The 71,282-nt window shown below is 47.6% G+C and overlaps 1 protein-coding gene across 1 annotated transcript; it reads right to left on the bottom strand.

The window, feature by feature from the left end:
- Positions 1-29,912: 29,912 nt before the first annotated feature.
- SPARC (secreted protein acidic and cysteine rich) lies at positions 29,913-53,080 on the bottom strand. The gene is made up of 10 exons (XM_079703787.1): positions 53,071-53,080; positions 42,509-42,578; positions 40,972-41,034; positions 40,285-40,372; positions 38,748-38,869; positions 36,815-36,935; positions 34,927-35,060; positions 33,880-34,028; positions 31,644-31,792; positions 29,913-31,151 (listed from the first exon to the last, which is right to left on the bottom strand). The coding sequence occupies exons 2-10, from the start codon at positions 42,563-42,565 to the stop codon at positions 31,123-31,125; spliced, it is 912 nt and encodes a 303-aa protein (XP_079559913.1). The 5' UTR covers positions 42,566-42,578; positions 53,071-53,080; the 3' UTR covers positions 29,913-31,122.
- Between the last annotated feature and the right edge of the window lie 18,202 nt (positions 53,081-71,282).

Raw genomic sequence — 71,282 nt, 5'->3', positions numbered from 1 at the left:
AAGGATTTCCCCCTTTATAAATAAGGAAATCAAGGCCCAGAGAGGTTAAGTTACTTGCCCAAGGTCACCCAGCCAAAGTATGGCTGACCACCTCAATAAGCTAGAGGTGAGAGGCTGTAATTTCCACATTTATAAAGGCAAGGAGCATCCATGTCCATTGTGTTGGCTGTGCGGTAAATGGAGCCAGTGGATATAAGCGAGAAGCTCAAGAGGAGGCGGCTGAGATGGAAATGAGAAGCCAGTGGATTAGAATCAGAACACCTGGGTTCTAGTCTCAGCTCTGCCTCTTACTAGCTGTGTGGTGTGGGCAAGTCACTTTACCTCTTTGACCCTCAGTGTCTTAATCTATAACAGGATTATCGTGGGACCCAAATGAGAATGCGTAAGAAAGCATGCAGCAAAATAAATAAAGCAAAACATTAATATGGGGAGTTATTAAGGACACACAATAATGCTGGTGATAAACAGTGCATGCTGGACAACTTGCTTGTCACCAACAGCTATGCTTTTAATTCCAAATGTAGTGTGGAGTTGAATCCACGTAGATCTCCTTTACTTATTAAAGGAGAATTGACTGTCCCATCTCCTTGTGAGGCTTTTGCTGAGGACCTCTCTCTCCCCAGGGCAGCACTTACAACATTCCTTGCTTAGTTATCTGCCTTCTGACTTACAGCTAATTGACGGCCGTGTCCAAGCGGTATTTATTAAATACTTAATCTTTAAGCATAGGACACAGTGGGAGGGATGGATGGTTGGATGAATGGATGGGTGGTCAGTTGAATAGTTTCAGAACCCAGAGGGAAGTTAATTCTGATTATAACACTTCTTAGAGTCTTTAAGGATGGATAAGATTTCAGCAGGGTAAGAACAAGAGATTAGAAAGGAGAAAGGAAGGTCTCTCAAATAGTTTCTGGGACCAAAAGCAGTCCCATAAAAAGCTATGCTTTCAGCTTACTCTGGTCTCCAGAATTTTTTAAGCTGAATATAGGGGACAAATTGTTCATACCTCCTTTATTAAGTAATGTAGGAGGCAAGACAAAAAAAAAAAAAAAAAGGAGAAAGGTGTCTGGGGAGCTGAGGACAAACAGTTAAGGCAGGAGACAGGAGAGTTCAAGGTGCTTGGTGATAGTTGTAAGTGGTCTGGGGTTGATGGAGTGCAAAGAAAGCTGTGGCCTGAGATGCAGCTGGAAAAGTAGAACCTGGTTATGGCAGACCTTGGAAGGTGGGCAGAAGTGTCTGGACTCTTGCATCCTGCAGGCCGTGGGGCATCCTGGAAGGTTTTGTAAGGGAGGAGAGACCTGCTGTGCCCTGTGCTCACTGGCAGCAAGTGAAAGGATGGGCACCAGGCCAGGGGCTGGCTCTGGGAGGAGGCCTGACCACTTCCTGCTGTCTGCTGGGCCTTCCAGAAGAGCTGCCAGGATGGGGTAAGAAGGGTTCCCTGTCAAGCTGCACAGCTGCACACGGGCACCTGTGCCTCCCAGCTGTGCTCTGGGGCCAAATACAGGAGGCTGTGGATCCTCCTTCAGAGAAGGCCTCCCCCGCTATGGCAGGGGTCCCCAACCCCCGGGCCGTGGACTGCTACGGGTCTGCGGCCTGGTAGGAACTGGGCCGCACAGCAGGAGGTGAGCGGTGGTCACGAAACTTCATCTGCCGCTGCCCATTGCTCACATTACCGCCTGAATAATCCCCTCTCCCCCCACCCCCAGTCCATGGAAAAATGTCTTCCACGAAACCAGTCCCTGGTGCCAAAAAGGTTGGGGGCCGCTGCCCTGAGGAATGGCTGGAGTGGACACCAAGCCTCCAAGGCCTGCCTCCAGGGCAGACATCCCTGCAAGACTTAATCCTCCCCGTTCCCCAAAACACACCGAAAGGACCACCCTGACTGCCAGGAAAGGCCTTGGCTCTGGGTTCAAGGGCTGGCTCTTCTAGTCCGGGTGCCTTGGGCTAGTCCCTGCCTCTCTCTCACAGGCCCTGTGTTGCACAGCTCCAGGAAGTAACATGCACGTGGAAGACAATGAAAGGATGCCCCTGGAGTTGTGCAACCCAGTGGCCTTGCCTCCCATCTCAGCTTCCTCAGCTCTACGAAAAGTGAGGACGAGGGTTGGTGTGGATCCTCTCTGAGGGCGATTCCCAGTCTCACCTGGCAGCAGTGTGAGCAGGGTGTGGGGCTTTGGGGAGGGAGAAGGGATGGAGCCTTTGCCCAGGGCCAGACATAGAGACGGTCTAGAGGTTGAAGGATAGCCAATCCCCAATAACAACGGTGACCCCTCCTCCCAGAGCCAGACCTGGATTTGCATCCCTGACCCCATCCCTACTACTCTTTCCAGTTGTGTGTAATCTAATCTCTCTAGCCAGTTTTTCCACAAGAATAAACCAGGGAGAAGAAAATACATACCTCATAGGGCCGTTGTGAGCATTAAAAGAAGTGATGCATTTCAAGCACTTAGCAGAGTGCCTAGCCCAACATAACAGCTCAATAAATATTAAGTTCATCACTATTTTTGTTTTATTTTATAAAACAACTTAAATGGATCTGCCCTCAGACATTCTTACTTTGACCAACCTCAAGATCACAATAAGCCCCATCCAGGGATGGCCCCAGAGCAGAACACAGATGTTCACTGAAAATATGCATGAAAGGGTTTCTGGGGAGTGAGAAAAAGAAGAACAGGATACCTCCTCTCCCCACAAACAGAATGACCCCCATCTTATGAACTCTAGAGGTGGACCTGGCTACTGGAGGAATTTGGCCAAAGCTTAAGTTAAAGGAATGAAGCATTAACTGTGAAATTTCAGGTAGAACGATGCACAGATGGTTTATCTTCCTGATCCCCCAAAGCCAGACTCTGTGAGTGGCATATATTGTACAACATCCAGCCCATGGGCTAGCCCCGGCCCAACTTTCCATGGGGGAGATGAGAAGGAACCATCAGGGAAGGTTCAGGGCCTGAGTGTTTTACTGATGGTCAGCTGGAAGCCATTAACACCCTGCTGAGGAATGGAGTCCAGCCCTGCCCTGCCCTGCCCTGCCCTGCCCTGCCCTGACCCGCCCCGCCCCACCCCACCCCACCCCACCCCGCCCAGGCTGCTGGATGAAGGAAGGGCCAGGTGTGGGACCCAAATGCAGAGAGGAACGCTCCACCTGGAATCTGGAGATTCTTAGAGCAAGAAAGTCAGCAAGCAAATCCATCTGATGTGGCCTCTCAGACTTTTCCGTATTTTATATTTCCTACACAATTAGAAAAAAATAACATATCAAACACCAATATTGGGGGAATTCCCTGGCAGTCCAGGGGTTAGGAACCCGTGGTTTCACTGCCAAGAGCGCGGGTTCAATCCCTGGTCGGGGGAATAAGGTCCCGCAAGCCGTGAGGCCTGGCCAAAAAAGTAATGATAATAATAAACACCAATATTGGGCTAGTCTGAAATTCACAACACATAGTCTCTAATCCTGACCCTGCCACTAGGGGGCATCTATGGAATGTTGCGCAAGTCGCTTCCCACCTCTGAGCCTCAGTTTCCCCAGCAGTACAGCGAGTAGGGATTCCCTTCTATTCTAACAGCCTGTACTTGTCGAATAAGTGCCAACATTAGGGTAGTGGGATTGTAGAGGCCTGGCTACTTGCTTGTCATTTCCCTATTTTCCATACTTACAAGTTTTCTGTTACTTTAAATTTGGGAGAAAGGCAACCACTGGAAAATCACTTCTCCTCTCATCCTCCCCAGCAGGAAGCAAACCCCATGCCCCAGGTGATCTGGTAAAAATGGGAAGATTAAGATAGAGGGACCCTACACCCAGCAGTCACCTGGTGGGTCACCTGGGTAATCCTGTGATTCTATCAGTACAAACCCAGAGCCTTAAGTTTCCAGAAAGCCAGAGCTGATCTGTCACACAAAGACCATCTGGTGTCCAGTTTCACCCCTACAAAGTAGAACCTTAGGACCAAAGAGACAGGAAGCTGCCCAAGATCACATTGTTCCCCGGTGTCAGAATGGAAACATCTGAAACTCAGGCAGGTCTCAGACACCGTTATGTTCTGTGATTTTGGTGTTATAATTTTTTTTTTTTTTTTTTTTTTTTTTTTTGCGGTATGCGGGCCTCTTACTGTTGTGGCCTCTCCCGTTGTGGAGCACAGGCTCCGGATGCGCAGGCCCAGCGACCATGGCTCACGGGCCCAGCCGCTCCGCGGCATGCGGGATCCTCCCAGACTGGGGCACGAACCCGTGTCGCCTGCATCGGCAGGCGGACTCTCAACCACTGCACCACCAAGGAAGCCCCTTGGTGTTATAATTTTAAACTTACTTGACAAAAGTTGAAAGAATGGTGCAGGGAACTCCCAGAAACCCTTTACCCAGATTCACCATTTGTTTATATCTTGCCCCATTTTCTTTACCATTCTCTTGCTCTGTAAATACACACACACACACACACACACACACACACACCCCGATTTTTATCTGAACCATTTGAGGTCAAGTCAAATACAGTATCCCTCAGTGTGTTAGTGAATATTTCCCTTTCAAAACCACAGTATAATGATCAAAATCAAGAAATTTACCTTTGATACAGTACCATTATTTAATATACTGTCCATATTCAAATGTCCTCAGTCGTGCCCCCAGCCCCCCCTCAGAACTGGCGATTATTTCTACTCATTACCCCTGTGCCCCTCCCTTTCACCTGGGGAACCTGACTCAGGCCTTTAATCCTTTCTTTCTCACCTGCTGCCTCCTGCTCAGGGCCCCTTTCCCCTGCCCACTCCACTGAGGCCTGCCCAGGCCAGACAGGACAGGAGGTGCCGCCGCGAGGAGAGCTTTCGTGCTCTCTGACTTGGGAGCACAGGACGCCTCTGCCTCCAGTGCCCCCAGGGAGGGTATGTGTCTGGAGGTCCCAGGGGGTGCACCCGCAGTCATCAGTAGTGCCCACCAGCCTGCCCTGTCCCTAAGGGCCAGAGGGGAGCCCAGCCCAGGAGGGGCTGTGCTGAGGAGCTCAAATTCTGTCTAGTTCTAGAGACAAAGCTCACTGCCGTGAAAAAAAATCCACGTGCTCCAAAAGAGGTTTCCGTTCAGAGGGTTCTGTGTGCCTGGGAAAGGACAGGAAGGAACTTTCTGGGGTTCCAGACATGTTCAGTATGTGACTGGTGGTTACGGGGGTGCATGCTTGTGGAAATTTTTTTATTTTGTTGAATAAACAAATGAATTAATTTGATGCTATGACCGTCATTCTCAGCATGGAAAGATGGTCATGATATCTTCCTAAATAGAATAAACAGGTTATAAAATAGTATGTGGGAATGATCCCATTTTTGTAAATATTTATGTTTGTATATTTTTTATATCTAACCTAGGTAACATACCAACTTCCTAAAAAGGGTTCTCTCTGAGTGAAAAGATATGGACAATTTCTTTTTTCTTTTTTCAGCTTTGTTTATACTTAAAACATTTTTTATAGCAAATATGAACTGTGTGGTTAAAAAAGCGAATACTTTAAGAAAATTATTCAAAAAAAAGCACACCAGGGGCTTCCCTGGTGGCGCAGTGGTTGACAGTCCGCCTGCCGATGCAGGGGACATGGGTTCGTGCCCCGGTCTGGGAGGATCCCACATGCCGCAGAGCGGCTAGGCCCGTGGGCCATGGCCGCTGAGCCTGCGCGTCCAGAGCCTATGCTCCGCAACGGGAGAGGCCACAATAATAAGAGGCCCGCGTACCGCAAAAAAAAAAAAAAAAAGCACACCAGGAGGGACTTCCCTGGCGGTCCAGTGATTAAGATTCCGAGCTTCCACTGCAAGGGGCATGAGTTTGATCCCTGGTCGGGGAATTAAAATCCCACATGCCATGCGGTGTGGCCAAAAGAAAAAAAAAAAAAAAAAGATACTAAGAAAGCACCAGGAAGCAGTGCAGGTCCTGAGCATTCTGGGGCTCATTTGTGATTTCTAAAGAAGGGTTATACACTTTGCTGTACACCTGAAACTAATACAACATTGTAAATCAACTATACTCCAATTAAAATTATTTTTAAAAAAAGAAGGGTTATAGTTTGTAGTATGTCCCAAATTTATCAGAGCAAACACCCTTTGGAGAAATGCTTCTCTAAAGAGAAAAAGGTAGAAGGATTCTGGGTCGCTGGTAATTGCATGGCATCATCACATCAACCCAGAACTGCTTGTGTCCATACTTCTTCTATACCTAAGAAAAATGAAACTTTTATGTGTAAACTATGGTTATTTGGCTTTTTTGCCATGCTGAATTTTAGTTGATACCAGAGTTCACACAGTGCCAGGCAATTTGGAAGTGGTAAAAGACTGTTAATGCTGTTATTTTCAGCTCTCCTGGTGGGGGGGCGGCGGTGCTGGGATCTTATCCACAAGACAGAAGCTACTTTCCCAAGCCTTTCACACATGATTCCTGAGGTGGTTATTGAATACAGATCAGTTCCTCTGCTCGCTAAGCTGCAGCTGAACAAGTTGGAGATAGAGTCAAGTTCTGGGGCTGCAAGTGTAAAGCCTGGAAGTAATCCCAGGCCGGGACTGTCAGAACCAAATATGTGTGGACTCAATGGATCCTGGAGGGTTTCTGAAACCACAGAGGCCCAACTCACGTGGGGAAGGCTCCCCTCAGGGATGGCTGGCTCTTGGAACAAGAAGAGCCCTTAAAAGGTGACCACACCAACCTCCTACTTAAAATACATCCCCTCCATGGCATCCCCTCTAAGTGGTCCTCCACCCTACCTGAGCACCTCAGGGATGGATGCTCACCATCTCCGAAGGCAGCCTGGCCCTTCTTCCAAGACTCCAGACAAAGTGCTTCCTTGTGTTGAACTATGGCTTCCACTCTTTGGCCCTGGTTCTGCCCTCCAGGACCGCACAAAGCAAGTTGTCCCCTGAAAATCTTTCATGTGTTGAAGGTGTTTCCCCTTAATTAAGATAATAATAACAAGTACCATTAATGTGGAATTTACTGTGGCTGGACGCTCTGCTGAGCATGTTACATGCGTGATCTCTTTCACTCCTCACAATGGTCCCACGAGGTAGGGATGACTGTTGTCCGTATTTGGTAGATGAGGAGTCTGAGTCTTAGGAGAGATGAAGGACTTTGTGTGAGGTTGCTCAGCCAGTAAGTAGCAGAGCTGAGATAAGGAACCCAGACTTTTCAGAACTTAACCACTGCACTCTGCTACCTCCTGTGTGTGTACACACACACACACACACACACACACACACACACACACACACCCCGAATCTTCTTTTCCAGTACTATCACACTGACAACTCTGTGACGTAGCAACAAAATTCCCATGTGGTTCTGAAGGGTCCAGAACCTTCCAGGCAATTCTATCGTCCCCCCACTTTGTTCACTCACCTCTCTGCTATGGTCAGCACCTCCTAATCCAGCCCTTGGTTTCATCTCCTCACATCACTTTCCGAATAGTCCCAAATGTAGGGCACATGTGTTGTTTTTTAGTTTGTCCAGCAGGCCTTCCTCTCTCCACTGTAAGTGACTCAGAGGGCTCATTGCTCAGTATCCCCACCCAGGCAGGTAACCCAGGCTGGGCGGACTTTCTCACTCCCCTGTTCTGGCACCAGTGATTGGTACTGACAACAGACAGCCCCGTGACCTGACTGTGACCAAAGAGAATCTTCCTCTGGGAGCCCTGTGGGGACTTTGGGAGAAAGAAACTTCCCCACCCCCATGGACTGACTACTAGATCCATATGTGAGAAGATGAAAACCTGGGGAGGTAAGCCCATTGTGTCCGTTTCCTATTACTGTGGTAACAAATTACCACAAACTTAGTGGCTCAAAAGAACATAAATTTATTATCTTATAGGACTTTCCCGGTGGTCCAGTGGCTAAGACTCCACACTCCCAATGCAGGGGGCCTGGGTTTGAACCCTGGTCAGGGAACTAGATCCCACATTCCACAACTAAATATCCCATGTGCCACAACTAAGACCCGGTACAGCCAAATAAATAAATAAATATATTTTAAAACATTTATTATCTTATGGTTCTGGAGCTCAGAAGTCCTAAAATCAAGCTGTCAGTTGGGTCACATTTCTTCTGGATGCTCTAGGGGAGACTACAAGACTCCCTGACTTTTTGCAGGTTCTGGCGGCCATCTCCATTCCTAGGTTTGTGACTTCTTCCTGTGTCTTCAAGTCCAGCAAGTTATCATCTTCAAAGTGCTCTCGCTCGCTCTCTCTCTCTCTCACCTCTGCTGTCATCACATCTCCTATTCTGACCCTCCTGCTCACTCTTATAAGGACCCTTGTGATTACACTGGGCTCACCTGGATAATCCATTGATACTCTCCCCATCATAAGATGCTTAACTTAATCACACATTGCTTTTTACCACATAAGGTAAAATATTCACAAGTCGGGTATTAAGACACAGACATCTTTGGGGCCTATTATTCAACTCACACACCCATTCATGTAGAGGAAGCTCAACAGCAGCAAAAGAGAGAAGCCAACAGGCAGAGAGAGCAGAACTGAGAGATGGAGAGAAGAGAGCCCTGGATCCAGCCATGCCTGAAGTCTCAACTTATGTGTTGCATAAGGAACCAATAACTTACCTTTCTACTTAAACTCATTTAATCTCAGTTTCTGTCACTTGCAACCTAATTAGTTCTGATGGCTACACATGCCTACCTTAAAAAATTCCCAGCCAACTCAGCTCTTCAAAGGGGCAGGCTCTCTGAGTTCCTGCTTGTTTCACAAACCCAGAATTGACACCCATAGTACTACAAGTACAAATACATGTTTGGGGAGCAAATAAAACAGAATAGGAAAATTGAGATTGTCCTGGGAACTCAAGTGGAATAGCTCAAAGAGCGCTGCACTGGTGGCCAGGAGACTTGGAGTTAATCCAAGCTCTGGTGAGAGAGAGCCCAGGAGACTGCACAGCTGCTCTGGTCTCCCCATCCTCATGGTTGACACTAAGGCTGCATCTCACTCCAGCCTTCTGTGTTTTCTAGTACATGGTCCTGTTTACAGAGACCTTAGTGCTGAGAATACCCTTCTTGCTCTGTGTTTCTATCACACGCAAAGGCACGACACCAGAAGTGAATGAGAAGCTGGGCTTTTGTGGTACATAGCCAGTGGCAATCACTCTCCCCCTTCCCATCTCCTCCTCATCCAGCTTTTGGCAGCAAAACAGTGACTTTGAGAGAAAGCCAAGGAGGAGGGAAGAAAAAGAGGCAGCTCTCTCCTCTAGCTGTTAAAAAAAAATCACACACATGTAAAACCTATTGGCCACACAGCCACCTGTACTCCTGACTAATTTACAATCCAGGCAAGGGAATTTTCTACGTTGGCTTGGTATATTTCTCTATATTTAGAATTTTAAAAATAATAACCACCCACTAATTTAGAGAATTTTAAACATAAGGTTTCATGGGTTTGTTCTTTTTCTTTTTTAAACAAACCATATGATGATTGGTTCTCTGAGGGTCCTTCTGGCACAATCTTGTTAAGAGCTTCTTGGGAGCATGTGGTCAGGGGAGAGTTCTGTATGAAACCCTGGGAATGGCCAGGATGTAGAAATCAGCCCCGCAAAGGGCAGGTGCGGACCATGCCCTGAGTTCAGCATCCTCAGGCAGAAGGCATCAGGTACCCAGCGTGTTGTGTTCCATACGTGCTTGTGCCTGCAGCCCAGAGGGATATGTTCTGTGTGGGAGTCATTGCATCTCCAAGACTATAAACTAGTAGCAGGACCTTGAACTTTGTCACTTTGGGACAGCCCTTTTCCCTGTTGGGCCTTAATTTTCTCTTTTACGAAATGAAAATATCGGAGCAGAATTCAGTGTCATTCCAGGCAACATGAGGGGGCTTCTGGAGGCTGGCGATGTTCTGTTTCTTGAACTGGGCACTGGTTACACAGATGTGTACAATTTGTGAAAATCCATTGAGTTGTACATTTATAATGTGGGCACTTTTCTGGATATATATCTTGCTTCAATAAACCTTTACATAAAGTATAAAAGAGATAGGAGAGGGAATGGGTGAATCGAGATGAAACAAAATTGGATGTGAATTGCTGAAGCTAGGGGATGGGTCTCGGGTTCATTATGCCATATTGTATACCTTTGTATCTGTTTGAAATTTTGCATAATGAAAGTTATAGGGACTTCCCTGGTGGTGCAGTAGTTAAGAATCCTCCTGCCAATGCAGGGGACATGGGTTCGAGCCCTGGTCCAGGAAGATCCCACATGCCACAGAGCAAGTAAGCCCATGTGCCACAACTACTGAGCCTGTGCTCTAGAGCCTGCGAGCCACAACTACTGAGCCCACGAGCCACAACTACTGAAGCCAGCGTCTAGAGTCTGTGCTCCTCAACAAGAGAAGCCACTGCAATAAGAAGCCCTTGCACCGCAATGAAGAGTAGCCCCCGCTCGCCGCAACCAGAGAAGGCCAGCACGTAGCAACGAAGACCCAATGCAGCCAAAAAATATAAATAAATTAATTTATTTAAAAAAATATAATAACAGCTCTTCTTTCTCTAAAATGCCGTCATTTGAGGAGCTCCCACTACTGTGTAAGAATGCAGAAGAAAGGATAAAGGCCAGTCACAGCTCTCTGCCTTCTGGAGTCAGGGAAGAGGTTTCCTACCCAACACGGCCACAACAGGTTTACTGTAACAGAAATGAGGCATACTGTGCCTCTTGGACAGAGTTATTTGTTTTTTTTTCATCCTAGCTTCAGATATTGTTTGACATATTCATGTATGATAGAGCAAATTAACTTAAGAGTGCTCTGAGACATGGCTGTTTATTTTATTTTATTTATTTTTTATTTTATTTTTTTTGCGGTACACGGGCCTCTCACTGTTGTGGCCTCTCCCGTTGTGGAGCACAGGCTCCGGATGCGCAGGCTCAGCGGCCATGGCTCACGGGCCCAGCCGCTCCGCGGCATGTGGGATCTCCCCGGACCGGGGCACGAACCTGTGTCCCCTGCGTCAGCAGGTGGACTCTCAACCACTGCGCCACCAGGGAAGCCCATGGCTGTTTATTTAAGTCACCTGTAAGAATGCTAGTGAGGTCTGGCGCAGGATAGATTCTGGGTTGTCACAGCCCACACTAGGTTGCGCCTTGCCCTGGCGCCAGCTGTGCCAGTTCAGCTGGTGGCAGGAAGCGGGTGAAAGGGCAAGGACCCTCTGGGGTTTGGCTTGACCTTCAAACAGCAATTGCAGTGTCACCCTCACCCTTAAAGGGGTTGTGACTAAACCACCGTGGCAAAGTGGCTGGGAGTCCCTCTCTCTGAAAATATGTACCCAGCCACTGCTCCATGCCAGGTGCAGTTCTGGAGTGAAGGGTACAGCAGTGCACAGAACAGACTAAAATCCCTGCCCTTGGGGAACGTCCATGATTTGCTAAATCACATAAGAGCTTTAAAGACTTCTTCAAAAATTTTTTAAATTGTGGTAAAATATACATAACATTAAATTTACCGTTTTGACCATTTTTGAGAGTATAGTTCAGTGGTGCTAATTTACTTCATTGTGCCGCTAATCTCCAGAACTTCTTCATTTTATAGAATGGACATTCTGTACCCATTAAACAACTCCCCTTTGTCCACCTCCACCCCAGGCCCCTGGCAACCACCATTCTACTTTATCTATCAATTTGACTTCTCTAGTATCTCATATAAATAGAATTATACAGCATTTGTCTTTTTTGACTGGCCTATTTCACTTAGCATAATGTCTTCAAGGTTTGTCCATGTTGTTGTGTGTAGCAGAATTCCCTCCTTTTTGGCTGAATAATATTCCCTTGTGGTATATACCACATTCTCTTCATCCATTCATCCGCAGATGGACATTTGGGTTGCTTCCACCTTTTGGCTATTATGAATAGTGTTACTACATATATGGATGTACAGATGTCTCTTTGAGACCTTGCTCTCAATTGTTTGCAGTATATACCCAGAAGTGGAATTGATGGATCATATGGTAATTCTAATTTTAATTTTTTGTGGAACCACCATACTGCTTTCCACAGTGTATGCACTATTTTACATTTCTACCAACAGTGCACAAGGGTTCCAATTTCTCCACATCCTCACCAACACTTGTTATTTCCTGTTTTGTTTTGCTTTTTTCAGTAATAGCCACCCTAATGGGCGTGAAGCAAAGACTATTTTTTAAAAACTACTTGTACCAGCTTAATTATAGAACAACTGGGCTAAATTAAGTCTTCTGGAAAGACACGTGAAGGAAGGCACAGCTCAAATTCATCATTAACAAATGAGCAAACTGAGGCTGGTGAATAAAGGTCTTGCTCAAAGTCAGGCCTTGAGGAACTGATGGAGGTGACACAGGATTCTAAACCAGGGGTCGACAAACTTTTGCTGTGAAAGGACAGGTAGTAAATACTTTAGACTCTGGGCCACAGGATCTCTGTCTCAACTCCTCAACTCTGCTGCCGTATCAGGAAAACAGCCATGGATAACACGTACAAGCGTGGCTGTGTGTCAGTAAAACTTTATTTACAAAAACAGGCAGTGGGCTGCAGTTTGCTGACTCCTGTTCTAAACCAATACACTAAAATGTGGCAAGCAGGTGTAGCAGTGTTCCTCGCCTCCTGCACCCACACTTCCAGTTGCCTGTGTGTGATCTTTTTGGTCAAGGTAACCTGCCCAGCTCGGGCCAAGAGGTGGGCACATGGCCCAAGCTGGACCTTTCTATCTGGCCTTCCTATCTTGAAGCAAGGACAAGGTGTTGAAACTGATCAAACCTGTGGTCCCTTGTGGTGTCTCTGTTGCAGGTTCCTCCTACCTGGATCCCCAAAGCTGCCCAGTTCCCAGCCCTTTCCTATCCTGATGTCTCAGTTCTTCCTTCTATTCTTCAAGTATCCCCATATCCTTTCAGTAAATTTCCTTTCTCCTAAATTAGCTGGAGTCAGTTTCCGTTGCTCACAACTAGAGAATCTTGACTGATCATTGACTTTTTTTTTTTTTTTTTTTTTTTGCTGTACACGGGCCTCTCACTGTTGTGGCCTCTCCCGTTGCGGAGCACAGGCTCCGGACGCGCAGGCTCAGCAGCCATGGCTCACGGGCCCAGCCGCTCCGCAGCATGTGGGATCTTCCCGGACCGGGGCACGAACCCACGTCCCCTGCATCGGCAGGCGGACTCTCAACCACTGCGCCACCAGGGAAGCCCGATCATTGACTTTTAAGGAACAATATCCTGTATAATTTCTTTAACCACAATGCCCCCAATGAGCTAAAATAGGATTTGATTTCTTAAAATGCAGTTATGCAAAAGTTGAAGGTCATCTCAGATTCATCAGTTGAAATGCTGCCTTCCATGCCTGCCAATGCGGACACACCGCCGGGACTGCCATTACCCTTGTTTCTTAGTTCAGCAAATACCCCAGCCCTCCCCAGCTGTCTGTCATGCAAGCCCCTTGCCCTCTCTGGGTCTCAGTTTCTCCATCTGTAATATGGAGGGAGTGTACAGTCATGGTGACTCAGGTTCCATTCAGCTCCAGGCTTTTATCAGGGTCTCCTACTATGTGCTCAGCACTGTGCCTGCAAAGGAGCTTGATGATGAACTGGGGAGAGACGTAAGGCATTGATAAGCAGTGGTGACGCAAGGCTGCCTGTGCAAGGTGCCAGGTGAGGAAAACAGCCATGGGCACTCAGGGGGAAGAGAGCCGCTGTGGGCTGGAAAGGACTTTAACTGAGGCTTTAAGAAGTGACAGCTTTTGAATAGGGAGAGAAGAAGGAAAAACTCTATGTGCTTTGGAGGCCCACTCAGCAGCCTTCAAACTAAGGCCTGGCAGCAGGTCCTGGCTTCATTTCCCTCCCTGGAGGAGCAGAGGATGAATGGAACAAACCAGGGGATGCTCAGGTCCACTTCCACGGGTGATATTATTTGTTCCATTGAGTTTCTTATAGGTGTTTCTAGTTGCTGGCTGCAGGGAGCCGGGTGTGTACAGTTCTGAGCTTTTTAGCTAGAATATCAAAGTCTTGCTGAACTTGCTTGTTTTCTGCCTATTCCAGCTGTCCAAGCAGTTATAGACAGCCCCCTGCGTCCACCCCACCCTCCAGGAGGGCAGGAATGAAGAGGGGCTCTGATTGTGTGGTCCAGCCCCCCAGGAGGTGCCTCTGATGCAGACTCTTCCCTCACCACAGGGCTGCTGGGCAGGGTGGCACAGGGCCGTAGGGGATGACCCTCTCTCCTCCTCAGCTTTCTAAACGCCATCTGTTCCAAAATCCAAACCTTGCTTTCCGCTACACCCAAACCACCCGTGGGACTGGTTATCCCCGGTACAAACACCTCTTTGTTTGCTGCTTGTGTTTGTTTGTTGGCATTTGAACAGTTCTCTGTGGTTCAGGTTTGAGGCCAGCCTGAGGCAAAATGAGATTGGCAAAGGTAGGCATGGGTGCCACACCTCTCTTCCACTCTCCTGCCCAAGTCTAGACCCCAAGCTCCCCTTTATAACAGACACCACGACCACCGCCTTTGGAATGTACGCCCCCCACCTCAGGGTCGCATTCTTTGCTTTTTCACATGGCTTATCTCAGAAACAAATCTCTTCTAAGAGAGGAAATTTTGAAAAAGTGTTTCTGTTTTAATAGGAATCTTCTGGAAACATAATACCCAGGCACTGTGACAGGTTTCTCAGGGCAGATCAGGCTGCCCCTCAAGTATACTTCCCCCTCCGTTCTTTGTCTATGCAGTGGACACTGGGGTGCTCTGGCCCAGCAAGAAGGGGACCTGAGCCCCTAGTCTCAGCTCAGCTATCAACGTTGGTATCTTCTGCCCCTTGGGGAGAGCCTCAGTTTTCCCATCATTATGGCAAAGGGGTTAGATGGAAGGATTACCACCAGCCCCACCATTTACCAGTCTGTGTAAGCAGGGTGCTGGCAGCGGGGAGAAATGATGGGCTGACCCCCCCACACCAAAAAAAAAGTTCTCCGCTTTTTAAGAACTGCTTATGAAACTAGGAGACGGTAAGTTTTCTCTAACACTCATTGCTTTTCTGCTACTTGGGATGGTTTTCACCGAGGTGTAGCACTTTACAGCTTCCAAGGTGCCGTCACTGCCCTAATTCAATTCAGTGCTTGTTCTGTAAAAAATTAATAAACAGAAACCTCAATTAAATAGAATTTGGAGACCTGAAGAGGGAGCTTTCACACCCAGGACCACTGCAGAGCCCAGCAGGAAGAATAAAGACTCCTCTTCTTTGCTAGCAAGGACTCAGCCAATGAAAAGCCATGGACTCTTTTTTTTTTTTTTTTTTTTTTTTTTGTGGTACGCGGGCCTCTCACTGTTGTGGCCTCTCCCGTTGCGGAGCACAGGCTCCGGATGCGCAGGCTCAGCAGCCATGGCTCACGGGCCCAGCCGCTCCGCGGCATATGGGATCCTCCCAGACCGGGGCACGAACCCGTATCCCCTGCATCGGCAGGCGGACTCTCAACCACTGCGCCACCAGGGAGGCCCAAGCCATGGACTCTTGTTTAACTACAACCCTTCCACCTGCCTTTTCCCCTCTGTAAAAGAGTTCTTCTCTCCTAGTTGTGCAGGGACTTGCACATAGCTCACCATGGTTGCAGTTCCCAAATTGCACTTCTTTGCTGATCCCAAATAAATTCATTTTTGCTGGAGAACTATCCAGCAGTCTATTTGTTGTAGGTCAACAGTTCAACAGATAATTCTGAGCATCTATAAGGTGTCAGGCATTGTCTTGGCTCTATGGATATAAGCATGAGTGAGATAAGTGGTAGGGACATAATATGGTAGGGAAAAGGAAAAGCGAATTGAGAATGGATACTTGTGGCTCCTTGTGGATAGAACTTTGAATGTAAGATGGGAGTGAATAGAAAGAGCCCATTTCTGAAAGCAAAGTAAGCATTTATTAACAAGAAGCAGCCAAACTTGGGAAGGTCTAGAGACAGCTTGTGCAAAGGCCCTGAGGCAGGAACTAAGTGGGCCACTGGGCCACCAGGGATCAGAAAGACGGCCACTGTGTTTGGAACTTCGGGAGCCAGGGTGATGGCAGGACATGAGGTTGGAGAGGAAAATGGGGCTGGATGGTGCAGAGAGATTTATGGATTTTGTTTTGAGTATAACAAGAGATCATTAGAGTTCTTTTAACATTAAAAAAGTCACACTGGCTGCTATAGTGCTGTCATTAGCACCACTCTGTACCTCTCCAGGGCACCATTCACTGTGTAGTTAATGTAAACAGAGCCCCCTGGAGTTGTGCAAGGTGAAGCAGTCCTGACCGCATGAGTAGCTCAATCCGCATGAGCCTTCAGGCTCTTAGGATCCTGATGCTAAGTGACGTAGGGGTAGAAAAGTCTTCCTCAGGGGCTCTGATGATGTCAAGCCTCTGTCATCTTTGAGAAGCCCAAGGGGAACTCTGGCCCCTCTAGGGTGTCTGCACTGATCCCCATAAACACTCCCTTCTCCCAAACTCTTTCATCTGAGAGGTCGAACCAAGTGGCGGCAGACGCTCCCTCACTCTCTCCTCCCTTCAGGCTGACACTCTCTAAGCCTTTAAGCAGCTCATAACTCCATCATCTCAGTGCCCCTTGGAAGGGAGCAGCTGGCAGATTAGGCGATTCTGGGATCCAGGCGCTGAGGAATTCGGGGCCTCTCAGGTTTCTTGGCAGGAGTTACAAGTACATGCAGAGACTCTTCTTCAGAACAAGTGAAAATAATTCCTTCCAGGGGCAGAAAAAGGCATGCTTTTGGCACAGGACTTCATAAGATGTTATCTCAAGAGACCCGCATGGGAGCCCTGGGAGGGAAGGCAGAAGTTACTGAACCAGGTGGAGAAATGGACAGGAAGGCGCGGAGAGACTTACAGGGTTCCTTCCCACAGCAATTCAGGGACTGGGTCTGCTACCTGGCAGCCTCTTGCGTTTTCCACTCTCCTGGGACTGGAGGGAGGGAGGGGAGGGGAGTGGAGAGGAGCAGGGTCCTACTAAAGTTCCAGGCTCAGTCCCACTCCCCAAGCTGGGCATCTTGGAGGAAAAAAAAACAAAAATCACAAACTTAGAAAGTTAGGGCTGCAAGGGACCGTGGGTATCATCCAGTCCAACCTTTATCCCATGGATGAAAAGACTGAGACCCCAAAGTTGAGTACTTCCCCTTGCTGGCCAGCAGGGGAGGTGGCCTTCTATGCCAGAGGAGGAATTGGAATGGATGCATTTTCAAGGGCATTTTGGCAACATCTGTCAATGTTTTAAACACACACATATTCTTGGACCCAGAAATTCCACTCTATGAATTCATCCTACAAGAAATCCTTGCACGTGTGCACAGAACTGTATGTACGAGGTTCACTGTAGTGCACACTTTGTCGGTGCAAGAACCCCAGAGACAGCACAGGGCATGGGTATTGGTAGGTGCAGCATTAACCTGTGGGGCATTCGTTTTATGGAATACTGTGCAGGCACTCGGAGGAGGAAGGAGGCAAATATACATCACTGCTGGTTGATATTTTAAATGAAACCAGATTACTGGTGATATTTTAAATGAAAAATCAAATTACTGGTGATATTTTAAACGAAAAATAAAGCACACAGTAAAGCGTATGGTATAACCCAATTTGTGCAACAAGAAGTATTTATACATATGTATGTACACACATATATTCTTGTGTGTTATTATGATATTTCCATAAAGATGTATAAAGAATATTAACAGCTGAGGAAATGAAATGGGAGCTGAGAAGAAGACCTTTTAATTACATTTTGTGTCCTTCTGCACAGCTTGGAGTTTGCTGTTGGTAGGTTTTTATTATGTCCATGATACTTCATGATACTTACAGGGACAGGAATGATGACATTGTAGGGCTTTGGGATTCTGCTTCTGGAATTCCTTTGCTGGCTGTGCCACTAAGATATGGAGCCAGTCACTTTCCCTTTTCCTCCCTGAGACTCAGTTTCCCCACCTGTAACATGGTGTGTGTGTGTGTGTGTGTGTGTGTGTGTGTGTGTGTGTGTGTGTCAGGGAGTGTGGTGGAGCAGGTGATCTCTCACTGTCCTAGGGGCAGACAGGCCAGGCTGCTCCTGGCAAAGCTCCAGAGTTGGGGAGCACAAGCCTGGGAGTTCCCATTTGTTGTGTCAGGTTTCCCCCTGCTGGCCTCTCAGGAAGTGCTCAGGAAGCTTCCAAGAAAGAGGTTCTCAAGGGTGGTTGTACCGCCCCTTGGGTGTGCTTTGGAGACGTGTGGAGTTGTTTGGGGATGTGGCGGTGTTGGGGGGGCAGCTGGCATTTAAGGGGCAGGGGCTGAGAGACCCTAGACATCCTCCAAGTCTTGAGACAGTACTGCACAGTGAAGAATTGTCTCACATCCTGCATGGCTTTTGAATGAACCAATGAAGAAATCCTGTTCATAATTGTCTGAGCCTGTAACTCACTCTCCTTTACAAACATTAACAAAGTCTTTTGCGTTTTTGTTTGTTGCTGTTCTGTTTTGCACTGTTTTAGGGTCTACTGAATTGCAACCATCCTGTAAATCAATGATGCTTGCTCTTTGCTTTGTCTAGAACTTTACCAAGAGTTGTTTACCATCTCATAAAACCACGTCACCAGGGCCACCTGTGTGGTCCCCATTTCCACCCACTTTTACCTGCGTGCATTTGTAGCCATATCCCTTGGCAAATCCGTAACCAGAGAGACCTGAGGCTTCTTTCAACAGATGGAGAATGAAATGTTACTAAATTAGCAGAGGTATATGAAATGCAGAGGTTTTATTTTGTTTGTTTTTTATTTTCTAATTTTTTCCAGCTTTATTGAGATATTAGAGATATATAACATGTAAGTTTAAGGCGTAAATGTGATGATTTGATATACATACGTATTGCAAAATGCTTACCACAATAAGGTTAGTTAACACCTCCATCCCCTCATAAAATTACCTCTTTTTTTGTGTGTGGTGATAACATTTAAGACCTCTGTTAACAACTTTCAAGTATATAACACGTTTTGATTATATTCACCAGGTTGTAGATTAGATCCCCAGAACTTATTCATCTTATAGTTGGGGGTATGTACCCTTTGACCAATATCTCCCCATTTTCCCTACCCCTCCAGCCTCTGGCAACCACCATTCTACCCTCTGTAAGTTCAGCTTTTTAGATTCCAGGTAGAAGTGAGAACATACAGTGTTTGTCTTTCTCTGTTAGATTTATTTCACCTAGTATAATGCCCTCAGGGTCCACCCATGTTGTCGCAAAAGGCAGGATTTCCTTCTTTTATGGCTGAGTAATATTGCAGTCTGTGTGTGTGTGTGTGTGTGTGTACATTTTCTTTTCTTTTTGTTGAAGTATAGTTGATTTACACTGTTGTGTTAGTTTCAGGTGTACAGCAAAGGGATTCGGTTATAGTTTTTTCAGATTATTTTCCATTATAGATTATTACAAGATATTGAATATAGTTCCCTGTATACAGTAAACCCATGTTGCTTCTCTATTTTATGTATAGTAGTTTGTTTCTGTTAATCTCATACCCCTAATTTATTTCCCCTCCTCTAACCCCCTTTGGTAACCATAAATTTGTTTTCTATATCTGTGAGTCTATTTCTGTTTTGTATACAGATTAATTTGTATTATTTTTTAGATTCCACATATAAGTGATATCATGTAATATTTGTCTTTCTCTGTCTGACTTACTTCACTTATTATGATATTCTCTAGGTCCATTCATGTTGCTGCAAATGCAATGTTTTATTCCTTTTTATGGCTAAGTAGTATTCCATTGTATATATATACCACATCTTCTTTATTCATTCATCTGTTCATGGATATTTAGGTTGCTTCCATGTCTTAGCTATTGTAAATGTGCTTCTGTGGACATTGGGGTGCACATATCTTTTCAAACTAGGGTTTTTGTCTTTTCTGAATATATGTCCAAGAGTGGGATTGCTGGATCATATGGTAACTCTATTTTTAGTTGTTTTTAAGGAACCTCCATATTATTTTCCATAGTGACCGCACCAATTTACATTCCCACCAACGGTGTAGGAGGGTTCCCTTTTCTCCAAACCCTCTCCAGCATTTATTATTTGTATACTTTTTGATGATAGCTATTCTGACAGGTGTGGGCTGATACCTTACTGTGGTTTTGATGTACTTTTCTCTAATAATTAGCTATGTTGTGCATCTTTTCATGTGCCTGTTTGTCATCTGTATGTCTTCTTTGGGGATATGTCTATTTAGGTCTTCTGCCCAATTTTTGATTAGGTTGTTTGTTTTATCTATATTGAGTTGTATGAGCTGTTTGTATATTTTGGATATTAACCCCTTGTTGGTCACATGGTTTGCAAATATTTTCCCCCATTCTGTAGGTTGTCTTATTGTTTTGTTGGTAGTTTCCTTTGCTGTGCAAAAGCTTTTAAGTTTGCTTAGTTCATATTTGTTTACTTCTGCTTTTATTTCTTTTACCTTGAAAGACTGATCTAAGAAAATATTGCTACAATTTATGTCAGAGACTGTTTTGCCTATGTTTTCTTCAAGGAGTTTTATGGTGTCATGTCTTATATTATTTATTTATTTATTTAACTATTTTTTTTTTGGCTGCATTGGGTCTTTGTTGCTGTGTGTGGGCTTTCTCTAGTTGCAGCGAGCAGGGGCTACTCTTCGTTGTGGTGTGTGGGCTTCTCATTGTGGTGGCTTCTCTTGTTGCGGAGCACAGGCTCTAGGCACGTGGGCTTCAATAGTTGCAACACGCGGGCTCAGTAGTTGCAGCACACAGGCCCTAGAGCATGCAGGCTTGTAGTTGTGGCTCATGAGCTCAGTAGTTGCGGCTCACAGGCTCTAGAGTGCAGGCTCAGTGTTTGTGGCACATGGGCTTAGTTGCTCTCTGGCATGTGGGATCTTCCTGGACCAGGGATTGAACCCATGTCACATGCATTGGCAAGCGGATTCTTAACCACTGAGCCACCATGGAAGTCCCATGTCTTATATTTAGATCTTTAAACCATTTTGAGTATTTGGTGTGAGGGAGTATTCTAATATTATTGGTTTACATGTAGCTGTCCAGCTTTCCCAACACCACTTGCTGAAGAGACTGTCTCTTCTCCATTGTATATTCTTGCCTCTTTTGTCATGGATTGACTGTGGGTGTGTGGATATAGTTTTGGGCTCTCTTCTGTTCCATTGATCTATGTATCTGTTTCTGTGCCAATACCATGCTGTTTTGATTACTGTAGCTTTGTAGTATTGTCTGAAGTCTGAAAGGGTTATGCCTCCAGCTTTGTTCTTTTTCCTCAGGATTACCTTGGCAATTCTGGGTCTTTTGTGGTTCCATATAAATTTTAGTATTATTTGTTTCTAGTTCTGTGAAAAATGTCATGGGTATTTTGATAGGGATCACATTAAATCTGTAGATTGCTTGGGTAGTATGGTCATTTTAGCAATTTAATTCTTCCCATCCAAGAGTATGGGATATCTTTCCATTTCTTTGAATCATCTTTAGTTTCCTTTATTAATGTTTTATAGTTCTCAGGGTATATGTCTTTCACCTCCTTTGTTAAGTTTATTCCTAGGTATTTTTTTTTTGACACAATTTTAAATGGGATTTTTAGGGGTCACTTTCTGATATTTCATTGCTAACGTAAAGAAATACAACGTATTTCTGTTTATTAATCTTGTGTCCTGCTCCCTTGCTGAATTCATTTATCAGTTCTAATAGTTTTTGTGTGGGGTGTTTAGGATTTTCTATATAGAGTATCATGTCATCTGCATATAATGACAGTTTTACCTCTTCCCTTCCAATCTCATACATTTTATTTCCTTTTCTTATCTGGTCACTGTGGCTAGGATTTCCAGTACTATGTTGAATAGAAGTGGTGAAAGTGGGTGTTCTTGTCTTGTTCCTGAATTTAGCGGGAAGGCTTTCAGCTTTTCACCATTGAGTATTAAGTTGGCCGTGGGTTTGTCATAAATGGCTTTTGTTATATTGAGATGTGTCCCCTCTATATCCACTTTGGTGAGAGTTTTTATCATGAATGGATATTGAATTTTATCAAATGCTTTTTCTGCATCTATTGAAATGATCATGTGGCTTTTGTCCTTTCTTTTGTTAATATGGTGTATCACATTGATTGATTTGTGTTATGTTGAACCATCCTTGCATCCCGGTAATGAATCCAACTTGATCATTGTGTATGATCCTTTTTATGTATTGTTAGATTTGGTTTGTTAATATTTTGTTGAGGATTTTTACGTCTATATTCACCAAACTTATTGGCCTGTAATTTTCCTTTTTTGTAGTGTCTTTTTCTGATTTTGGTATTAGGGTGATGGTGGCTTCATGAAATGAATTTGGGAGTGTTCCCTCCTCTTCAGTCTTTTGGAATAGTTTGAGAAGGATAGGTATAAGTTCTTCTTTGTATGTTTGGTAGAATTCCCCAGTAAGCTGTCCAGTCCTGGTCTATTGTTTGCAGGCAATTTTTTTTGTTGGTTTTTTTGTTTTTTTTTAAATTACACATTCTATTTCACTTCTACTGATTAATCTGTTCAAATTATCTGTTTCTTTGTGACTCAATTTTCATAGGCTCTGTGTTTCTAGAAACTTGTCCATTTCTTATAGGTTGTCAAATTTGTTGGCATATAACTGTTCATAGTATTCTCTTAATGATTTTCTGTATTTCTGCAGTATTGGTTGGTATTTCTTCTCTCTCATTTCTTGTTTTGTTTATTTGGGTCCTCTCTCTTTTCTTCTCGGTGAGCCTGACTAGAGGTTTGTCAGTTTTGTTTATCTTTTCAAAAAACCCACTCTTGTTTTTGTTGATCTTTTCTATTGTTTTTTTATCTCTATTTTATTTCCTCTCTAATCTTTATTATTTTTTTCCTGCTGTTGACTTTGGGTTTTGTTTGTTCTTCTTTTTCTAATTCTTTTAGGTGGTAGGTTAGGTTGTTTATTTGAGATTTTCTTATTTCTTGAGGAAGGCCTATACTGCTATGAACTTCCCTCTTAGAACTGCTTTTGCTGCATTCCTTAGATTTTGTAAGGTTGTATTTTCATTGTCTCCAGTATTTTCTTATTTCCTTTTTGATTTCATTGTTGACCCACTGGTTTTTCAGTAGCACGTTTTTTAGTTTCCATGTGATCATTTGTTTTCTACATTTTCTTTATCCATTCATCCATTCATGAACATTTAGGTTGTTTCCATGTCTTGACTATTGTTAATAATGCTGCAATGAGCATGGGGATGGAGACACCTCTTTGAAATAGTGTTTTCATTTCCTTCAGATATATACCTAGAAGTGGGATTACTGGATAGTATGGAAGTTCTATTTTTAGTTTTTTGAGGAACTTCCATACTGTTTTTCATAGTGGCTGCACCAATTTACATTGCCACCAACAGTGTAGGAGGGTTCCCTTTTCCCACACTCTCACCAATACTCATTACCCTTGTGTTTTTACTGACAGCCATTCTAATAGACGTGAGGTGATATATCATTGTGGTTTTGATTTGCATTTCCCTGATGATAAATGATGCTCAGCACCTTTTCATGTACCTGTCGATCATTTGAATATCTTTTTTGGGAAAATATCTATTCAAGCTCTCTGCCCATATTTTAATCAGATTGTTTGGTTTTTTGCTGCTGAGTTGTATGAGTTCCTGGTATATTTTAGATATTAACCTTTTATCAGATAGATGGTTTGCAAACATTTTCTCCCATTCTGTAAGTTGCCTTTTTATTTTGTTGATTGTTTCTTTCACTGTGCAGAGGCTTTTGAGTTTGATGCAGTCCCACTTGTTTATTTTTGCTTTGGTTGCTTGCACTTTTAGTGTCATACTTAAAAATTTTTGCCAAGACCAACGTCAAGGAGTTTTTCCCTGTTTTCTCAGACCCAGTGTCCACCTGCCCTTATTCTTGGTTACAAGGCTTTTCCTACTCTGACCTTGCCCCGCCTCTCATTAATTAATTAATTAATTATCATAACAAATATTCACTGAAATCTTAATATGTTCCAAGAAATGTGCTCAGGGTTAAGGGCACTGGAGTGAACAAAAGAGATCAGGTCCCTGTTTTCATGGACCTTACATTTTCATTGGGGGAGGGGTGTCAGGTAACAAAAGTTAATAAACAAGATAATAATTACAAATTGTGATTATTGATATGAAGGAGAGGAAATGGCAGTAAGAGGGGTAGACCTGAAAGCTCTCTCTGAGGAGGTGACATTTGAATTGAGTCCTGACAGTGGTGAAGAGGCAATATTTTCATTACTAATATAAAGCTACTAATGAAAGTGTTTTAACGTGCCTACTAATGAAAAGCTGGGGAAAGAGTGTAGTTCCAATGGCAGGGACAGCAAGTGCAAAGGCCCTGAGGCAGGGCAGACCTCGGCTGTTTCAGGAACACAAAGGAGGCCATTGTGGCTCCAGTATAGTAGCTGACGGGTGTGTGCTAGGAGACAGGGCTGGAGGGGTCATTTATTAGACACCATCTGTAAACAAGACACAACCCGTCTCCTGGCACTTACTTTCCCGTTTGCTCAGACTGCTTGATTCCTGACCATGATACTTCCCTCTACTTCTCTGAATCTTATCCACCTTTCAAGACCAGCTCCTATCCATCTCCTCCCAGAAACTCCCCTGACTCTCCCAGCTCTTAGACATGGGGGATGGGGGGACGCCTAGTATGTGTTGAAGCAGATGGCTCTGTTCACTCTCTTGCCAATGTTTCTCAAGGTCTTATGGTTTCTTATGGTCTTCAGACCACCTGTATCACAGTCCCCTGAAATGTTCCTAAGTTTTGAAAGTGTTTTTAGTGAAATGTTTAAGTTATAGCAAATAGAATTACATATATTTATATGCTCACTATCTGCTTTTAAGAACTTTACCATTCGTCCATATTTGCTACAGTTCTGTTTTTGTTTCTTAAGAAATAAAACACGTTACAAACACAGGTGAAGCCTGAGTGCTTGTCGAAGTGCCGATTCCAAGGCCCTAACCTGGGTCTACTCACTCACAATCTCTGGAAGGAGAGCTGGCAATGTGCATTTTTTTTTTTGCGGTACGCGGGCCTCTCACTGTTGTGGCCTCTCCCCTCGCGGAGCACAGGCTCCGGATGCGCAGGCCCAGCGGCCATGGCTCACAGGCCCAGCCGCTCCACGGCATGTGGAATCTTCCCGGACCGGGGCACGAACCCGTGTCCCCTGCATTGGCAGGTGGACTCTCAACCACTGCGCCACCAGGGAAGCCCCAATGTGCATTTTTAACAATCCATCCTCCCTCCTCCTCTCTCACCCACCACGATTCCTATGCATAGTGAAGTTTGACAATTACTGATATATGCCAGTTAAAACCTGCCCCATCAGGCTTCCCTGGTGGCGCAGTGGTTGAGAGTCCGCCTGCCGATGCAGGGGACGTGGGCTTGTGCCCCGGTCCGGGAAGATCCCACATGCCGCGGAGCGGCTGGGCCCGTGAGCCATGGCCGCTGAGCCTGTGCATCCGGAGCCTGTGCTCCGCAATGGGAGAGGCCACAACAGTGAGAGGCCCGCATACCGCAAAAAAAAAAAAAAAAAAAATCTGCCCCATCAAGCAGTTGCCTGTTCTTCCTTATAGCTAACTCAGGAGGTCTTAATCTTTGCTCTGCATCAGGGTCACCTGGGGAACTTTTAGAAATGCAGATGCCCAGTCTCCTCCCTAACCTTGTAAATCAGATTGGGGCAGGGATGTCAGGCAACTCTATGACCCAAACCTCAAAAAGGTGGATTTTTGATGGTTGCCAGGGGTGGGGAGGAGGGGGGCATGGAGTGTGGGGAGAACCCATCTCCCTTGTTCTGTTTGAAACACTGCTAGGATCATCAAAGTCATGTTCAGATATCCTTCCACTTGCTCTCCCCCAGAATAATGTCAACAAATATTTCCCATGCGCCTGAGTGCTGGGCAGAGCTGTTAGCAAAAGACGTTGGTCAGGTATTTGTGGGGAAGAAGACCTGACCCATATCTGGGCTGCAGTCCCAGCTCAGACATTAACTCAGTGGGTGGACTGGAGGTTGAGTTGCCAGATTAGCAAAGAAAATGACAGTACACCTGGTTAAACTTGAATTTCAGATACCTAATGCATAATTTTCTAATAGAAGCATGTTCTAAACATTGCATAGGACATACACTAAAAAAAAAAAAAAAAATTGTTGTTTATCTGAAATTCAAGTTTAACTGGAAATCGCGTGTTTTATCTGGCATTCCTACCTGAGGGGGTATCTTCAGCTCCTGCAAGCCTCAGTTTCCCCGTTTGGAAGATGAGGGGGCCTGGACTAGATGACTTCTGTGGGTTCTTAGGGCTTGGATGCTTGTAGCAGTCAGTTTAGATGCATCCCACTGTTCTGGGAGCCCTTCTCCCCTGCTCCACCAGAGGGCGCCCTGGGCTCAGCGGGCTCCAGGGCTATGGCTCAGGGAGCGGACTGCTCGGTCCCTCTGGCTCTGGGTGGCCATCTGGAAACCGGGTTGTGAGGCTTCGATGGCCCCAGGTCCTTACTCATCCCTAGGATAGCTTATTCAGAAGGAGACATGGGGAGATCTCATAGAGTGTCTGAAGAAGAGACCATCTCACTCAGCTCCCCCTCTACCATTATATAGAAGGGGGACTGGACCCCGGAGGGGAAGGCACTTGTCCAGGCTCACACCCCTGTCCTGGAAACTGGACTTCTGATTCCCTATCCAGAGCCTCTTTACCTCCTTAGGGTGCCCTTATTTCTGCTTCCTGCTGGACATATTTTAACCCTTGCAGTCTTTTTTTTGTGTGTGGTACGCGGGCCTCTCACTGTTGTGGCCTCTCCCGTTGCGGAGCACAGGCTCCGGACGCACAGGCTCAGAGGACATGGCTCACGGGCCATGGCTCATGGGCCCAGCCGTTCCGCGGCATGTGGGATCCTCCCGGACCGGGGCACGAACCCGTGTCCCCTGCATCAGCAGGCGGACTCTCAACCACTGCACCACCAGGGAAGCCCTACCCTTGCAGTCTTAAAGCCAAAACCAATGCAGATGCCAGGCAGCCCAGCACAGCCTAACAACTGTGACCTGCCTGAGTCCCTTCTCAAAGGGGATGTGATCTTGAAACCTTACAAATGAGAGAGGACCAGGGATAAAAGACCAGTCCAGGCAGTGGGGAAAGAGCAGGCCCCTCACATTTAAGTTGGGAATATCATCCTCCTCCTCCTCCTCCTCTATGAGGAAGGGACCATGACCTATGCGGCAGGGACCATTATCATCAGGATTTTACAGATGAGGAAAACAAGCTCAGTGTTTGGTCATTGGACTGAATGGGGCTCAATACAGTTCTGCAGCAGATGTTGGGAGGGAGGGAGGGAGGCTGGCTTCTATTACCAGGATCTAGATGATCCCCAAGGGACCCATACCCCCTTCAAGGAAAAGAGGAATTGCTCAAAGGGAGAGATACCCACCACTTCGGAGCAGGAGATGATTTTAGGAGACTTACAGATTTGGCATGAATTAACATTGAATTAAGTGTAATTCAGTTCTCTTCTGGACCATTTGATTATCAAAGAGAAAGTGTCTTAGATTTCTTCTTTTGACAAGAAACAGAGCATCCTTCAAGCACAGGGGACATTCATAATTGGGTGACATTTTTTTCCACTGTATTTTTAAAAATTTATCTTTAAGGTTTATCTCTATTTATGGTAAATGATACTGGTTTTCCACCCAAGGTAATGAGATAATTTCCTTTAAGTGGTAAGTTTTTGTTTTTATTTGTTTTTAAGAGATTTGACTTAAAGGGAGGAGAAGCACAGATAGAAGGAGAATGTGAAAACACTGCCTTTAAGGATTCTGAGGGCCCCTCTCAACTCAGCTGATCAGTGTTGCTGCAGCCAGCAGGCAGTGAAGCCCCACCCTGTCCTCCCAGGGCCCCAGGCTGATTCATGCTCCTTGCCTCTCTGGTGCTGCCTTTCCCCTTGAAAACTCTGAGAAACTCCCCAGAGGGAGGCATCCAGATATGGGGGAGAAAGCTCTGGATTCAAGTTCCCCCCATTATTCGTTGCCTCATTACATGGTCAAGTCACTCAACCTACCTGAACCTCAGTTTCCTCATCTGTGAGTAAGTTGGTGGCAGAGCTGTTGTGATAGTGGGTGCTGTGTGTTGCACGGGTGATCTGCCCCAGGCTGACCAAGGCACAAGGACTGCATCCTACAGTCTCAGGGAAAATGTCACATCACATCTCCCTCCCTACCCAAAGGAACAACCCATCCAAGCCATGTTCCATCAGAGCTCTTTGCTTTATTTCCCTTACAGCGCATGTTTCTACCCAAAATGGTCTGACCTGTGCATTGTCTGCCTAGCCAGAATGAAAGCTCCAGGGCAGCTGGGGCCATGCCTGATCTTACTCATGAGAACACAGAACATGCCTAGCTTAGTGCAGGCATCTGGTAAACGTCATCGAATGAATGAATGGGCCGTTACCGAAATTTACGCTCTCAGTCTCTGCCTAGATTCCCAGAGATTATGAGACTAGTGCTGGTCTTGAGTTCCCCAAATGGCCAGAACCAAACTGGCCAGTCTCTCCTCCTTCTGGTGTGAAAACAGAACACCAGAATACAAGTTTATGAGATGAGTTTTATGGGTTTTTTTAATGAGTTTATATTATGTTAGTAATTTGAAAATAATTTAAAATAAGAGAGAAATAAACCAACTCTAGACTTGGCATCTGAAGACCTAGCTCTGTGGTCCATTGCAACGGAGCACACTTCCTGGAGCTGTTTCTCTGTCTCGAAGGGGTGCCTCGGAACACCAGCCTGAATATCACACCAGCGTGGTGGGCACAAAAGAGCTTCAAAATATGGTCTGTGGACTTATGATGCCGTTATCTTTCCAGAACCAGAGTGTTCTTTTTAAAGCCAATCTAATCTTGTCTCTCTCTTTCTCTGGTTTAAAACCCTCCAACAATTTCCCGTTGCAAACAAAAAAATAAAATCCAAACTCCATCTCATGGCCCACCAGACTGCAGGGTCTGGCCTCTGCCCACCTCTTCAGCTTCATCCAGTATAAGCCCTCATTCTGCACACCAGCCACACTGGCGTGGGACTTATAGTGCTCTCCACCCCCTCAAGACCTTTGCCTGTGCTGTTCCCCCTGCCTGGAATGCCCTTTCCCCGACCTCTCCCCTCTCTCACCTCTGCCACTCCAAACACTTCATTCCTTCTCTTCCTCTGTGACTCAGCTCAAGTTTTCTTAAGGAAGCCCTAGAACAGCCTTGTCCAATAGAACCTTCTGCATTGATGAAAATGTTCTGGATCTACCTGTCCAGTAGGGTAACCACTAGCCATGTATTGCTATTAAGCACTTGAAAAGTTTCTAGAGTGACTGAGGGACTCAATTTTAAATTTTAATTAATTTAAATTTAAATCTCAATAGCAATGCATGGGTGGTAGCTACCATGTGGGATAGTGGGACTCTAGAATAATCCTGTGACACACACTCCTGGCTTCTTATACTCTCCCTTCAGTGTACCTATCACATCTTGTAATTTATATTTATTTGTACATTTTTTAATCCATTCCATATTAGACTGTAAAAGCCAGAAGAACAAATGCTTTGTCTGCTTTGCCACATGTGTGCCCATAGCACCTGGAATGGGATCTGTCCAGAGTAGGTATGTCATAAACATTTATTGAATGGATGGATGGATGAATGAGTGAGTGGTTAGGGAAGGGAGAGAGTTGCTTAGCCTGGTGCTCTGATAATGAAGTGCAGTTATGAAAAAGGTCAGCCCCCAGGTCATAAAATTAAAAGTAAGCTAAATCTGTGCTTATAAGCACCATACATTCCCTGTGTATAAGCAAGCCTGTGTGTGTGTGTACAAAAGCATAAAAGTGTGTTTGCAAAACTTTGCATTTGTGCAGTTGTGTATGGACACGAAGGTCCATGTGTTGGCGTGTCAGGGAAATGAGGTCACTAAGATACATGCAGAATCATTCAGGAAGGCAGTTTCTAACTCAGTACTTTTTATTTTGAAAGATTTGTCAAACTCTTCACATCGTGGTGAGAGTTTACATGATTAATAAGAAGCAGCTTTTTCATGAAATGCTTGGAGGTGAACGAGTTCTCAGCCTGTGAGATCCGACCATCCCATTGACTTTGAAGTTTCTTTTGATTAATAGAAGAAAAGAGAGGGGTGGGGGAGAAGAGGAGGAATATGCTAGCAACCAAAGGAAAGATCCCTCATGACAGCCCTCCAGAAGTGAAAAAACAGGAAAAAACCAAAAAAACCAAAAAAACACCCTAAACAAAACCGATTCACCAACTGCACTTTTTCTGTTTCACAACATTCTGAGCCTCACTTCTTGATTTTGGCCTTTGTGGCTGAAACACCCTCCCACTCCTGCATCTCCCAAAGACAGTTCAGAGGGGAGCAGCCCTGTACAATGTGGCGATCTGCCCCCCAGAGGTGTGGTGGATTCTAGAGAACTGATGGTCCACGGCTCTGAAAAGTTTGAACAAACAGCCTAATGTGAAAAGAAACAGCACTGAAAAGTGAGGGGGGCGGGGAATGGTGAGGAACCGGGTTTACATGAGAGTTTATGTATTCCCAGAACACAGTCTTGGGTTCTTTCTCTCAGTTACAGCCCCGGGCAAACAAGATTTGTTATCTGCAGTTCTGGCTGGTGGGTTCTGCAGGTTTTCCCCACCACTGATCCTCTAGCCCCAGAAACATCCTTGCCAACGTCACATGTCTATTACTTCCCTTTGCCCACCTTCAGGCCACGTAGGGATGACCCCCTGGCAGCCAATACCCTGAAATAAAATTAACACAAAGTCTGATTCGGTGAGTATTAGTTTCAAACAGAAAAGTAGAAAGTCTAAAGATGCAACGTGGGTTGAAGGCAGACTTGAACAGATCAAAATTTCCACCTATGTGCCGCTAAGACGATGGGCAGAGGTGCAAATGTTAAGACAAAAGTGGGACCGTTAGTAGATGAGCAAGAGGCCGTGCTAGCTGAGTTACAGCTAAGAATGTCATGACTTGGGTTAAAATTTCCATGTTTAGCACCGTTAATGTATTCATTTAAGTCTATATTAGCACCTTGACCCCAGGCAGAACAACAAACCATCCAAACATTTTAAACATTGGGGAAAACAGGAGGGGGAAGGTCAAAGAGAAAGAATCTGGTTCTGCAGGTGGAGACATGGATTTAGATCACGAGATCCTTGTCGATGTCCCCTGTAAAGCAAGAAGCAGCGTTAGACTTGGAGGTCGGTGTTGATGAAGATGTGCTTCCCAAGGAGTTGGCGGATCCCACCCATCCCCGGGACCAGGGGCCAGGTGACCAGTCCAAGGTCACCCAGGGAGCCTATGACTGAGAACTTTGGTCTCCCCCTCCCTGGCTGGTCCTTGTCACTTACACCCACTGCCAAGTTACACTCCCTGTCTCCTCTCTAGGTGCCTGCCAGTTCCCAAAGTAGTGCTAGAGACAGAGTGAGAGCTGATGCTTGAGGAAGGGAGAGAGAAAGAGACACCCGATGGATGGACAAAGAAGGATCAGGAAGCCGCCTGAGAGAGCGAGGCCCACCCAGGCAGGGAGAGCAGACAGAAGTTAATGAGGCACAGAGAGCAGAGATGGACAGAGTGGACAGAGAGGACAGACACACAGACGGCAGAAAGGGCAGCGAAGAGGGAGGGAGAGGACGGCGGCCCCTTTGCTCAGACACTCACTCTCCTTGATGCCGAAGCAGCTGGCCCACTCGTCCAGGGCGATGTACTTGTCGTTGTCCAGGTCACAGGTCTCGAAAAAGCGGGTGGTGCAGTGCTCCATGGGGATGAGGGGCGCACGCAGTGGGGCTAGCTCGGTGTGAGACAGGTACCTGCAGGGGATGAGGTGGGGAGAGCCTGAGAGCTTGAGAAGGCCCCACACCCCTGCATGGGGAGACGGGGGCAGGGAGCCTGCCCCTCAGGGCCGAAGGAAAGGATGTTCAATGCAAGATGAGAAGCCAGAATCCTGGGTCTCCTCCCAGCTCTGCCACTGACCTGCTGTGTTTCTGAGAGCACAACCCTGCCCCACCCTGAGCCTCGGTTTGCCCCTCCATCAAAGGGAGAGGAGTTGACCATAATGTCTAAGGGCCCTTCCAGTTCTGATGTCCGTGGGTTCATAACACCGGTCTCTTGGTGCATTTGTTTCCTAATTGGCTAAGAGTTGAGGGCACAGAAACTTAAACTGAAAATATTCAGCATTTCTGCTATTGGTAGATCAAAATCTGGTATGGAACAATAATGCATGTTTTCTGTGGACACACGTTTATCCAGCTGCAAATGCACATTAAAGAGGCTAAAAAGAGATGCATCAAAATGAAGAAAGTGCTGACTTCTGGGGAGGAGCGTGGGAAGAGACTGGGATTGGCAGGGAGGGTGGATTGGAACGTTATCATTTGTATACTGTGTCATGTGTGAGAAGGAGGCCTTTTGATTTCTCTCCGACTGTCCTTCCAGCTGGCCTGGACTCCAGAGCACATGTATGATTTTTTTCCTTGTTCCCCAGAGCCCTCAATTAGTTGTCCTCAAAACACTCTTCCCCAAGGGACTACAACTTGACTCCAATTATCTCTCTGACCCCCAGGCCCTCCTGCCCCACCCAACTCATGGAAGGAATCACACAATGTTTGAACTGAACCCTCCGCAGCTTCATTGTATACCAGTGAGAAAACTGACCACAGAGAGGGGCGGGGACTTAACCAAGGTCACCAGGCAGCTCTGGAACAAGGAGAGAGGAAGGATGGATCCCCTGACCCAGGCTGAAGCGCTTTCCCAGACTCACAGTCCTTGCAGCTCCATCCAGAAGCCTCCCTCCTGGCCCCTTCCTCGCTCAGCCTGAGCTCCAGATGTTCCCCTGACTTCTGCCCTCCCTGCCACAGTATGACTCAGATGGATCCCAGCCACGGAAAGAGCCTGGGAGAGAAGCAGCAGGGAGTTTCCCAGTGCCCAGGAGACCCCAGGCCCCCGGGATCACCCACAGGGTGGGCAGATTCCAGGCACAGGGGCTGGACCAGGAGGGAGCGGTGAGCTTCCCCGAGGGGAGCATCCCTGGGCACAGCGTGCGAGCAGGTGGTCTTCCTTTTCGTGCTGCTCCAAGAACACACAGCAAAAGAAGGCCAGAAGGCGGTAGTGAGGGTGACCACCTCCGCTCAGCTGCAGGTGCTCCAGCTTCCACCTGCAACTTCCAGGAGCCTTCTTTATTTTTTCCTTCGATTGTGAAAAAAAACTGATCATCAGCCAGAGTGTGAGCTCCATGGGGGCAAGGGCCATGTCAGTTCTGATTACTGTTCGATCCCCTGCCTAGAATCGTGCTGGGCATGTAATAGGCACTCAGTCAGTGTTTGTTCACTGACCAACTCCCTGCCTATCCTGCAGGGCAGTTACACAGCACTTCCTAACTCATTTCGACAAGGGGCAAGAGCAATCAAACCAAGGGCTTGCCTTGGGGATGGGGCTGGCTCTATGAATTTCTTAAGAACTTCCAGGGCCGGTTTACCCTGTTAGGGCTGGGTCTCAGGGTCTTGCTGAAGGACCGTGAGCACACAGGCTGCCCCACCTTGGCTCTGCCACCCTGAGGAGTCTGGCGTTCCTTCCTAGCTCACTCTCCCTCGGTGAATGGCTACCCCAGGCCAACACTCACCGGGTTAAGGATGGGTTTTCAGTTCCAATGGCTTCTGCCTCTTCTGGCAGGAGGGAGTGTCTCATGGCTTTCTTCCCTCCTGGTCCTGCATCCTTTCTCCTATACCTGTCCCTTCCTGCCACAGCCCTTAGGCAAACCGTGGGCTCTAGGGCTGGGAGCAGCAGAGGCCACTGGGAGGTTTTCTGACCACATCTAGTGCACCTAGCAGCGCTGACCCATGACTGTCCACTCCAGAGCCAAGCCAGAGCAGCTCCCTGGGATCCAGAGGGCCTGGGGTCTTACCCATCGATGGGGTGCTGGTCCAGCTGCCCGAACTGCCAGTGAACAGGGAAGATGTACATGTTGTAGTTCTTCTCAAAGTCCCGGGCTAGCAGCTCCACGGGGTGGTCTCCGGCTTCCAGGCGCTTCTCATTCTCGTGGATCTTCTTCACCTGTGGGAGCAGAGACACGGGTGACAAAGAGTCCAGGGAGGCTGTCCAGACCAGTCAAGGCCCCTCCCACCTCTGACAGGAGGCCAGAGCTGGCAGACACCAGCCAAGGCCAAGGTTCAAAATGAGAAAAGGAAGTGGCGTAGATGGGTACCAGCATCTCGTCCACAAAAATGAAGGCCTGGGTCGATCTCAAAGGGCTCTCCGTAGGGCTGCCACATCAGAATGACTGGGGAGTATGTTCAGATGCAGCTTCCTGGGGCTCACTTCACAGACACACTGATTCAGTGGGCCTGAGGCGGGGCCCAGGAAGCTGCATTTATCAGTACTCTTTTTTTTTTTTTTTTTTTTTTTTTTGTGGTACGCGGGCCTCTCGCTGTTGTGGCCTCTCCCGTTGCGGAGCACAGGCTCTGGATGCGCAGGCCCAGCAGCCATGGCTCACGGGCCCAGCCGCTCCGCGGCATGTGGGATCCTCCCGGACCGGGGCACGCACCCGTGTCCCCTGCATCGGCAGGTGAACTCTCAACCACTGCGCCACCAGGGAAGCCCTATCAGTACTCTTAGTGCTTGGTATGTCCATTAAAGTTTAAAATCCACGGACTCAGAAGGAAAAAGGAATAGAGTTATTTATGTCTCGTATGGAGACAAACAAAGTGAGCAGGTCTTTTTGTTACAGGACTTCTCAGAGCCTTTAAGGTGTGAATATACTCTAGGAGCCTTCAAAGGCAGCAAGGAGGAGTCTGTGTCCTAGTGCCCAGAATACAGGCACTCGTTGGAGTGGGGATGTGGGCTTACACATGGGGGTCTAGATCTAGGAGTGGGACTGTGGATCCCAGCCAGCCTGGGGCCAGGAGGCGTCCAGCTCAGGTGCCCTGGGACAGGATGAAAAGATACCACTCACTCGCAGCTTCTGCTTCTCGGTCAGGAGGTTGTTGTCCTCATCCCTCTCGTACAGCGTGACCAGGACGTTCTTGAGCCAGTCCCGCATGCGCAGGGGGAATTCAGTCAGCTCAGAGTCCAGGCAGGGAGCGATGTCTAGGGCCCAACACACAAGGATGGTCAGCACAGACCCTGATTCTCCCTGCCTGAGGGCCAACATGCTGTCTGGGCGGCTCTCCCCGCCCCACGCCCTCCACCAGCAAGAAGCTTCAATCAGCAACCTTGATTGAAGCACAGGGCTCAGCCTCTCTGGGCCACAGTGTCTTCACACCTTTTGAACAAAACAGATTGTGTGGGGGGAAGAATACTCTGCAAATGGACAAGTGCAAAGGCACGTCTGCTGTCCCCTTGACCTTCATCTGATCTGCGGAGGGAAATGGTTCCCTCCAATGGCTCTTGCATTTTTCTGGGTGTTGCGCCCTGAAAACAGAGGCCAGGACCCTCGATGATGGTGTTGACTCTTGAGAGGTGTTTGAAGCTGGGATACTGAGGAATAGCATCCACCCATAGGCCCCGCTTAGCTGGGGTGGGGATTCAGGTATGCTTAATCACCAGAACATTCTTAGCGATACGATTCCATCCTGGTCTTTGGAACTTAGGATCCCAGAATGTCAGACTTGGAGGTTTCATCCAAGTCCACCCTCTTGTTGGACTTATTAGAGGTCAGTGTGGAGAGAAGGGGCTTGATTAAGGCCACACTGTCAGAGCCTCATCCAGCACCAGAGCATGTGGGTGCCTGAGGGCCTAGGGGTCCATCCTTCCCTCATCCTTTCACCTATGGAAAGCCCCCTCTGTGATTAGGACCACAGCCTTCTTCACCAGCAGCTGGGGAATGGAAGAGGAGATCTGGGTTGGAAACGCTAGGAGTTGGAGGGAGGGAGTGATACGCCCCAGAGGACGGGAGAACCGCTCAGCACGTGTGTCAGTCTTACTGCCCAGGAATTCCTACCAGCATTCCTCCCCCTGCCTTCCTTCTCCAGGCTGTGCCTTCTCATTTCACACCCTGGGCCCCGTAACTGGGAGAGCAGGGCTGACCACAGGAGAACCTCATTCCCCCTCGTCCACCTTTCTGCACGCTGCACACCTGAGGCAGGTGAGGGGCCCTCCCCAGTGTCATCTGGTGCCAGGATGTACCAGACACACCGTGTGGATGTTGTCTTGGAGGGGAGCAGAGGTGGCCTTGGGTGTTTCAGATGATAGGGAAGCAGCCAGGCTGAAGCAGAAGCCTCGGCCAGCTGAGACTGCACCTGGGATCACTAACAAAGGGCCAGGTGACACCTTGGCATCCCTTCCACCAAACACCTGGCTCCCAGGTTTCTAGAAGAAGGTGGTGAATCATATGTCTTATGCGGGCAGACAGGAATGTAATGGAGTAGAATGGCCAAGGATATGACAATATTGAGTAACAGGGCCTAAGGGGAACTGACAGCCTTGCCCCAATTTTAAAGCATTCAAATTCAAGTAGTTTTAAAACACTTTATAGGCCCAGGTAGAACATCACTTTTGCTTCACAATGTTGAAGCAGGAAAGATTGTGGTTAGCCCTATAGAAGAACTTCCTCATCTTTACAGGAAAGAAATGAGCTGTCTTGGATGCTAGTGAGAGGCTCCAGAAATCCTCCCTGATCTCGTGCTCCCACAACTGCTCAGTTCTTCCCTGGACATGTCCTGAATGCAGATACCTATTCGTAGACAATCATCTCATTTTATAAATGGGAACCCTGAGGCTCAGGGAGGGGAAGAGATTTGCCCAAGATCACACAGCACAGGAGTGGCAGAGCCAGCGTCAGTGCCAGTTCAGTGCCTTCTCCCTGAGATGGGAGGCTTGGCAGGGTCCGAGGAGAGACTCACATTTGCAAGGCCCGATGTAGTCCAGGTGGAGTTTGTGGCCCTTCTTGGTGCCTTCCAGTGTGCACTTGGTGGCAAAGAAGTGGCAGGAAGAGTCGAAGGTCTTGTTGTCATTGCTGCACACCTGGCGGCAAAGCATAGAAGGCCTCACCCTTATTCCCAGAGCCCTTCTCTGGTACCGCCCTCCTTGCCCATTTCAGATATGGGGACACTGAAGGCCAGGCAAGGAACGTGATTAGCCCAGGGTCATACAGTGAGTTAGTGGTGGAGCCCAGACAAGAATCTACTCTTTGGGCTCCCAGGCCAATGTTGAGCCCATGCTGAGAGCCACTGCTGGTCTCTGAGCTGTGGTATGACTGAGTCAGGGCTGAGACATGGGAAAGCAAACCTGGGAGATACGGAAAGGATGAATTGAAGGTGAGGATGGGTAAAGCACAGGGTGTGCAGAAGAGTTAATACAGCAGGCCTGGGATTGTTATCCTTAGAAAGGCGTGCTTATGATGTTGGCCCTTGGCTGGAGTCTGAAAACGTGGCTGGTAAACAGTTCCCTGCACTGTTAGAAAACTGTCCACAGTGATGAAAGTGGCTCACTGTGCCTAGATTGCTTGTACAAATAATATGGTTCATGCTGAGCATCTGTTTTCCTGCTTGGAGTCTGGACTTTGGGTACATGCTAGGGAGAGGATGTCTGTGTGACCAGCCCTCAATTAAACGTTGGGTGCTGAGTCTCTAAAGGGCTTCCTTGGGCAGAAGCCTTGCTCACATGTGGCTACATCTCATCTTTGTAGCTGGGGGAAGAGTGGGTTCTGTGAGACCCCCTCATGGCAGGGGGAGAGTAAGCAAGACTGTGCATGGATTCCTCCACACTCTGCCTGTATCTTGTTCTCTTTTCATCCAGCTACATACCCTTAAGTCTTAGCGGTGAGTGCAACTGTATGCTGAGTTATGTTGGTCCTCCTAGCGAATCTCTGCATGAGGGGGTGGCGGAGCAGAGATGCCGTGGGCTGAACAAAGGCAGTGGCAGAGCAAGTGGCTGTGTCAGGCGGAGGGGAGCCTTGCGTTGGACATCCTGCACACGCTTATTGCTTATATATCACTGCAGAGGGAGAACTGATGGGCATTGGTGACCAGTGCGGTGGGGGGTGAAGGGGTGACGAGGAGGGAAGCGTTGACAAAGATGCTAAAATTTGGAGCCCAGAGGATAAGCTGTACTAGGGAGAGATTGAAGATGGAGAAGCCAGGTGGGAGGTTGTGGGAATGATACTGGTACTCAATTTGTTGCCCTGAGCTAGGTTACCACTAGCACAATGGTTGACATGCATGGGTGCTCAATATGTATTTACTTGGATGGATGGATGGATGGATGGATGGTTGAGTCCTACTGGAGGTATAATGAACAGGTTTGAAAGATTTTTAAAAATAGCACATATTGAGAACTTACTAAGTACCAGACATTATCTGACAAATCCCCACAATAGCCCTATGAGATAAAGTCTATTTCTGTCCCATTTTTAGAGGCGAGAAAACTTGGAGAGGAACATAGCTAAGATCCCACACTAACAAGTGGTGGAGATGGGGTTTGATGTCAGCCTTCAGTCTGACCCAGAATGCACATTTTTGGACCTGATGCTTTGCCAAGCTGCTCCCACATATAGAAAGCCCCTATCTCGGTGCCTGGTGGTGTTGATGTATTCCCTTTGGAGTCTGAGTAGAGCTGGAAGCTGGTGGCGCCACGTAACTTCCTGGTGGTTACTGGAGAGTCCAGTGACGGAGAGACTCCCCTCCGACTCGCTTGCTTGCTGTGACTACACCTAGCGAGGGGACTTCTGAGACTGGAGCTGCCCTGTGGGACCACCAAGCCAGCAGTGTTCTGGGCAGATGCTCTGTGTTCTGAGGACCCCAGCCCCCCGCCCTGCCCCTGTCCCTCAGGCCTCACCTTCTCAAACTCGCCAATGGGGGCAGGGCAGCTGGTGGGGTCCTGGCACACGCACATGGGGGTGTTGTTCTCGTCCAGCTCGCACACCTTGCCATGTTTGCAGTGGTGGTTCTGGCAGGGGTCTGGTAGAGCACAAGGGCACCTGGTTAGCATCACCCCGGCCTAGCACGTCCACCCCACCCCACAGTGGATCCTTGGACAGAAGTCCTGGGCTGTGGCTCCCACTCGGGCTTTGAGCAGCCCTGCATCCTCCCTTCTCTTCTGCTGAACCCAGCAATCGGCATGTAGGGGAGCAGTTGGCTCAGTCTGGGGATTAGAGATTCAGTCTGAGGTCAGGGCCAGGCACACTTGGGGGGCTGGGGGCTCAGTCTGGGACCCAGGAGCGCCAGGTGCCATATAGTTCCCCCAAGGATGGAAACAACCATTGTGTCCTCAGCTGTCGGTGGATCAAACATCGCAAGGCATTTTGGGATTTTAGAATAGACTTTCTAGAATGACTTGGAAAGTCAGCTGTTGTCACGGAGCCAGGGAGCTGTGAGGCCCAACAAAACAGATTTGAGTGGCTGTCGCGGAAAAGGGAACAGAGCCCCAAGGCCCACGCTGAACAATAGAGCCTGCCTGTGCCTGGTAAACACTGGATGAGGGGCGTGGAGGGGAAGGAACTGACTCAGTAGACGCCCCTCTGCGCCAACGGAATATTCTGTGCCCTCAGGATGCGAGCCTGTCTAGCCTTTTCCTTCTGGTGCTTGGCTGGGGGTATCACAGTCATCCTTTGTTGGATGCCTGCCCTGCCAGGCCCTGGGCCAAGGGCGCTTCTGCTTTATCTCATAATCCTCTGACAGCCCTGGGGCAAGGATCTACCATCTTCACCCTTCCCCAAGTAAGACACGAGGAAGCTGGGCTCAGAGAAGCTTCGCAGGCTGTCGGAGGGCATCGCAGAAAGAGGAGGCAGTTTGGAGGCAAGCCTTGTTTGGTTCACCTCCAGAGTCTGTGCTATTAGCCCCTGGGGTACGAAGCATCTCCACTGTGTGGGCTGGGAATGCTGGCACTGTGGGTGGGAGCCAGAGGCCCTGGGTCATTGCTGTTGTTCTGGTGCTAACTCCACGGGTAGCCTTATATGAGTTGTGTCAGGTTTCCAGGCCTTATTTCCTCACAGCTGTGTGAAAATCAAATAAGCTCATGAGTGTGAAAGCTTCTGGGGCCATCAAGTGACCAGATGGGACTGGGGACCTCACTGGGAATGTGAAACCCAACTTTGGAATTACAGTAAAGAGCTATAAGGGGAGAAGGCCATTTGCAAGCTTGAGAACTTCCCTTCCTGACACTCACAGCCTGGCTATAAATAGATCTTTCCAGATTCCAGAAAATAATCCCAACCTTTCAGTCAAGGCAGTTTCTCCTCCACGGCCCATCCTGCAGGGAGGACCCCACCCTGCATTTCCTTGGGAAGGAACTTCATGCAGGCTGGGCCCACACTTTAGGCCCAGGTGGCAGAGGGCAGAGGCTTCATGTGACAAGACGCGGGGAAGGGACCTACTTTCAGCCACCACCTCCTCCTCGGCTTCCTCAGCACCTTCATCAAATTCTCCTACTTCCACCTGGACGGGGTTCGTTCCCACAGGTACCTGGGGTGGAGGGAGAAGAATGAGTCAAATGGCCCTACCCCCATCCCAGACCTGGAAGAAAGGGGCAAAGGCTGGAGGGGGCTTGCCTGGAGCCTCAGGTACCCACAAAGGGATGGGGAGAGACAAGCTGGAGAGGGGCACTGGGCCCAGGTCACAGAGAGCACAATTGCCAGGTCCAGAAGTGAGACTGAATCTTACAGGCCGCTGTGCCTCTAGGGCCCCAGAGCTCTATGGAGATGCCTCAGAGGCCACCAGGGGGGTCAGGGCAAGAGGGGGTGCCAAGCTCTCCACCCTTCCAGCCACACCAGAGCAGCTCCTCTTTCATCCGTTTGACATATGGGGAAGACCGTGGGTGATCATCTGCGAAAAAATGTCCTACAGCTTAAAAAGTAAACAAAACTCAAAATCATAGCTCCCAACTGTTAGGTTCCATGCAAGGTTTGGGGAGCATTCAGGAGTGTGTCAGGATTGGGGGATACACAGGATTTACATCTGTGCTGCTCCCGTTCCAGCAGGAGACCCACAGCACCTGTTTGGCTTTCTCAGGGAGCAGATGTGGGCAAAGAGGGGCCGCAGGTCTGGGGTCCCTCCCCACCTACCTCGGACACCTCAGCCACAGTTTCCTCGACCACCTCCGTCTCATCAGGCAGGGCTTCCTGTTGCTGTTGGGAAGTGAAAATGGGGTTTGGAGAGGTCAGGGCCAAGGCCAGCTTCACTGCTGAAGTGCCTCGGCCTGGACCTCTAAAGCTGGGGAGTTAGGAGAGCGGCTCGTTGGAGACCCCCAAGGCTGTGCACTTGGGGGTCTCCAACGAGCAGAGCCCCTCAGGGACTTCTGTGAGTAGGGATGAAGGCACAGGAGAAGCCAAACACGGGGGCTCTGTGGGGCTCTGGAGCACCTCCCTTTATATTTATATCTGGAGCTTCTATCTAAGATTTGGCTTGGAAAAGCATTTCCGCTGCTTAGGCTCCTATAAAGTCTGAAAACCGCTAATGCAGACCAACTCCCTTCATCTTACAGATGGGAAAACTGAGACCCAGAGGGGATGAACACTGAATTTTAACAGAGGTCATTATCTTCCCCACAAGCATGATATCATCATCATTATTATTATTATTTGGTGATTCCTTCTTGGAGTCAACTTGGAGTTAGAAGAAGCAAGATAGCATATGACTTTAGGTGCCTGGCTGGTTGGGGCTTCTTCTAAAAGTGATGTTAACTTGCCAGATCTTTTGCCAAAATCTCACTGCCTGATCAGGACTGCCAGCATCTACCATCATCACAACTTCTGGTGAAGAGAGGGCGAGGGAATCATAGGTGAAAAACGTTTCTTTGCCTGCTTCACGTTTCTTCCTCTGTTTTCTGGTCACAGCTACCAGCATAGCATCGGATGACCACTGCTGGCCCTCTCCACGGGATTCTTGGAGGGCCTGTCAGTCAAGGTGCCTCACAATCCCTTGGCCAAGAAGCAGGCCCAGGACCCAAGCTCAACTAGATGGGCTCTCCTTGAATTTTTTTAATCTTCTTGGCACATTTTCTCAAGATTTGAAAACTGTCGGAGTAGAGACGTTCAAATGGCAACACCTCCATGACCGTCCATTAGCTCTTACCTTCCAGATCCCAGAGCTGCCCTTTTCTAGTTCTCCCCAAGGCCTTGGATTTTATAATCTACCCCTATATCCTTTTCCCTCCTAATTTAGTCAGATTGGAATCTGTTGCTTGCAACCAAGTAGCCCTCACTGATTCAGAAACTAACCCAGCCCTCTCTCTGTGGCTTGAATCCCCTTCTAACATCATCCCCATCAGCATCCCCCCCTCTGCTAGAATTCCTCATATGACAAACAGCTCACTCCCTTCTAAAGCAATTCTAGTCCCTTTCTGGGAAGCTCTGATTGCTAAAAAGTACATCTTCATGTTACATGGAAATCTCCCTTCTCTAGAATCTCCACCCAATGGTCCTCATTCACTTTTTCTTCTGAGCTTATTAAAGAAAAAAAAAATTTCTTTTTTTAAATTAGACAGTTAAATCAAGATGGGGAAGTCTCTGTCCCTTCTGAGCATCTAGGGCTGGCAGATTAGATGCCCCTGGGCTAGTGGTGGGAGGTAAGACCAAACAGATGTGACCTTTAGGTACTTACAGGGGCTGCCAAGGCCCACCCGGCCAGGCAAAGGAGGAAGAAGATCCAGGCCCTCATGGTGCTAGGAACCCTGTGGGGAGGTGAGAGATGGAGAGTTCAGTGAGGGGGAGGTTTCTTTTTGTTTGGGATCTTAGTTCCCTGACCAGGGATCGAACCGGCACCCCCTGCATTGGATGCACGGAGTCTTGACTACTGCACCGCCAGGGAAGTCCCCAAGGGGAAGGGTTCTTGATGGAGAGTCCTTGACGCTGAATTCCTGTGATATGCAAGGTAATTTTAGATGGTCCATGTTAAAGGATAGTGAAAGATACGGGAGTAAGTTGCTTCTACTCATTTCTCTTTCAATCCTGATTGTATGAGAGAGTCTCAGTTTGGTGCTAATGTGTCTTTAACACCTAACACTCATCCCTTTTGAACCGAGAGTACACCTCTGGCTCAGAGCCTCCACAGGAAACTACATCCAGCTGGAATTCAATAAATTTGTTTTGTCTCCTTTGTGTTTAGTTTTACAGTTTCCTTCTATTTGTGACAAAGGTACACAGATTTTTCCATTTATGGTAGTGATTTTTAAGTCTCCTTTCTCAATACATTTATTTATTTATTTATTTATTTATTATTTTTTAATTAATTAATTTATTTTTATTTTTGGCTGGTTGGGTCTTGCTGCACGCGAGCTTTCTCTAGTTGGAGTGAGTGGGGGCTACTCTTGGTTGCGGTGTGTGGGCTTCTTATTGCGGTGGCTTCTCTTGTTGAGGAGCACGGCCTCTAGGTGTGCGGGCTTAGTAGTTGTGGCTCACGGGCTCTAGAGTGCAGGCTCGGTAGTTGTGGCTCACGGGCTTAGTTGCTCCGCAGCATGTGGGATCTTCCTGGACCAGGGCTCGAACCCATGTCCCCTGCATTGGCAGGCGGATTCTTAACCACTGCACCACCAGGGAAGTCGCCTCAACATATTTATTTAAGTTTTTAAAAAGTGATTCGACAAAGGCGATTGGCTAATTAGTGAAGTCTGGGCAATGCTGAACCAGATCATGTTCAAGGGTCCCTTCAATCCCTGGTGTTCTAGGATTGTTTTCTTCCTATACCCCAAACTCTCCTCCCCTCCTCCTCCCCCCCACTTCCTTCTGCTTCCTACCCATCTCTAATAAGAGAAGCTAATGGGCAGCAACCTCTTGCCAATTTGAGACAATGAGATCTACATTCTAAACAAAGAACAATAGTTTTTTGAGTGTGGCCAGTGGAAACTTGTGGCCTTACTTTGCTCCATTTACCCAGGAGGATGGCACTTCTCTGGATCCTGTGTGGGAACTATCCAAATGCTTACATATGTTGCATGTTACCTTCCCTTTCCCCTTCACAGTTAAAGGATGTTAGCTGAGGTCTAGAAAATTCTCCTGCCCTGGTCACTGCTGTGACCTTCCTCTAGATGCTGAGCTCTCGACTCTAACAATCTCATGACTGGAAGGCATCTTGGAACAGAATCTCCTCTGATGGTTCACTGCCAAAATGGAATCCCTAACTGAGGAACTATGGTGGGGACATTTCGTTTCTTGTTCTAACTGAATGGACTTCCGTTTCCAAATGGCTTTAGAAAGTTCTTCCTTATACTGTTCAATTTGCCTCCCTCAAACTTTCCTGGTCTACTCTGATGGTCCTTCTGTGGCCACACAGAGCAAGCATGCTCCCTCTGCCCCCAAGCAGCTTTTAGCCAAGGTGAGCAACAACCATATCTTCCCTCGTTTGTCCCCCAAAACTTCCATATCAGTCCCATTATCCCTATTCCTCCCAAGACTTCTCAACTGACCAAGCACCTTGGTGGGAGGTACCCTGGCATCGTGGAAGAAACACTTGGCTTGGAACTAAATGCCAGGGATTCTGATTCTGTTGAAATACTAACTTGGTATATTGGTTCAATCCTTCATCCTCTCTAGACCTTGGTTCCCCCTTCTATTGAGAGGGTTAGACTAAGTGAACATTGAGGTGGTAGCCTGGGCCCTTAAGATGCCCTTAAACTGTCACAGCACATGCTGGTCTAGGCATACATCCTCCACTCTGATATCCTCCATTTTAACTTGGATTATGGTACTTGGGGAAACAGACTGGGGAAGGGCAAACTTCATAATGGTCCCTTATTGGATTGAAATAGACACTAAACCTCACTATTTCATAGAGTATACAAGAAATAAAACCAACAGAAATTTAAAGAAATCAACCTGGGAGCTTGGCTTTGCTTCACGATGGCCCCAACTCCCAGAGGAATCCAGTCTTCCCCTTCCAGGCAGTTTTGGGAATGTTCCTCCCCTCACACAGCTGTATGCTTTTCTTCCCCCCCCACCTCCCCGCAAGCCTTGAGGTGGGAAAATCTCCCTTCGTCCTTCCACGTTTGGAAGATACAAGCAAAACAACTCCCGCATGTGGCTTTGGACAAAGAGAACAGGAGAGAAAGCATGAATGAAGGGCTTGTCTGAGATTGTTTGAAGTTGAAGGGTCAAAGTGAGACTCGTAGCAGGAACAAAAAAAGTCATCTCGTCTGGGCTCCAATTGCAGAGAAGACATATCGTTAGAGAAACAGCCCAACTAGGACTGGAAATGCAATAAGCTTCAGGTTGGAGAGCCAGGAAGACTGATGTCTCCAGAGTCTGTGTCCTTCATATGAGCAGAGGAACTGCTCCTTCTCTTTGACCAGGGAAGGGTTTGTGGGTCAGCTCTTCTGTCTGGCCTGCCTCACCACCTGCGCTCTTTCCCAGGGGCACACTGACCTTTTCTGCCACCCCCATCCTTGGTGCTGCAGCCGGAAGAGAAAAATAATTCTACATCTTACAGTACTTTATAGTTTCTAAAGGCCTCACATATAGTACCCTGTCCCCTTGGAGCCTCTGACACACTGGCAGGCAGGCATGGGAGGGCTCTGAGTCCTGCTGTCACGATGAGGAGTCTGAGGTTGAGAGGGAGAAAGTCACGCAGCATTCAGGCCCCTTCCAAGCTGACAAACTCCCTTCCCATGGCGTTGGTTTGGGCCTCATCGGGGTCATGCTCGGAGATGGGAGTGGGGTGGGAGAGAAAAGCGGAAAGTGAGAGTGTTAAGAAAAGAACACGAAATCTTGGAGGAGGAATTATTCTCCAAATTTGAGGTTTTGCCCAGTGCCCAGTGCTACCTCACCAGTCCCAGAACCCTCTCCCTCCAGATGATGGGATGGGAGGGAAGGGGGACAGCTGGAATGTTCTCGGATGTGCGACCATACTCCCTGCATACCTATGACCTCCCTCTTGGAGGTTCTGTAAACCATCACTGGCCGAAGAGGCAAGGCACCCATCCTGCAAAGCTAAGGGGGTGCATCAGTAATGCCAGCAAGGTCAGAACACAGGGTCAAACCCCAGCATCCAGAAATTATCAGCTGTGCACCCATCCTCTGCCAATCAAACCTAGGTCAGGCGTGCCCAGGAAAAATAAAAATACTTTTGTATAAATGAGCAATTTTAAATGAAAACTCCCTTCTTTGTATCTCTTGAGTTTGTAATGATACCTGTGTTTATCCTTTTCAAAGTCTTCATAATCCGGCATCCCACTGGGGGCTGAAGGCATGTCTTTCTGCCTTATAGTACAGGAGAGAAGGCTGAGGCCCGGAGCCAGGGAAAAAACCTGCTCAGAGCCCCAGGGAGCGAGCATCAGGGCTGAATGAGGACCCAGGCTGCCCGCATCTGCCACTGGCATGCCCTCCACCTCACATGCTGTTTCCCTTTGTGGCAGCTCCCTCCCTAAGTGCTCACCTGAAGGGGACACAGTTGGGCTGCGAACTGGCCCAAGGTACAGGGAAGGAAATGAGCCTGGGGGGTGGGGGGATGAGGGGGGCAGGAGGTGTGTTTCCCTTGGCTCAGTGGTCATCAGATGCAGACACCGCTCACTCCCACCCCGCCGCCTGTCCTGCCTCCTGTTCCGTACATCCAGTCCCTTCCTTTTGCCTTTATTTGCTCTGGAGATGGCTGAAAACCTGTCCTTGGCTGCCAGCAGGACCCGAAGCTGAGGTCACTTCTCTGGGGATGGAAAAATACAGCCAGCGCCCCCAGTTCATCTCCCTCAAAATATAACGGGCCTCCTTTGGGCTCTCGCTGAACAGTGAAAAGTCCCTGAATGTCAGAACTGGGGGAAATCTCAGAATCATAAAATTTTAGATCGTGGGTCTTGGAATCATAGACCCCTGAGAACATGAAACACAGAATCTGAGATGCAATCATCAAATCTGATTTGAGTAGAAGAGTTTATGGAGCAATGCAGTCTAATAGAACTTTCTGAGATGATGAAAATATTCTATATATGCATTGTCCAATATGATAGCTACTGGCCACTAGTGGTTACTGAACACTTGAAATGTTGCTAGTGCAAATGAAGGGCTGAAGTTTTCACTGTATTTCATTTTAATTAAATCTGTGTAGCCACATGTGGCTAGTGGCTACCATATTAGACAGGGTGGTTATCAACTTTTATAGAGGCAGTATGGCAGAAAGGTAAGCCCAGGGGCTCTGGAGACAGAATATACAGGTTCAAATCCTGGCTCTGCCACTTAGCATTTGTGTGACCTTCAGAAAGTGACTTTCCCTCTCTGGGCCTCAATTCATGTCTCCATGCAAATAACACACCTACCTTGAAAGGCTCATGGGTGATTTGCCCAAGAGAATACAAGAGGTTAGCAATGGAAGAGCATCTTAAAATCCAAAGATCCCAGAATCTCCATCCCCCTTGAAAATCCAGGGCAAGAATACCAGCTCTTTGTCTGTGGTCCAGGGAAAAAAGGTGTTGGGGTGGAGGAAGGAGACATTGCTCCTCTTGGTCTCAGGCACACCAGCCCAGCCCCCAGTGGGCACAGTGACAGAGCCGGCCCCAGGCTGCCCTCGGTTGAGCTGCTGACGCAAACCAGGCGTCTTGCTTCCACTGTTTGGCTTGCAAACAAGGGTTCCAAAAAACACATGTTCCTGGTAAACAAGCCCAAAGAGAGGAAAACAAGTCTAGAGGCTAATAAAGGAACCCCGTGAGTGAGCCAGGCCCGCCAGGGAGCTGGGACTCAGAAGGAGGGCTGAGCCAGGTCAGAGAGCCACCATCACGGCCAGCGTAGCCACATGGGCACTCACACCCCAGGAGAGCAGATACAGCCAGTCAGAGGTGACGTGGAAGTCGGGTCCTGGGATCGAGTCTTGGCCATGTTGCTCCCAGCTCACCATGCAGATTAGGGTAGGCTCCTCTACTCCCTGGACCTCACCTAGCGCCACTCATCTGCACAATGAGGGGGATCTTTTAGACCAGTGTATTCAAGATACAAGCCAGGAGCTCCTTCTCTCAATGAAGTCTTCTGCAAAAGTCCAAATTTGAAACAGCTAAGAGCCTCTTGCATTTGTTGAACATGTGAATGTACTATTATCTATTCAATGAATTAGCTTGAAATTAAAAAAAAAAAAAAAAGCAGGTGAAAGCGGTGTTGAGATGGGGGCTGGAAATCCTGTACACTTGGATACCCCCTGAGACACCTTGGAACGCCTCTAGGTTCTTTCATGAAGAGTTTGAAGACCTTGGGACCAGGGGGTCCCTAAGGTTCCTTTCAGCCCTGACATTCTGAGTCAACTGAGGCAGAAATCTTTCAGAATACCACCTTTCCCAACTTGCCCCTTGACTCCCTGCTTCCACTTCTAACATTTCTTGCTGGAAGGGAAGAGGCTAAGGGAAACTTTTAAGGTATTATGGGTGCTCAAGCCTAGCTTTGAAAAGATTCAGAGGCAACTCAAAGTGGCCCCAGAGTGTGAGACTAGAATCAATCTGACTGAGGTTCTATAAACACATCTGAGATGCCACGTTTCACCGTGGTTAGGAGAGGCCCCAGGGTGGAGCTTCAGGCTCTCCTTCTTGGCTCCCCCTAGGGGCCACTGCTGCATCTGGGTGACCACAATGAAGGGGATGAAAAATAACATCAAAGTGTCCAGGCTGTCACATCCTAAAGATAGCAAATCTGTGGCATATATGCCTCCACCTGCCCCTCCTGTGCATGTGGCAGACATTACTAATCAATCATACGACCTTTTCCTCTAAAGTCCAGAGTGGCATTCAAATCCTGAACACAGTTCTTCTGGCAGCTGCTACCAATGGATTGGCACTGTCAAGCCATGGGAAATCTCTTTGCCATGCTTCTGATTTTAGAGATAGGGAAACTGAGGATCAGAAAGGGAAAATAAGTCACTCGAGGTCATATGGCAAGCTAAACTTCCCAGATGTTCAGAAACATCCAGATGTTTGCGTTTTTATTTTTTCATCTGATCAAGTCAGGATCCTAAGGCTATGACTAACACAAGATGGCCCAGAAGGATCCACAGATGAGATGGGTTAATACCAAGTTTCTGAAAGAACCCAGCCCTGGAGAGAGTTGCTGTTTCCATTTGTATTTTCCCTATAGATATCAAGCTCTATAGCTTGATGAGTGAGGGCAGAGTTAATTTCCTGTCTAAGACATCTTCTGGGTGAGAAGGAGGCTGTTTTTCTAAATAATTCTGTCAAGTCACTGGTTGCTGGCCTTGGGCCTGCACAGCCCAGCTGTCCCTGAGTTCAGGGTTGGGGTCAGGACCCAAGCTCTGTGCTGTAGAGAAAAGGTAATTTCTTTCATCCCCAGGGTTGGCTGAAAACTCAGCTCCAGCCTTCCCTTTCCTCCTTTAAAAGAGGTTAGGGAGGGAGCCAGCAGGAAGCAAATGAGCAGCTGTCTCTTAGCCACATCCTGCTGCCCTAATGACAAAGCCATGTGGGCTGGGTTAGGCCATGGCAGGCCAGCAAAGGAGAGAAAGAAGTCCTGCTCATCACTTATTATTCACGGGGCTCATTGCCTCTAGGGAGGAGTGTAGGAGGATGCCAAACTGCTCAGATGAAACAAACAAAACACGCATTGAACATCTGGATGTTTCCAGACATCTGAAAGTGTGGCTCAGGCAACAGTTTGCTGTGACCTTAAGTGAGTTATTCTCCCTTCCTGAGTCTCAGTTTCTGTCTGTAATACGTAACGGGTGGTCAGGAGTCTGTCTCCCTGCCATGGCCTATAGTTAGATCTGGCTGTGCACATCCGTGTGTGGCTTCAAACAGCAGTTGTGTATCTGTATGAGTGACCTATGGCCCTGAGGACCTCTGTGTGAAGCTGTGTGTGCCACTCTCTGCATATCTACTTGACTCGGCATCTGTCGGTCTCAGCCTATGTAGGTGAGGGTCAGAGTTTGCATATGCATCAAAATGGACACCTGGGCCTTGTCTGTGAGTCAGGGTATCGTTCAGGGAGAGCTTTGAGTGCATGACCTTCTGTGTCTGCTCATGTATTGAGACATTTATTTTTAGCTATGCCAGTGGGTGCCTGCTGGTGAAATCAATGTTTATATATTTGGCATCCTCGTGGGTTTTTTATCTCTGCACACATAGCTACCTATCTAAATAACCTCAAAAATAAAATATTTTTCTGTTTACCTCACATCCTCAGCTCTTTCCTCCACCATCCTTTTCTATTTATAGCTTATTTTCAACAAGGAAGACTGCTCTTGTGAATAGCAAACCCCAGCCATGCTATTGGTTGACAAGTCTCTACAGATGGATAAAGATTTTAGCAGGACTGTTATGTAACCCAAGACCCCCTAACCCGTCCTCTCTTGTTTTCTTTTCAACTAGGGGGCTAGGAGGTGTTAAAAATGTAGCCCAGGGCTTCCCTGGTGGCGCAGTGGTTGAGAGTCCGCCTGCCGATGCAGGGGACACGGCTTTGTGCCCCGGTCCAGGAGGATCCCACATGCCGCGGAGCGGCTGGGCCCGTGAGCCATGGCCGCTGAGCCTGCGCGTCTGGAGCCTGTGCTCCACAACGGCAGAGGCCACAACAGTGAGAGGCCCGCGTACCACCAAAAAAAAAAAAAAAAAAAAAATGTAGCCCAACTATTCCTTCTAATGAAAGCAGCACCTGGCATTTAGGTTCACAGGACTTCAGAGCTGGAAGGGTACCTGGAAACCATCTAGGTTACATTCCCCATTTAATAGATTGGGAAACTGAGGTCCAGAGAGGGGAAGTGTCTTTCCAAATGTCACTCACTGTGAATTAAGATCCACCTCTGCCATTGCCTTGGCCAATGCTCTCTCCACACTGGAGGGTACAACACTCTTGGGAAATAAATACTCAAGAAGATGCCCAAATCAAAAGAATTTGAACAATATTTATTTTGTTTAAATGTGCCTGTCAGCACTTTTAGTAAAGGGAAGTTATATCCAAACCCCAAGATGATGAAGCTGCCAGACAAAAAAGCTGGGGATGATTTCAACTCTTTGGATGCCATAAATTCATCAGTTCTAAAAACCCATCTGATTAAGTGGGAGGGCCACAGTGTAGCAAGTGCTTCGCTGTGCATCACCCTGTTTTGTCCACACAGTATCCCTTTGAGGTGGTGCTGTTATTGCTTTTTAACCAAAGAGGAACCTGGGGCTCAGAAAGGAGAAGCCATTAGTTCAAGGTCAAATGGCACCTTTGAGGCAGAGGTGGAATTAAAACTCAGGTCTTCAAGTTGCCTGTCTAGGAAGCGGGAAGCATATCACAGCCTCACAGCTGCCCTGGGGTGCTGGGAGATCAGAAAGGCAGGACCTAGAGTTTGCTGTCCTGGTGTTTGGGGACAGAGTGGAGTGGGGGACATTCAGACTGAGCCTGATGTTCTAAGTGTTTCTAGAGTCCCCGGCCAGCAAGCAGAGACCCTGAAAAAAAGGTTGCCGTGGCAACTTGCATTCCTCATAGAGTGAGTCATAGCAAAGAAGAGCCTTTTGGTGGGTGGGACTTGGAAAAAGTTTCAAAAGTTGATTCCTTCCCCAGGCACCGCCCCCTTCCTCCCCACCCTCCCTCCCTCCCTCCGCTCCAGGCTTTGTCGATGTGGCAGCTGATGGCTGAGTTAACTCTCTCTTCCCCCAACCACTCCCATTTCAAAGTTTTTCATCCTCCTGCAAATATACCTTTGCTTCCAGTACCCACGCACTCCATGTTCCACATCATGCCCTCCAGCTACCTGGAGGGTCAGCATCCATTTGAGAATATGTTAAGACCGAAGGCTGTGAACACCCTCTTATACACTGCTGCTGTCTCTGCCTCTTTCTGTCTCTGTCTCTCTCACACACACACTACTGTATATACAAATTTAAGGGGTTTGCAGGTGCCTTTAAGCCTATTCAAAAGCTAGTCCGTGGATTCTGGTTTAAGAGACCTTCCTTTGAAAGTTTCAGAGGACGCCGGGCACCCCAAAGACCATCAATCAAGTCCACCCCTCTTACTTTACAGACAGGGAGACTAAGTCCAGAGGAGACACTTACCTAAGATTACACATAAAATGTGTGCCTTCGGTCTGCCACCTTGCTTCTGATGTGCTTCTCACCCTACTGTCAGCACTTGGGGTGTATAGAAGTTTAACCCCAGAGAAAACACTTTCTCTATGCGTTCTGCATAGAATAGAATTTTCTGGAGGAAAATGTGTGCCTCTCTGTTCCTTTTGGGGCAGACTGGGCTTCCTAGAAGATATGCCTCCCCCAATGCCCCCTTTTCTCTTGGTGTCCTCAGGGACTCAGGAAGTCCACTTCTCAACCAGCCAGTGGAGCCATAGACTGAAGAAGACCTAACACCAGCCTGTGTAGAGTTTGAGCTTCTCGTAGCAAGGTGTGAGAAGGTTGCCCTGGAACCCTCTCCATCTTTCCTCCTCCCTTCCACTCTTTAGAGCACATCCCCGACCCAGCCTCCCATCAGACCCAGTGCCTCAGCTGGACCATATCAGATGTCTGGGCTCTTCAGATCTAGATATGCAGAGGGCTACTGCTGGCCATTTCCTGTGTTTACACCCCAGGGAACCCAGGATAAGAACAATGCCTAACCCAAGACTGACTGTCTGATAGTGCTATTTCAGGGTGAATGGCACCGGAATCAGTGTTTGTGTGTGTGTGTGTGTGTGTGTGTTGGAGGACGGGGTTTGAGAGGGCAGAAATTCCAGGGAAACAGGAGCCTTCCCAGAGGTGCTGATTAAAAATGAAGACTCCCCCTTTGCCTTCCAGAGATCAATGTATCATTCAGGCAGAGTCTCTTTTGGAAAACAGAGCCCCTGACCAAGAACCAAGTCTAGGAAGTTTCTTCTTCTGGAATGGGAAGCAGGGCAGACTCTGGCTGCCGGCCGGTCCCTCTTGCAGCTGTGCCCAGATCAGATTCCCAGGAAAGGAAGAGGCTGCCACATTTGTAAAGGCAGCCTCTGAAACCAGAGAGACGGACACAGAGGAGAGACAGAGAGAAAAGACTCCCTCAAAGACAGTCTGATTATTTTCTGCGAACCTAAAAGGGAGACCAAGTTATCCTGAAAAGCAACAGGCAGCAAGTCCGTGGTCCCTTAAGGGGAGCAATGATGGAGCCCAAAGGAGATGCACATCCCTGTCTCTGATCCAAGAGACCTCCCAGCATAGCTTCCCCTCCCTTGTACACAAAGTTGAGGAGTGAACCAGAGTGCAGGGGTTATGGGACTAGAGAAGGGACAGGCAGGGCAGGGGTCGTGCATACCTCAGTGGCAGGCAGGCAGGCAGGCAGGCAGCAGGCGAGAGCTCCGGGCAGTCTGAAGGTGTGCAGGAATGTGAGGGGTTTAGAGCCTGGTAACAGGAAACCACTCAGAGCTCTGGGCTGGGTCTCCCCCTCCACCCTGCGGTCCCTCCTCCTCCTGTGTCTCCTCCTTCCCCTCCCTTCCCCTCCCCTTCTCCCCACAGCCAAAGCTGTCTCTGTCTTCCATTTCTTTCTTCCTCTCCTTGTGGGTCAGGACGGCCCACCTCCCCTACCCCCGCCTGCCACATGGGTTCTGGAGCTGTTGCCTAAACAGACAGACTGAGCGGTGCACCAGAGCTAGAGGGGGCGGCAGGAATCACCTAGAACAGCCTCCTCCTTGTTCAGAGGGGAACTGAGGCCTGGAGAGGCAAGGGATCACCCAAGGTTCCCAGAGGCAGAGGCAGGCCCAAGGGTCTTGATTGTATGACCAGTGATCTTTACAAGAGCCTCCCTAACATTAGTCAGTGCTGAGGAGGGCAGAGCAATTGGAGGGGGTTGTATCTGTGACAAAGGCAAGGCTAGGACTCGCCTCTATACAGACTAAAGAAGCTGCCACTGATGCGTCATCGCTGATGATTCGGGATATGGTCTAAAAATAGCCATTCAAACTCTAGCTGCACCAGCAATGGACACAGAAAGTGCTCGCTTTCTAGCTGGGGGATCTATGTCATCAGTATAGAACAGCTAAGGTAATTGATGATATTGACTACAGTCACAGAGGTAACAATGGCCAAGGTTTACTGAGGACTTAGAATTTTCATAGATATTGTTATTATGCCTCTTTTACTAATCAGAAAACAGAGGCGCAAAGAGCCTGCTCAAGATCACGTGGCTAGAAGTGGGGTAGGCAGGCTGATTCTACATTCAGCTTGGTTCACTCTTAGGCTGTATGAGCTTCTCGGTGCAACAGGTCTCAGTTGAATATTTATGAGAATACTGATGAGTGTATGAATATTTATGATGCAGGCCTAGCACTTTGAGAAGTATAAGAATTAATATCTGGTCCTTGTCCTCAAGGAGCTTTGAATCTTGCTGAGAGGGCATGCCTTAGGCATCCACCCACTCACATGAGGGGTACAGACTCTGAGGTTTATCCCCAGGGGTTCAGAGTGGCAGGATCTCTAAGTTGGAGCAGGCAGAGAAGGCTTCCTGGAATAGGTGGCTCTCAAAGCATGAACTGGGTTTGAATAACATGGAAAGGGAGAAGGCAGAGAACATTCTCATAAACTTCTATACAATATGGCCTCCACCTCCTTGGCCATCCTCTCCTGCTGCTGCCACTCTCTTCCTTTTTTTTTTTTTTTTTTTTTTGCGGTACGCGGGCCTCTCACTGTTGTGGCCTCTCCCGTTGCGGAGCACAGCCTCCGGACGCGCAGGCTCAGCGGCCATGGCTCACGGGCCCAGCCGCTCTGCGGCTTGTGGGATCTTCCCGGACCGGGGCACGAAGCGGTGTCCCCTGCATCGGCAGGCGGACTCTCAACCACTGCGCCACCAGGGAAGCCCTCTCTTCCTCTTTTACTCTACTCCAGCCACACTGGCTTCCTTTCATTTCCTCAACAACCACAACGTTATTCCCACCCCAGGATCTTTGCACTAGCTCTTACCTCTGCTGGGAACCTTCCTCCGTCTGACTGTGTGTACTTGGAGTCTTTTCACCCTCCAGGTCTCCGTTCTAATGTCTCCTAAGAGAGGCCCTTCCTGACCCCCTCTCTCACAGGCATAGTTCAACACCTTTCACTGTTTTCTTTCCTTCCTGGCACATGTCACGATCAGGAGCTATTTGTCAACTGTACTAGACAGACACTCCATGAGGATAGGGGCTTCTCGTGTCTTAGTTGCTGCAGTGTTTCAAGTGTCTAGAACAGTGGCCAGCATGGAGCTGGCTGCCAGTCGGTGTGGAGTTGTCTTTTACCTAGGGTTCCACCCTGCAATAGTGCCCAAGACTGGTCGTCACTGGTCTTCAGGTGAAGTAAGTCAGAGAAAGACAAATATCATATGATATCACATATATGTGGAGTCAAAAAAAAAAAAAAGATACAAATGAACTTATCTACAAAACAGAAACAGACTCACAGACTTAGAGAAGGAATTTATGGTTTCCAGGGTGGAAGGGTTGGGGTGAGGGATAAATTTGGAATTTGGGATTGACATATACACACTACTAAATATAAAATAGATAACCAACAAGGACCTACTATATAGCACAGGGAACACTGCTCAATATTCTGTAACAACCTAAATGGGAAAAGAATTTGAAAAGAATAGATACATGTATGTGTATAACTGAATCACTTTGCTGTACACCTGAAACTAACACAACATTGTTAATCAACTATACTCCACTATAAAATAAAAAGTTAAAAAAAAAGAGAGAGAGAGAGATCCTCAAACCTGCAAAAGTCTGGACATCTGGCATTTTTCTTCAGAGAAGGTCCATGGCTTCCTTCAGGTTTCCAAAGGGACTGGAATCCCTGAAAGTTTCTCTGTTCCAGGTGACCCCCAAGACCCCTCCCTGGTCCAGAAGCCAAAAGTGCGTTCTCTGCCTCGGCTGTTCAGTACGGGGTGCTGGCAGGCTCCTCAGGTACCTGTTTGCAGTGTGGACAGATGTATGTTTTCATAGGATTGGTTACTATAGCTCCCAGGGATCGCGGGGGCTAAAATTAACTTAAACTTTGTGTTTTCCTTCATGAACTAAGATAATGATGCTGATGAGAATGAGCTGATGGAACCATTCCCAGTGTTTCGCTGGAGTTCCCATACGGCCTTCGGTTCAGGAACTGCAAAGTCGGTTGGGGCCAGGCTAAAGCTCTAGGACAGAGATCCTGTCTGGGGGCCACTCCCAAGCCCCTGTGGGGGAACCCTGAGCCCAGATCCCTCAGAGGAAAACTTGGTAGGCTTTCTATCTAGGGGTGAGAGTGCCCTGGGAGAACAGGAGTCTCTGAAGCAAGATGACTTTGACCTAGGGAGGGAGACCATTAGGACTAAGGCTGGTCCTCCTGCCACCAGCAAGGGCACCACCAAGAGAAGGGAGAGACGTGCAGCTGGGCCAGATGTGCTAGATCGGGTGCCAGTCCCCGCTCTGCCACTGAGTCACCAAGTGACACAGGGCTCATCCCCATTCCCGTCTGAGCTACACTTTTTCCATCGGTAAGTAGATTGGACAGCAAAATAGTAGTAATGAGAGCCAGCATTTATTAAACACCTACTATGTGCCGAGCACTGAGCTAGGTGATTGGCACGTATTTTCTGACCTAACCTTTATAAAATAGGAACTATTAGTATCCCCAGTTTAGAGATGTGGAAAGTGAATTTCAGATCAATAATTTGCCCAAGCTCATGCACCAAATACATGGTCAAATCAGAGATTCAAATCCAGGTTTAAGGGATACCAGAGCCCAAATCCTTAACCACTACACTCTACCCTCTCCTAAGTTCTTCTCCAGTTCTGCTGTCTGTGGACTCTGGACTACACAGCCACTTGGTGCCCATCTCCCTAGCTCAGTATGTTGCTGACCCAGCATCAGATTGGATCAGCTTTTCAGCTTTCAGAACAAGAAGCCAGCGCCTTGGGGTCCCTGCCAGCTGCCCACCACCCCTTCCACCCTCTCACCAGCAGTGTTCCTTTAGGCACCACCCCCGCTACCTTGATCCCGCCCTTCCTGACTTAGCACCCAGCACAGCTTTAGAACTCCAGGGCAATACCCACAGGTGCACGGCGTCCAGGCTCCCCACACTTCCCAGGACATCAGCTGGCCTCCATCACTCATTCATGGACTCCACTGCACAGAGGCCGTAGCAATAAGTAGGTCAAAGGCTGTCCTCCTGCCTTTTACATTCTCACAGCTGGAGGCAGGTGATAAACGAGTTTCAGGTTGTCATCAGTTCTATAATGAACTAAACAAGATGACTTGAGAAAATAGTGGGGGGACTATTTAGATAGGGTAGTCGGGGTAAGCCTTTGGAGGAGGCCGATTTTGAGAAAAAAATAGTTGAATCATGAGTCAGTGAGAAGGGCTGGGGGAGGAGTGTTCCAGGCAAGGGGTGAATAAGTGCCAAGACTCTGGGCGGGGAGAGCTTGGCTTCTTCAAGTGACTGAAAGTGTAGCTAGAATTACCAATCAGAGATTTCCCTTCTCCTCCTGGCCTTCCTCTTCCTTCTCTCCATCCTCTTCCTCTGCTTCATGCGTATTATTTTTACACCCTTTCGGCCATTCCAAAGTACTTCTTCGTCCGCTTTCTCAGTGAATGACAGAGCCATCCTGTGAGGGAGTCAGGCTAGGGCTTAGAACCTATGTTGTAGATACGGGGAAACTGAGGCCCAAGTCACCCAGTGGAGCTGGGGCTCAAAACCAGGTCTCCTGAGCACTGGCTCAGGGGCAGAGTCTCAACCCCACTGAGAACCTGCTTGTCTTTCTGCTCGTAACTCCAGAGTCTGTGTCACCTGCACCACCTGATGGACCATCTCTGGGAGCTGGACTGGGGCCAGGTGGGCAACCAGTGTTCCCATGTACGGGCAGAAATACCAGGACAAGGAGCAAGAGGTCTGATCTCTGGAATAGATCAGGGAGGCTCTTGATGATTTAACTTCTCTCAGGAAGGAAGGCCACCAAGCAGAAAGTTAAATAAATAAAAGCAGTGCCAAGAAACATCCCCTAAGGCCTCAGGATCAGGCCTCAGTGTCAGGATCTCAGTGGTTCAGATCTCTAGGCTGTAAATCCTAAGGGGGCTTGCAGGTAAAAAACTTATTGAGTTTTGCATGTGGGAACTTGAGGGCCTATGGGGGGACCATGTCCCATTGGAACAATTATGAGTAAACTGGGAAGAGAGAGAATAATATCCAATATTTCTCAGCAGACACTGGGCAAGACACTTATGTCCATCCTCTCATTTAATCTTCACTTAATATACACACTTAGGTAGGATGTTAGTTTTCCATTATTGCAATAAGAAATTACCACAAACTTGGTGACTTAAAACACACATTTATTACTTTACATTTCTGGAGGTCAGAAGTCCTAAAATCAAGGTGTCGGCAGGGCTGTGTTCCTGCTGGAGGCTTGAGGGGAGAATCTGCTTCCTTGTCTTTTTCAGCTTCTAGAGGCCACCCGCACTCCTTGGCTTGTGGCCCATTCTCCACTCCTCCAAGCACATCATTCCAACCTCTGCTTCCATTGTTGCATCTCCTGTTTCTGGCTTTGACCCTCTTGCCTCCATCTTATAGAGACTCTTGTGATTACATTGGGCCCACCCGGATAATCTAGGATAATTTTCCCATCTCCAAAGCCTTAACTTCACCTGCAAAGTTGGTCCCTTTAGCCATATTTGTAGTTGCAGGAATAAGAAATGGACTTCTTTGGCAGGGGACGGGGGCCTGATTTAGTCTACCATAGGTAGGTACAATGACCATTTCCATTCCAAAGATGAGGAAACAAAGGTTCAGGGAACTACATAACTTGCTCAAAGTCCCACAGTGGTAAATCCAGGAATCCACACAAGTAGCTTAACTCCAGACCTCAACTCTCCATAGCTTCCCTAATCAGAACTCTGCCTATGCCATGTCCCTTCCGCCATCTGCCCCAAACCCACCCATCCTTTGAGCTCAGGCTGACTCCCTCCTAGTCTTTCAACGTTTAGAGCTGATAAGGCCCTTCAGCCCTATCCAACCCTACACCTCCTTGTATGGCTGGGGAAATTGAGGATCGTAGAGCCCAAGGTCACAGTATAGACAGCTAGGCCTAGAGCCCTGGTCTCCCAACTCCAGGCCCAGGCGGAGGCCAGCTCTGGCTGTTCCAAGTCTCTGGAGTCACAGACTGGACCAGCTGATCCTTTGGGCTGAAGATTATGTATCAAAACTCTGAAATGCACCCTTTATGCATCTGGCTGAAGGTCAAGGCTGCCAAGCTAAGACGGCCTGGGCACATGGAGACTGACTCAGCCTGTTGTCCTGTTACTGTATCTTTTCCTGGGCCAGCCCTCCTATTGGCTGAAGGGCACAAAGACCCCATTGTCATCTGGCCCTTGGTCCCCTGGGCAAAGTGGCCGCTGACCAGGGCAAGGCCAAAGGGAGAGGAGGATGAAATTTCATGTCAGCACCCCTCCCCACTTGCACACTCCCACTGGGCAAATTCAGATTTTCCCTCAGCTCTTTGCTATTCACAAAGGACTCTTATTCCCATAGTCTTTCGGAGAAAAGTCCGAATTTACTAAGCACATTCGGGGCTTGAGCAGACAGAATGTCCTGCTCATGGTCACCCTGGTGGCCCATGTGGTGCTGAAATGATAATTCCAAACTTAACCCTTGGTCCGAGGCTCTTTCCACTAACCAGCTGCCTCCACCCAGGGTCCAGGGGGAGCTTACCGAGCCATCTCCTTCTTCGTTGAGGTAACAAACCGTTCACGATATGTTGGCTGCGCTTGCTCGCATTGACACAAACCCACCCAAGGAGAAGTGATTGAGTTCCAGTTAGGTTCTGCCCTTAGTAGGACCTGTGCCCTGTGGCCCTGCCTGTAGTCTGTCCTTGAGTGGCCCATCTTTCCTCTCCACCTCGGTTTTCTTTTTCTTTTTTAAAAATTTATTTATTTTATTTTTGGCTGCACTAGGTCTTTGTTGCTGCACGTGGGCTTTTCTCTAGTTGAGGTGAGCAGGGGCTACTCTTCGTTGTGGTGCACAAGCTTCTCATTGTGGTGGTTTCTCTTGTTGTGGAGCACGGGCTCTGGGTGCCCAGGCTCAGTAGTTGTGGCTCGCGGGCTCTAGAGCGCAGGCTCAGCAGTTGTGGCACACGGGCTTAATTGCCCCGTGGTATGTGGGGTCTTCCCGGACCAGGGCTCGAACCCGTGTCTCCTGTATTGGCAGGCAGATTCTTAACCACTGCGCCGCCAGTGAAGCCCCCACCTCGGTTTTCTTGTCTGTTAAATGAGCATAATTATCTGACCCTCCTGGGTGCAAAGTCAGTGTAAGATTCAAGCGAGCGTGGGTTTCAGAGAGTCAGTTAGCAAGAGCAGAGTCAAAAGTCCCAGCCTTGGAGTCAGATCTCTGGGCCTGGATCCTGTAGCAAGTGACTTAACTCTAAAACTGGGGGCATGTTATTTCACCTCCACGTTCAGTTTTCTCAAGTGTAACGTGTAACTCTCCCCTTTGTCTTGTGAGGATTAAATGAGATCATATAGGTAACATGTTTGGCTCACTGTTCATATCCTACACTATCAATAAATGTGAGCTCTCTTACCATTAGATCATTAAACATTTCCCAAAGCATGTCCACAAACTATTAGTCCTCAGATAAAAAGGGGGACCCTGGGTTCAAGCGAGTTTGGGAAATGTGGCATCTGCCACCTTCCTCATAGCTATTCCTCAGGCCCATGAGAGCATTAAAGCCTCTGAAAAGTTCTGCAGAAAAGAAACCTGTTTAACTCCATCTAACATTTACACATCTCTCTTTCCATGAACTTCTGAATGCGTCCCACAGAACTCGTGTTCCATGAAAATACCTTTGGGGGAATGCCTATTTGATCCAATGCCCTTGTCCAAAGAAGAAACTAAAGTCCAGGAAGGTGAAGCGACTTGTCCTGGGTTACGTGGCCAGTAAATGGCAGAGCTGGAACTTGACCCAAGCTAACGAATTCTTTGGGCTATTGCTCTGTTAAAGAACCCTGAGAAAACACCTTCTGCTGTTGGTGTGGACAAGCACTCTCTAAATGTCAAAAGATTTGTATACTGGTTTCATAGCCTTTTATTCTTCCTCTGAGGTTCTGTATCCATGACTGAGGATGCCAGGCTCCCTCTGGCCTGAGCTGTCTCCCCGCAGCCCTGGGTGGGGTTGGAGGAGCTCGACTATGGATTAGTTCTGCCTCCTCCCACCCCTGGCTCTGTAACACTGCAGCTGCTGGTCCAGGTCCAGGGAACACTCCCACGCAGGCACCAATTTTCTTCGGAAACCCCACACGCCTGGAACTCTTTTCTGAAGGAGGAGGAAAGCCCAATAACCCAACCCAACAACGTGGCAGCTCTTACATGTTCCCTGACGTGGCCCGCAAACCAAGCCTCTCTTCAGTTTTAGCAGCTGTAGACCCAGGAGTAATGACAGCCCCGCCAGCCCAGCGACGTGGCAGCCGTTGCTGTGACTCAGCCGACCTGGGGGGCAGCCTGGAGCCTCCATTGGTCTTTTCTGGGTCCCAGGGCTGGGCAGATAGGGGACATGGAAGGGAGATCTGGATTAACCAGTAGAACCTCTACCCCCATCTCCAACACAAGTCTCTTTTTTTCCCCACCATTGCCTGGATAAGGCAGGTCGCATCACTCTCTTCTGAGACTGATCTAACACGGCCCCAGTATGTCACCTCTCCCCACTTCTGGCTTCTGTTCTCAGACAGCAACTTCTTGTGATGAATCTTCGAGACTTTTCAAGCCAGTGGTGTTCAAACTGCCTTCTATAGGAGTTTCATGCAGGAGTCTTAAGGGGATGGAAAGAAGGCCAAAGGGGCAGGTCTCTAGGTCCCAGTCCATCCCTGCCTTCAACCAGAGCAGAACTACTTTTTTGTTTTGGAGTGGAGTTGATTTGCAATGTTGTGTTAGTGTCAGGTATACAGCGAAGTGATTCAGTTATACATATACATATATCCACTCTTTTTTTTTTTTTGTAGATTCTTTTCCCATATAGGCCATTACAGAGTATTGAGTAGAGTTCCCTGTGCTATATAGCAGGTTCTTATTAGTTATCTAGAGCAGAACTACTTTTATCTGTCTGACATATCAGATTTTTGCCTAAGATTTCATTTCATTTCCTAGAATGGGTTCGCTGCTTTAAAAAAAAATTGAAATGTACAAATTTATTTTTCATCCACTGGCTTTATGGGTGAAGAAAAAATGAACAGAGAAAAAGAGGGTAATCTGTCCCAGACACGGAGTATCACAAACTCACAAACTATACCAGGCCCTGTGGGAAAAGGGAGGTTTCCAATAGCCACGCATGAGCCCTGGAGGATGTCAGACCCACTCCCCGGAAACTTGCAGTCCGCTCACCCCAGGTAGGCAGCCATGAGGAAGGGGCTCCATCCACCAGCCTGGTACATCCCTGGAGGAGAAACAAGGGTTACCAGGGAGGTAAATTTATCATCTTCAGGGGCAGGCAGGTGATGGATGTGAGCAGCCCCTCTAAGGATTGGCTGGGCCTCGAGCAACCTGGAGAGAACATGCCCCGCCCAGAGGCTCTCAGATCCCTTCTGCCCTTTTAATTAATTAATTAATTAATATTTAAAAGTTTTTATTGAATTTCTTACAATACTGGTTCTGTTTTATGTTTTGGTATTTGGCTGCAAGGCATGTGGGATCTTAGTTCCCCGACCAGGAATTGAACTCGCACCCCCTGCATTGGAAGGTGAAGTCTTCACCACTGGACCACCAGGGAAGTCCCCCTTCTGCCCTTTTTAAAAATGTTTTGCCCTCCCAACAAAATCCAACTTCAGGAGGAATCTCTCCATTGGCCACCAGTTTGGCACCTTTACTGATAGGGGCTGATTCACCTTTCTTTAAGGGAATGGACCATCCCTCTTCTGTATTCTTCTGGGAGAAGGGCCAACGTCTTACTTTCTGGTTTTGAAAACTTTAAAGAGACATAGCCTCTTGCTTCCTTCTCTCTGCTAATCTGTTCCTCTTCTCCATTTTCTCATTTTTCTTCTTCCTTTTTCCTGGGCCCCTCCTCTTTCTGTCCTTCCCATCTTTTTGAAAAGAGCAGTGGACCAAGAATCAAGGGGCCTGAGTTCCTCACTCTGTAAATGACTTGGGCAAGCCATCTCCCCTCTCTGGGCAGTTAGCTCACTTGTAAAATGAGGCTGTCGGGTTAGGTCATAATTTCCAAACAGCAGGGGATGAGGACCAAGATGAGGGCACTCAGGTTCCCTCCTTAGACCCCCAGAGGCAGCTGTTTGGCTATTTTAATCAGGTTCTGCAGCTCAATTACTCTTGAAAATCACAAGTCATTTAACTCAAGGCCTTCCAGCCTTTCAGTTCAGTGTTTCCTCTTCTTTTTCTATTCTGGCTCCTGCGTCTCTCCCTCCCTCAGGTCCTCAGGTTTGCTAGTGGAGACTTTCAATCCTCCAGGGTGGCAACCCTAAGTCTGTCCCGCTGTCTCTCGAGAGACCAGGCTGTGCGCCTTCACTTGCAACGTGGGAGAAGAAATGGTTTCTTTCCTGAAATCCCAGGGCCGTGAGGAATTGTAGCCAGCCACCCATCTTGGCCCCTGGTTGCAACACTGAGATCTCCACCCCCTGCCCTCCCCCACTAAACGGCCCCGCTTCCCAGCCTTATCCCAAGTTGGATTATTCTCCTGATTCAGACATTTTTGTGGTGTGAAATCATCTCTGCCCCAGCCAGCTGAAGCCAGGAGCTTGCTACAGCCCACAACAGCTCACCGGCCCTCCCTTCTCCTGCCACGTCCCACACCCTCAGCTCCTTTCCTCCAAGTGCTCAGAATTTCCATTTGATGTCCTTCCAAGGCTAAAAAGAAATTCAGACAGAGTGGCAGGGGCATGTCAGCTCTGGGATTCAGCTGTGGCCTTTCCCTGTAGCTCCTGTGCGGGTCCTGGCACATGGCTGACTCCCAGGTAAAGGTGACTAAAAATGAGTTTGTGAAATCAAGACAGAGGGACACAGTCAAAGCAAGAAAGGGAGACAGGCTCAGACAGGAAGAGAGAGACACAGACAGAGTCTGTCATGATCAAGAGAGAGACAGAGGTGAGGAGAGAAGGGAAGAGGCAGACACAGAGAAACAAATGTGGAGAAAACGACTCAAAACTTAGCAATAAGACAAAAGGGTGACTGCATACCCTTTTTTTTTTTTAAATAAATGAATGTACTAAGCTAAGAGGTCTTTTATCTTCTTTATTTGTTTTAAAAATTTTTTGGCTGTGCCGCGTGGCTTGTTCCCCAACCAGGGATCGAACCTGCACCCCCTGCAGAGGAAGCACAAAGTGTTAACTACTGGACCACCAGGGAAGTCCCTGCGTATCCTCTTGACGTTAGACTGAAGCTTGGGCTAACACACCTGTCCAAAGATCTGCTTCTCTAGGGGATATATTGTTGTTTGACTTGCTGTTTACTATTGATTAGGGGTTTGGCTCTGAAGTTACATATTAACTCATAGATTTCTGTCCAGTTAAAGAAAGAAGCCCAGAGGTTACAGTTTTAATGCCTTGTAGGACATTAACCAGTTTTGTATATGTCCTAGCAGACTTTTTCCAGCCTTCCTTCAATGCCTTTGTAGACATGATCTCTCTTTGAACTCTCCTTGAATCAGCTTTACCACCCTGCTTATTTCCTCATTAACAGGTTAAATAAATCATTGACATGTGCCCATTTTTTATTTTTATGCAAGTTGTGTTTTTAACTTTTTAAAAAACTATATTTTTGACAAGAGAAGCAAAAATAGAATGAGGCAGATAAAGAAAGAGTGAGAGTGAGTTGCAGAGACAGAGAGAGAAAGTGTAAGAGAGAGAGACACTGGCAGACCGGCAGGAGAAAGCAACACAGAGAAACAGAAAGAGACAAAGGCAGATATGGGAATTCCCTGGCGGTCCAGTGGTTAGGACTCAGTGCTTTCAGTGCCGGAGCCTGGGTTCAATCCCTGGTCGGGGAATTAAGATCCCTCATGTCATGGTGCAGCCAAAAGGAAAAAAAAAAAAAGAGAAGTAAAGACAGAGAGACTGAGACCCAGTCAAACCCATACAGAGAGTCAGAGAGAGAGGAAAAAAACAAAACAAAAGAGACAGAAACACAGAGAGACACAGACAGAGATAAAGTCAGAGGGACTGAGACCCAGTCAAACCCGTACACAAAATCAGAGAGAAAGAGAAAGAGAGAGAGAGAGACATAAGGGCTAAAAGCAGAATGTAGTGTTGGCCATGCATCACACAAAACCATAAATAGTGGTGGCTTCTGGAGAGGGGATGGATTGGAGTGGAAAATGGAGGTGAAAGGGACTTCATGCTCACTTCTTTTTTTTTTTTTAATTTATTATTTTATTTATTTTTGCTGTGTTGGGTCTTCGTTTCTGTGCGAGGGCTTTCTCTAGTTGTGGCAAGCGGGGGCCACTATTCATCACCGTGCGGGGGCCTCTCACTATCACGGCCTCTCTTGTTGCGGAGCACAGACTCCAGATGCACAGGCTCACTAGCTGTGGCTCACGGGCCTAGTTGCTCTGCGGCATGTGGGATCCTCCCAGACCAGGGCTTGAACCCATGTCCCCTGCATTGGCAGGCAGATTCTCAACCACTGCACCACGAGGGAAGCCCCATGCTCACTTCTTAATACTTCTGTATTGCATTTTTTATGGACATGTAATCGCCTGTTATTTTATGCTTTTAAAAGAGGGAATCAGACATAGAGGGAAAGGCAAAGAGAGACTGTGAGGAAGAAACCACCAAAGAGAGACAGACTAGGCATCAAGGGCAGCACAAGTAGGGAAAGCGACATTTGAAGGAAGGCCCTGGAGGCTGGCACGGGCTGGGTGTGGTACTGCTGGAAGTCTGGGTGGGAGGCTGGGAGGGAGCCGGAGAAAGCAGAGAAAAGGCAGACGTGGAGGACACAGATGGAGCAGGAACAGGCAGATCCGGGGCAGGTGGAGGGGCACACAGGAGCCAGGGCCGGGCCTTCTCCCTCCTTCCGGAACCTGGGCGCCAAGGCCTGAAGACAGGTGCCTTTCAGAGCTCTGGGGTTAAGCAGATAGAGGACAGGAGAGCCTCCCAGAGATGCTTCTCCAGGGCATGGAATCTGCCCTGAGAGCTGCCAGGCCCACAGGCAATCACCTCTGGTACTGGTACGTCAGCCTCCTAAGGGGAAGAGGACTGAGTGCTTGTCACGTCCAACCCAATTTAAGAAATTAGGTAACTCAGGCCCAGGCAGGAGGAGAGACTTGTTCAAGGTCACATGGTTAATTTGAATATCATCAGGACGAGGAACTGAGTCTGCAACTCCCTCCTTGATATTCTTTCCACTCTTGCCCCTTCCACACAGCAACTAGAATGACTCCTTTAAAATGCACATCACTTCATGTCCCTGCCTTGCTTGAAACCCTTGCAGAATTCTCTCCTGCAGTATCCATTTTCTAGCCAATGAGATATATGGAGTTTCTGAGAAGGATCCTTTCAGGAATTTGACTCAGCTGGGAAGTCCATCTATTTCTTTTTAAAAAAATCAAATTATTTATATAGATAGGGGCTCTAACCCACCCCTGAAAATTTGGCCAAGGCCATGTACACCCTAGAGGCAGCTCTGCTTGTGGCTAAATCCAAATATCTTATGTATCGTGTCCTCAATAGACTCTTGACATAGACTCTCCTCCTCAGGTCCTTCAATGATATTGTAATATCTTTTTTTTTTTTTTTTTTTTTAATTTGGCCATGCTGCGTGGCTTGTGGGATCTTAGTTCCCTGATCAGGGATTGAACCCGGGCCCTCGGCAGTGAAAGGGTGGAGTCCTAACCACTGGACCTCCAGGGAATTCCCCTCAGATCCTTCAGATGCTCACACTTGGAAGGCAGAGCAGACTAAGCTGGTCCTCTTCATCCCTTCTCCTTCCCAAGGTGATGAAGTTCTATCATGTGGTAGACACTCATTTCTGGTGGGATGAAAAAGGACTCCAAAGGACAGAGTTGTTATTTCCAGCAATACTTTGATCTAGCGATTGGAAATCTATCCCTTTGGCCTTTCCTTCCTCCCTTCTTCCTGCTGCCTGGAATGCAGACATAATGGCTGGAGTGCCAGCAGCTATATTGGACCACAAATGACCTTAAGAATGGAAGCCATTAGCTAAGATAGAAAGAGCCTGGGCCCTGATGACCAAGGAGCTGCCATATCAACTGTGGAATTTTACCTGTTAGAGAAATCATTTCTATCTTGTTTAAGGCACTATTATTTTGGGGTTTCCCATTATATGCAGTCAAACTTAATTCTAATTGATTCACCCTTAATGTTTCCTAAACATTTGCTTTAATCCAAGTTCTTTTTCTTGGCCCCCAAAGCCCTATGTAATCTGGTCCCAGCTATCAGCCTCCAGCTCAAACTACTCACTACCTTACTTTATACTCGTTACCTGCACTGGTCTTCTCTCTGTGAAGCAGATCCTTGTTCTACCTTAGGGACCTGGCACTTGCTGTTCCCATCTGGAATGTTCTAACTCCAGGAATTCACAGACATGCTACCCTCCAGCCATCTGATCTCAGCTCAACTAATTCCTGAGAGAAGCCTTCACTAATGACCTAATCTCAAAAAGATTCATGACCCACCCCCTAATCTCCAGTCACTCTGTCATACCACCCTGGGGGGGATTTTCTTTAGTACTTATCAGAAGATAAATTTACCTTGTGTATTTATTCGTGGGCTTGTTCTCTATCTACCTCTCCCCAGAATCTAAGTGTCCCATGAGCAGGGACCTTGTATGTCTTGATCACCAGTACAGCCCTGTGGCCTCACACAATGCCTACATTTGCTCGATAGTGATGATTTTTCCATTTTCAAGAACTCCCCATAGGAATGTCATGTTTGTTTTATCACAGTTTTAAAAAAATCAGTCTTACTAGGTGCAAAGATTAGAAGGCTTAAGGAATAGCGATATAATTATTTTTAAGAAATTAACATTAATGAATGTTAAGGTTAACTGGAATTTGATTTGGGTTTTTTAGTGTATTTTTAAAATTGAAGTATATGTTGTGTTAGTTTCAAGTGTACAGCAAAGTGATTCAGATATATATATATATATATATATATATATATAAATCCTTTTTCAGAGTCTTTTCCATTATAGGTTATTAAAAGATATTGAGTATAGTTCCCTGTGCTATACAGTAGGTCCTTGTTGTTTACCTATTTTACATATAGTAGTGTGTATAATAGTTTGTTAATCCTAAACTCCTAATTTATCACTTCTCCCCCCACCTCCCCTGACCTGATTTGGTTTTTAACTACTGGCAAAGTCACACAATGTAATCTTTTCTAAAGACTCTACATTATTTTTTTGAATGTATATTTCCCCCTTATTCACAATAAAAATGATTTCACAGAAAAATGAATTCACCATATGCCAGGCATGTGCTATGAGAAGTAAAGGCATGAATCAGACATGAATTGTGCTCACAGGTGGCTGATGGCTTTGGGAGTGAAAAAGCACACATACACATAGCTGAGAGACACTATAGTCAGCAGCCCACAGAAATCTTGAAAATTGTATGCTAAGTGACAGAAGCAGTCACAAAAGACCATACATATATCGCAGGATACCACTTATATAAAATGTCCAGAATAGGCAAATCTATAGGGACAGAAAGATGGTTAATAGTTACCTAGAGCTGGGGGTGGGGTTTGGCAGTAGGTGGGGTCCTAGGGAGAATGGATGCTAATGAGGTTTCTTTTGGGCGTGATGAAAAGATTCTAAAATTGATTGTGGTGATCTGCACAACTGCACAACTCTGTGGATATACTACAAACCATTGAATTATACACCTTAAATAGGTGAATTGCACAGTGTATTAGTTACTAGGGCTGCCATAACAAAGTACCACATACTGGGTGACTTAAACAACAGAAATTTGGTTTCTCACAATTGTGGAGGCTAGATGTCTGAGATGAAGGTGTCATCAGGGTTGGTTTCTTCCAAGGCCTCTCCTCTTGGGTTGTAAATAGATGTCTTCTCCCTGTGTCTTTACATGGTCTTCCCTCGGTGTGTGTCTGTGTCCAAATTTCCTTTTCTTATAAAGACACCAGTCATATGGGATTAGGGCCCACCCTATTGACCTCATTTTAACTTAAGCATGTATTTAAAGGCCCTATCTCCAAATAAGAGCACATTCTGAGGTACTGGGGAGAGAGAGAGAGGGAAGGAAGGAGGGAGGGAGGGGTTCACCTAAAGCAGAAGCACAACATGCTAGGGGATTCAGGAGGAGAACTTGCTGTTGCAGGGATCCAGGGAATGACAGTGAGGATGGAACTATCAAGGCACTTTTTTTTTTTTTTTTTTTTTTTGCGGTACGCGGGCTTCTCACTGTTGTGGCCTCTCCCGTTGCAGAGCACAGGCTCTGGACGCGCAGGCTCAGTGGCCATGGCTCACGGGCCCAGCCGCTCAGTGGCATGTGGGATCTTCCTGGACTGGGGCACAAACCCGTGTCCCCTGCATCGGCAGGCGGACTCTCAACCACTGCGCCACCAGGGAAGCCCTATCAAGAGACTTTTGAGGGCTACCTCTAGGGTAGCATGAAGAGTCTCTTGAACACAAATCTGGTGTCACTCCCCTGCCTAAACTCTTCATTCCCCGCATAATATACCCTTCAAGCTCCTTAAGGCAGCTTGAGTTCCTGCATAGCCTGGCCCCTGCCTACCCTCCAGCCTCATCCCTCAACACCTCCCATCCCTTGCCCAACACCCCCCACACACACACATTCTAATAAACTGACCCGCTTGTAATTCCTCTATGACACCAGGATCTCTTGAACCTGCAGCTGCCTTAGTGTATCCTATTTTCCCTGCTTAGGAAAATTTCCCTATGGACTTGCTCATTCCTACCATTCTTCAGTGCTCAGCCTAGACATCACTTCCTTGGGAAAGCTTCTCTGATTCCCAAGGACTGGGTTAGGTACCTTTCCTACAGGCTCTGTAACCATAAAAAGTGCCGTGTGGAAATGTTACCTTGTTCTCTATTCTGTCCCTAGCATTTGCACAGTGCCGGGCCCAGAGGAAGGGCTCAATCGCTCATTTGAGTAAATGAGATTATACCTAGTGGTGGAAGGCAAAGAAAAGGCAGGAGGGCTCCCTACTTTTAGAATGGTCTCTTTTATCCCTCCCACCCTGGAATCATACAGCTTTCTGTCTCCCCCATCCTTGGAGAGATCTTCCCTGAGGTCCTCACTTAGCCCTCAGGCCATGGCGACTGTGAGCCAGGGCCAGGTGGAGCTTGCACTGAATACAGGCAGGGGATCCTCCACCTCTTAAATTAAGTCCTTCTCTGGTTTCCAGCCCAGGGTTTCAGTCCCAAGGACAGGCAGCATCCACCTTCCCTCAGTGGCTCAGCTGATCAGGGAATAAGAAAGAAGGCCCTGTGCTCCCCGGAAGAGCAGTCAAGGGAGTGGGTTTGGGGTGTGGGGCGCAGGCAGTGGAAGGCCCAGGGGAGCACAGATCCATTTCAGGGCCTCTCAGAGTCCTTCACCCAGTGACCTCCCAGGGCCTCTCCTCTCTTTCCAATGAAAAATATCATTTCTCTAATGTTTCTCAGCATCTCTCAGAGGTCCAGAGGAAAGGAGCCAGGGGACAGCCAGGAGAGAGGGGAGGCTTTCTCCTAAAATACAAGGAGGCAGTGTGTCCTCCTGAGCGGGGCTTCTCAGATTCAATCATGGGGCACCACCTTCACCATCTTTGCCGTGTCCTCCTAACACCTATCATCTTATTTCAGCTTATTTTTTAAAACCAAAACAAGTGAAAAAGTGTCTCACTAACTGTGCCTGGGATCCACTCTCCGCCCCTCCCCCTCTGCACGGACGTTGGTCTTTTTTTTTTTTTTTAAACAATAGACTTTATTTATTTATTTTGGGGTTTTTTGTCTTTTTAAAAATTTTTTAATTTTTTTAACATCTTTATTGGAGTATAATTGCTTTACAATGGTGTGTTAGTTTCTGCTTTATAACAAAGTGAATCAGTTATACATATACATATATCCCCATATCTCCTCCCTCTTGCATCTCCCTCCCTCCCACCCTCCCTATCCCACCCCTCTAGGTGGTCACAAAGCACCGAGCTGATCTCCCTGTGCTATGCAGCTGCTTCCCACTAGCTATCTATTTTACATTTGGTAGTGTATATATGTCCATGCCACTCTCTCACTTCGTCCTAGCTTATCCTTCCCCCTCCCCGTGTCCTCATGTCCATTCTCTATGTCTGCGTCTTTATTCCTGTCCTGCCCCTAGGTTCGTCATAACCTTTTTTTTTTTTTTTAGATTCCATATATATGTGTTAGCACACGGTATTTGTTTTTCTCTTTCTGACTTACTTCACTCTGTATGACAGACTCTAGGTCCATCCACAGAGGTTGGTCTTAAACCCACCTCAGTGGGTGCCCATGTCCTGTTTCCATTTGGAATGGGCCAGTGGGGAGCACAGTAGGAGACTGGGAAGAGGAGAAAGAAGAGCGAGATTGGCTGGTGT

The sequence above is a fragment of the Hyperoodon ampullatus genome, assembly GCF_949752795.1.
Source record: "Hyperoodon ampullatus genome assembly, chromosome: 4".
Lineage (NCBI taxonomy): Eukaryota > Metazoa > Chordata > Mammalia > Artiodactyla > Ziphiidae > Hyperoodon > Hyperoodon ampullatus.
This window is presented reverse-complemented; position numbering and strand designations above follow the sequence as displayed.

What these genes read in the sequence shown, in the direction of transcription:
- SPARC (XM_079703787.1), bottom strand. Translation starts at nt 42,565, where the DNA reads ATGAGGGCCTGGATCTTCTTCCTCCTTTGCCTGGCCGGGTGGGCCTTG. An exon ending in CCATTGGCGAGTTTGAGAAG is followed by an intron (nt 36,936 to 38,747) that starts GTGAGGCCTGAG and finishes CTTTGCCGCCAG; the next exon opens with GTGTGCAGCAATGACAACAA. An exon ending in CTACATCGGGCCTTGCAAAT is followed by an intron (nt 35,061 to 36,814) that starts GTGAGTCTCTCC and finishes GTTGGGCCCTAG; the next exon opens with ACATCGCTCCCTGCCTGGAC.